Here is a 72,089-nt window from a genome sequence, read left to right on the forward strand (position 1 = left end):
GTCTCATCGTGTTGGCCGAGCACACATCCCATTGAATTGTCAAATACTGTTAAATACAGTATCAATGGCCTACCAAGACTAGGTGGCATTAGCACCGGGGGATTGGATAAATATTGTTTAACCTTGTCAATGGTTTTCTGGCATTCTTCATCCCACACACCTGGGTTATGTTTCTTGAGAAGGCGAAATATGGGGTCACACTTCTCAGTTAGTTGTGAAGTAAACCAGGCGATGTAATTTAGTCTTCCCAGGAAACATAGAACTTCTTTCTGAGTGCGCGACAGAGGCAATCTTTGTATAGCCTTGAGTTTGTCGAGTCGACCTCAATTCCCCTTTCGCTGACTATGAAACCTAGCAATTTCCCTGACCTAGCTTCGAAAGTACATTTTGTTGGATAGAGCTTTAGCTGAAACCTCCTCAGCCTCAAGAACAATTTCCTCAAAACCTGTATATGCTCATTTTCTGTTCGGGATATTGCGATCATATCATCGACGTAAACCTCAATTTCCATGTGCATCATGTCATGAAACAAGGTTACCATGGCTCTTTGATATATTGCTCACGCATTCTTCAACCCAAATGGCATCACCTTATAACAAAAAGTTCCCCATAAAGTTATGAATGTGGTCCTTTCCATGTCCTCAGGATGCATCTTTATCTGATTGTATCTAGAGAAACCATCTATGAAGGAGAACAATGAATAACCTGCCGTCTTATCCACTAAAGTGTCAATATGAGACAGTGAAAAGTTGTCTTTTAGGCTAACCTTGTTTAAGTCTCTGTAATCTACACACATCCGTACTTTCCCATATTTCTTTGGTACGGGGACAACGTTGGCTACTCATTCTGAGTAATTAATAACTTGCAAGAACCCAGCATCAAATTGCTTCTTGACCTCCTCTCTTATTTTTACTGCAACATCGGGTCTCATCCTTCAAAGCTTCTGTTGAACAGGCTTGCACTCTTCTTTTATGGGGACGTGATGCACTACAATATCAGTACTTAACCCAAGCATGTCCTGATACGACCACACGAAGATATCTTTGAACTCTTGCAGTAATTCAATGATGCCCCGTCTTGTTTCCTCGATTATGCAAGTTCCAATGTTCACATCTTTCCCCTCTTCCAAGGTCAAATTCTCGACTGTCTCCTTCTGGGGTAGAATCTATTTCTCTTCTTGCTCTACCATCCTTAACAAATCCGGAGGTAAGTTACAGTCTTCATCATCTTCAAAATCCTGAGATTCCTCCAGACACATGTCTCGCTCAAAAGGGAACTCTAGGTCCCCAACAGCATCATTCACGTCATTGATATCTAGAGACCTATTATAGGCACGAAAGGATATCCAAAAAAATAAAAGAATCTAAGAATAACTTATTTGTATGGCATGATTATAAATGAGATGCAAGAAAAGAATATTTGCTCAAGAGAATATTTACTTAGAATAAGACATAGAGGTGTATTTACATTGAAATAAATGTTTTGGACATGAGCCTATTTCACAAAAGATTCTTATTGCTTTTAGGCTTTAAAACAACAAGTGTGTCTTGAACATTACTCTGTATTATCTCTAAAAACTACAGGAATTTATTCTACAGTCCAGTTGTTCAGAACACTTCTAAGCTCATAAGGGCAAATGATTGCTAAGTTTCTTTCCATCACTTTCTCTTCAGATAGTTGATGTTCAAACCTCCCATCAAATCTTCAGTCGTTCCTTCTCCTGTCATCTTTGGCTCAGGATAAATAATTCCTCCTGACACAAATGTATTTGATATATGGGGAAAAGTCATTGATTCCCACTTGACCTCTGCCCCATTCAATCGTGCTATTCGTCTCTCCTACCTCATTTTCATCTCCTTTCTCCTTTGCTTCGCATCTGGCCTATATCTTAAGCCAAAGCGATCATGTTTATCAGCCAAAACCGGCACTTCAACTCATCTATGAAGATATTTTCCAAATCCCTTTCCAAGCAATGCCCCTTTTCCAACTGTTATTTGCAAGCTCATCTTTGTTGCCTCGGATATTCTTAGTATTGGGATCATACCTCCTTCGATAATGAAAGTTGCATTTAAAAATTCCAATGACCGAAAGGAACACTCTATTGCCTTACCATCATTCTCTATGTACGGCGCATCACTGGTAACGAATACGATAATATCCTCCTCCGCGTTTATCGTTATCAGCCTACCCTCTGTCACCAACTTTAACTTTTGGTGCAATGATGACGGTACTACCCTTGCCGAGTGAATCCAGGGCCTTCCCAATAGGTAATTATAAGAAGGCTTAATGTCCATCACTAGGAAGTCTACCTCGTATGTGTTTAGCTCGATCAGAAGAGGTACCTCAATCCTTCCCATCACTTTCCTTTCGGTACCATCAAATGCCCTCACTATGTTCTGGCAAGTCTTCATATGAGAGCTGTCTATTGGCAACCTATTCAATGTGGACAAGCGAAAAACGTTCAATGTTAATCCATTATAAATTAATACCCCCGGTAATGTATACCTTTTGCAGCAAGTGGTGATGTCCAAAACCTTGGTGGATCCCATGCCCCCTGGTGGTATTTCATTATCACTAAAAGAGATGAAATTGTCGGCGCTTATGTTGCTGACAAGGCGGTCTAGCTTGTTTACTGAAATGTCATCAGTGACATAGGTTTCGATCAACACCTTTATCAATGCGTTATGGTGTACCTCCGAGTTTAGGAGCAGAGCTAGCATTGATATGCGCACCGGTTGCTAGTGTAATTGTTCCACAACGCTGTACTCGCTGTGCTTTAGGAACTTCAAGAATTTCTTAGCTTCTTTCTCCGTTATAGGCTCATTAACCAGTGGTCCTGACCTTTCTTCCCCCTGTTCAATCACCAATGACTTCTCTTTTTCAAGCTCGGCCTTTGTATTCGGCGTGCTGACCGGACTCCCCTCTCCTGATGATGTCACATTACAGTTATAATTCCAAGGTACCCTTTTGCTATCCTTATAAGGAAAAGTCACGAGTTTCTGAATTACAACTCTTGGTGTAATCTTTGTTTCAGCTTCATTAATTCTTGGTCATGAAATTATCACCACCGGATGGTTCAGCTCAGAAACCTTCTCCATCGACCCCTCCTCCGAGGTGGATACATCTTCCTTCTCAGTGAATTCAAAGAACTGTAGCTCCCTATTGTCCATTAAACCTTGTACTAAGGCTCTGAATTCATTGCATGTTTTAATCTCATGGTCCTCCCTATTGTAGAACTCACAGTAGTTCCACGCCTCTCGGGATTTGCTCCCCAAGTCTTACATGATTAACCCTCTTTCCACTATCTTCTTCCAAACTCCCTCAATGGGTTTTTCACTTCTGCAATGTTCAACTTAACTCTTCTCTCCATATTCTCAACTATCGCATTTACCCCATTATCAGTATGATTGGGTAACGGATTTCCTACGCTAGATGTATCATCGAATTTCACAATACCCATGTTGATAAATCTTTCGACTAACCTTTTGAAAGAGGTGCAGTTCTCTATCAAATGTCCCGTAATTCCCGCATGGTATTCATATTGAGCATTTGCATCATACCACTTAGGGTATGAGGGTTGCAACAGTTTTAAGTAAAACGGGGATACAACGTGTGCATTAAACAGACTTTTGTACAACTCCCAATACGTTATTGGAATGGGAGTAAACTGGAGCTTTTCCGCGTTCTGTTTTGTATTGGGCTCTTGCCATGGCAAAGCTTACTGGCCAGTAGCTACCGCTTTCGGTTGGTTTATCGTGATTAGTTTCGCATAACCTATGCTCACATTACTGACTTCATTTTCTCTCTTCTTCGGGCCGACCTCCTGGTGCTTTTCCAGCCTATATCTTTTCGTACCTTATTGCATTCTCTATCATTTCACCGAACATCACTCTATTCACAAAACTCTTAGTTGCGCTTCCCAGCATGTGATTAATAAAAGGTGCCTTCAAGGGATTAATGAAAAGTATAGTTATTTCTTTTTCTAACAGTGGCGGTTGAACTTGTGTAAACTTTCATTTGACTTTTTCTCCATGTTCTGTAACGTGATCCTGTCAGGCGCTATATCCGTCACATAGCCATATTGCTTCATGAAAGCATGTGCTAAGTCTTTCCATTATTTAACTTGGGTACGACTCAGCTGATTGTACCATTTGGCCATGGCCCCAGTCAAACTGTCCTGGAAACAGTGAATCAATAACTGATCATTATTAACATGACCAGTTATCCTTCGAAAAAACATCGTGATGTGAGCCTCAGGGCAGCTGGTGCCGTTTTATTTTTTAAACTCTGGCATTTTGAACTTCGGAGGAAGTACCAAATCTAGGACCAGTCTCAACTCCTTTGCATCCATCCCGCAATGATAATCAGCGCTTTCAAACACCTTGAATTTCTCCTCCAACCATTTGTATCAGTCTTCCAGTTACTTTCGGAGGTGCGCTCTTGCCTTTCGTATTTTCGCTACATCATTGAAGTCAGGGACTATAGGATTTGGCCGATTGTTTCCAGGGTTGGAACATGAGCCCATAGGAAAGTTTTTCAGTGCCAAAGTACAAGTCTGATATTGGGGTTTGATATCAACTTCTCAACTTCAAGTTTTTGAACGTCGACATCTAACCTCAAATGCATCTTTTCCTCCTCCAATTGCTCTATCTTCTTTCCCAATTCCAAATTTCTCTTTTCGAAGTCTTGTTTGATGATTTCTAGCTCGGAGGGGATTACTTGCAAGTATTCTTCCATCAATCGAACGCCCTCTAAACTTGGCCCAGGGATATTATCATTGATCCTCTTACTCAACCACCCTTTTTATTTAGGAGTCGTCATTGAACCTACAGCCAATCTCTCCATTCGATGTGTCTGTTTCCAAGCATAAAAAATCTCTCGAACCTTCTTCTTATAATTGTCTTCCCCATACAAGAACTCACACTAAGGTAGCCCAAGTGTCATCGGTATAAACTGCCTTAACCTGTATTGTCTTAAAAGGAGCAAAGGGGCATATCCAACAGCTCCCTAAATTTTAGGCAAAGGTACACAATCAAAACTCCCACACCGATAGAGGATCTCATTAGGAACCAACCAAGGAGCTCTCCACTCAATGTCCTCTTCCTGGAGATTTCGAAGAAGTGCGATCCAATTCTCTTCTGATATGTTATCTCTTCTAGGCGTGGCTGCTATCTCCTTTAACAGGAGTAATTCTCGGAGAAAACCCGATAGGAAACCTTATCCACCTTCTAGAAATGGCTGTGGAACCAAGGCATAAGTAACTGCGCAAACCCTATAAATCTACCTTCACTTGCCCTCCGACATATACTCAAAGATCTGAACGTTTCGACTAGAATTGTCGGCACCCGTGTGACCCGTTTGTCGAGTCGATCAAATAAGTTAGTAACTGCTTCATCTATATGCCTTAAAGCTTTGGGGAAAATTACCAAACCATAAATACTCAAGGCGAAGATATCAACATCTTCATATCTGGATGTGCGACGATCAGATCCCTCAAACTTGCCCAAGGAATGCATTTAACATCACCTTTCTGCTGAATCTGGGCTGTAATCCACTGTTCACTCATCCCGGTGATACTCATTAATTTCTTTACAAAAGCTGGGGCATTAGTAGCCTTAGAATAAGCTTTGTCGACTTGAACCTTTGGACAATGAAGCAAAGCTGTATACTCCTCCACAGTAGGCACCAAGTCCACCTTCCCGAAGGTGAAACAACTATATGCCGGGTTCCAAAATTGAGCCATAGCCCGAAACAATTACTTGTCCACCTTGATGCAGAGCAGGTAGGGTAAGTCGCCATAATTTTGATAGAACAGCTGTTTAGTCTCATCATTCCAACGGGCCCATATATCCCTCAATTCCTAGAACTCATTTTGGGTCATATTGATGCGAGTGAAGTCCCACAACTCCGATGTATACCCCTCAACTAGACTATCCCCTTTCTCAATTTGCATCTTCTCTAACCACATACGGACAACCGCATTATCCTCCACTTTATCAAGGAATTCGCTTTCCATGACAAGCTTTCTAATTTAGTAACCGAACAGGAATCAACACCTCTTTAATATAAAATGACATGCAACCATAACCACAACAAAACACAACAAGTTAGTATCGAAAAATAAAAACTAAAGAAAATAGAAAATAATCAAACACCTATCTAGGTAATCGCTAGGGTTCAACATAATTCTATCTAGGGCGGGCTCTTAGAGTTCACTATATGTGGCTCGGTTCTAAGAAAAGGGTACCTGAACCAGCAGATTCCTCAACCCTCACCCATTATAGGCTCATGCGGATCGAGTTCAGTTCAGGGGAATACATTTCCCTATGGCCATGCGGAGGTGAAAACCGCACGAAGACATAGGTACGGATGTATCCCAGAAGCAGTCCACTAGCCCATGCGGAGGTGAAAGCCTCACGAAGACATAGCTTATTACTTCCACATAAAAGGTGTGACCACAACGGTCATGCAATGAAATGCGAGGGGAAATAAAAACTCAATACACAAAAATATGAATAAAATGATAAAAACCATAACACCAATGAAATGCAATGAGGATCGTATGTTTAAAAACCAAACTTTGTTTTTTCGACAAAAGGACAGAAAATAATCAATTTTACGGCTTGACTCTCTTATTGTCCCCAGTGAAGTCGTCAAGCTGTTGAAACCATTTTTTAACGGAAAAACGTGGTGGTCGACTTAAAAAACGAAATATGAAGTCGCCACCGATACTTTTTCGAGGTGTGATCAGATCACCTTGAAGTTGATCATTTTAATAAAACATTTGGATTTATTAAAACAATGGTTTTGGGTCTACGAAAAATCGAGGGAAAAAAAGGGTTCGGGAGTCGGTTACGCACGAGGAAGGGCTAGCACCCTCGTAAAGCCCAAAATTGGTACCAATTGACTAATTAATGTCCTAATGTTGAAAGTTTGAAAAAAATGTTAACATACGATCCCCTTTAAAATGTGTGAACAACTCGAGTTGGACTTTAAGATTCACTCGTTCAAAGGAATAAAATACCACATCCAGCACGTTAGGATACGATATTTTAAGCCTCCAAAAATTGAGATCACCTCATGATTTCCAAATGCCCAACGAAATCTCAGAAGGGTATTCGGTTATTTGGTCAAACAATGAATCGAAACCCAGCACGTTATGGCACGATTCCTCGAATTTCCAAACACGAAACATTGCCTTGTTTTGAGGAGTTTCTAAAGAAGCAACTAAAAAATGGCTCAAAATATATTCATTTGGCTTACTTAAGTGTAAAAAGCAATCGATATTGGGCGAAAATTTGGAATTTAAAAATTCAATAAAAACAATCATATAAACATAGTATTGAGCATGAAATAAAAAACATGGCAATAATATTATACAAATGAATAAAAATAGTATGAAAATACAAAGGAACAAATTAGGGCACCTACAATAGCAACAGTCCCACACCATACATTATGCAAATACTAATATTAATAATCAAAGACTAATGAAATTTAAAAATATAATAAATATAAAAAAAAAACAATGTTAAAACAAATAATGAGAAAGAAAAGAAATTTGAAATCAACAATATATAAAACAATTTAAAGAAGTAAATTATATAAAAAAAGATTTTAAAATAAATAACATATGTGAAAATTTGAAATAAATCGTACGAAAAGAAATAAATAAATAAATATATAAATAATATATAAAATAATAATATATAAATGAGCTTTAAAACAAGTATTACGTGAAAAGAAATCTAAAATTAGTAATATACAAAACAATTTAAATAAAGTATATTAACCTAAAAAAAATCATATACATAGAATAAAAATAATTTAATACAAATTATATACATATATAAAATAATAATGTATAAAAGTGTTTAAAATAGCCATCACATAATCATTTAAAATAAAGAATATACATAAAAGAGAATTTTAAGAGTAAATGAATAAAACAATTCAAAAAAAATAGAAGAAAATATGAAGAACAATGAATTCAACACAATGATATATAAAAAATAAGTCAGTAAGCTATTTATGAAAAAAAATTCAAAAAAAAAGGAAAAAATTATGATTAATATAAAATAATTTAATATATATAAAAAAATGAACAATGAATTTTTTTGTAAAATAATTTAAAATAAATAATATAAAAACAATTCTACAAAAAAAACTAAAATTAGAAGAGAAAGGACTCAATTGAAGTAAAAAAAAAGATAGTTTATAAACAAATAAAACTGTTAAACAACATTGAGGACTAAAATACGATGTGCGCAAACCAATAGGGATTAAAAACAAAATTATCCCACGCCCCAGAACGCAACATTTCGACGTGGACCAAACTGTAACAGCGCATAAATCCCAGGGAAAATTTAAAAAACGAAAGACATACTAAAAGAGCCCAATCACATGATAACGCAAAACCGAGGAACCTGATGCGCAATTTACCCATTTATGGTCAAAATGCGCGCATGGATCAGGTCATTGGGCAGAGCCCAAACGGAGCCATTTGATTTGTTTTTTTTAAACCAAAAAAAAAAAGTTAAAACCTTATTTCGTTTCTGCTTAAAAACAAGGATTTTCCCCTTTTAAACTCCCCCCTTTCCTCTTGCTCTTCTTCTACAGGTCAAAGAGAAGCAGTTCGACCGCCACTTTTGAGCCAAATTTCGACCACTCTCCAGCGCTGCGATTGTGGGTTTAGGTAAAGTCTTTCTCTTTTCCCTTTTTTTATTTTCGTTTGTATGGAAAAAAAAAGAATAAAAAGAAACAACAAAAAAAAAAGAATGAAATGAAGCAATAGAAAATCAAAATGAAAAAATCACCTTCAAAAATTTTAGATCTGATGTTTTTCTTTTCCTCTGTATTTTTGCTCTTGTATACGTAATATCCCCTAAAAAAACAAATGAATATTCGTAGCTTTTATAGCCCGAAAGTACAATAGTTACTTGCTATTTCTTTGCTCACGTCGCAGGTCACGAAAACGTGGAGGAGGAACGGGCGTGGGGCGTGCTCCAAGCGAGCTGGGGTGGACGTCCGAGGTGGAGTGCGTTGTGACTGCCGGTGGCTGTGTTCGTGCGGCGCATGGAGTAGCCTAGGGTTCTTTTCTGATTTGGGCTATTGTAGAGTTTTGGGCTTTAGAATTTGGGACAAAGTTATTTGGGTTGTTTTATGCAATTGGGCTGGCTTTATATTTTTGGGTTTATTATTTGTTTTTTATTTTGTTTTGTATGTGTATGGGCTGTAATTGGGTATTTGGGCTGGAATTAGGTTGCCCGGGCTAAAATTAGGTCCTACATAAATAATGAAACGAATAAAATAGAATTAAGGATTGAAATGAAATGCGCAAAAGGGATGGGGGTTAATTGGGAAAATATCCCAAATCCAATTAGACGCATCGTTTTCTTGACAAACCAAGGGACTAAATTATACATAAAATAAAATAAGTGGGGTAAATTAAAATTAAAATCAAGCAATAAGGCGAAATTGAATAGTGATGAAAATGCAGAGAGATCAAAACAGTAATTAGCCCATTTATTTTAAAAAACACGTGGATCCTGCTGGCAGGTCGAGTCAACGCGCGGATCTTGGGGTGAAACGACGTCGTTTTAGGGCCATTGTGGCCAACCCTAAATGACGCTGTTTAAAGGGGCCTATATAAGTCAATTTTTTTTAAATTTCATTCTATTTCGGCTTTTTTAAAAAAAACTTTCTTAAACTCTCTGCCCCTCTCCAAAGGTCTAGCCATTGACCACCGTGTCAGCAGTTGGTCACTGGCGACGGCACCAGCATCCACGATGGCCGGAAAAATAACCTAAATCCCTTTTTTTTAATCACTTTTTCACACTTTTATTTTAGATTTCGAATTTAAAGGCGAAAGCCTAAAAAGAAGAAAAAATTTAGCCACCGCCTTCTTTTCTGCTTTCTGACCCCTCATACTCCTTTTAACAAATCCAGAATTGACACCACTAAGGGCTCCGATGGCTTTCGCGAACAGAGAGAAGTCCCGATGGTGGTGAGATGCGAATAAACGGGTAAGTTTCAACCCCTTTTTTTATGCTTTATTTAAAAAAAAAACTAAAATATATAAAAATAAATCACCTTTTTTAACTGAGTTCTTTTCTTATTAATATTGTCTCTGTGTTACAATCTGTTTTTTTTGTGGCTTTATAGCCGAATACAAGATTTTCGCTACTGTTTACTTTTTGTTTCTGCTACTGTTCCTGCTCTATTGCTTGTTTGCAGGCATTGACGACGGGAGCTTTGGGCGGCGTACGTGTTGGAGCAGGAGTACGGTGCACATGGGGGTAGCGGCGCTAGAAACCTTAGCGTTTCTGGCTTTCTGAATTTTTTTTTTTAAGTTTTGGGCCTATCACGCTTTGTAAAAATGGACTGTTTAATTTTTATTTTATTTTGATTTGTTTTTTGTTTAGTGAGCCTGGGAAAATTAGGCCTACTATAATGGTTTTGAGAACTCATTTTTATAAATTGAGCCTATCAATATTAAATAGATAAATTGAGCTTATAAAATCCAATTGCTATATATTTTTAATTGATAAAAGACTTAGGGATTGAAATAGCAATTAACCAAAGGTTTAAAATGTCAAATAAACCATTTTACAATAGCAATTAATGCATGATGATGAAAGATTCTATTTAAGCTAATTAAAGATGGATTAAGCTAAATAAAATATTATTAAATTAATTAAATTAGGTGATTAAGGATTAATTAAGGTATATAAGACAAACTTTAGTGGAATTTATTGATCTTTTCACTTTTTCAATCGTCCAAAACCATATAAAAACAAAAGGAGAGGGTTTTAGGTTTCAAAAGCATTCGACCAACAAATTGGAAAGCAATTCAAACCTTTTTTCTTGTAATTTTTATAGATTTGAAGTTATGAGACTTTGATTTAACTAGCTCATATACTAATTTGCAAAACTATTAAAATTTTAGAAAATTTTCATTATTGATTTCTTGAAGAATTATGTGTGAAATTGATAGAAATTAAGCTTCGTTTATGAAAACGACTAAATTGTAAAGCTTAATTGTTAGTTTCATACATTAGAGACCGAATTGAATAACATACAAAATTTTTTATAAAATTTCAGTAGGAATAGAAAGGAGGAGGTCCTTAATGAATTAATGTGAAATTAGATTATAATTTGAAACTAGGAATTTAAAGTTATGCTTATCCCGAGTTTAGGGGTTAAATTGAATAAATTGTATAATATACATGCATTGATAATTGCTTTTGAATTGCCTAGAAATTTATATTGATATATGTTTTATGATTGTAAGTAGCTAACATCGACACGGGGCCATCAAGAGGGAGAGAGTTGTCGACGATGATACAGGACCCTGGTTTGTATTTCTATGATTTGAGATCAATTTAATTGTTTCATTTTTATGATGTTTTCCATGATATAACATTGAGGTGAGTTATCAATGGCTATTTGAACTGAATTGTTTTGATTGAGATTGAATTTTTGAGATAGGGAGTAAATTGAATAGAATGAAAAATAGTATGATTTAATTTATATGTGTTATTTGGTATGAATTTTTATTGAAATATATTGTATGATGTGATGAAATGACGAATTGGTAATGAGATTAAAGCACAATATGTTATTAAGATGTTTACTGGTTCAGTGTTATCTTGTTAACGAATTCGAGTTCCGTCAAAATAGTTGGCATGCCCTAGATAGAAAACCATCATTTCCAAGCTATTCAAGATGGTAGAATGTGTATATAGTGATATCCATCATTGCCTAACTATTCGGAATGGTAGAATATTTATATATTGAATGACATCGTTACCGAGCCATCCAAGATGGTAGGATAGATAAATTGTAAGAACTATCGTTGTCGGGCCATCTAGGATGGTAAAATGTAAGAATAGTGAAAGCCATCATTGTTGGGCCATTCGAGATGGTACTTCATTGAATAGCGCAAACCATCATTATCGGGCCACCCAAGATGTTATAATGAGTCTTGGTAGCAAAAGTAATCATTGTCGGGCAACCTGGGATGAAAAAAGTAATATATAAGTTATGGAATGTTATGGAATGTTAATGAATTGGTATAATATACTTATATGTGAGTTAAGATAGGTAAGGTATGTAAAGTACTATATGTATCATTTGAAAATGAGCTTTGGGGGCCAAACAAATATGAATGAGTCAATAGACTCTAGAACACAATTGAATGGTGGGTTAAACGATATATTGGTGTTAAATGAGAATGGAATTGAATGTATTGAAGTTGGAATTGGTTTAAAGATAGGTAGTGGATAAGTGACTTGAATTGATTTTACTATTGTTATAGTATGCTCAAATGTAAATACGTTAATAGAATTATTTGGCATTATAGAACATATTTTGAATAGTCATTTATATTATATACCTCATGACAATTCACTAATGCATATGTTATTTTATTTTAGGTCATGAAAGTACTGCTGAGCTTATAGCTCAGCGTACAGTTTGTTTATTTTGTGCATAGGTTCAGGTACCCTCGAGTCCCGAAAAAGTGAACTCAACACCCAAACCGCATCCACCATGTAACAGCTTGTTTTCAGTGAAATCAGAATAGTGGTTTTGGAATCACAAATATAAAGTGAAAATATTTATTTTATTATTATTTTAATGTCTACAACATTTTAGCAGAGTCATATAAAAATTTCGTTAAGAAATTTTATCATTTGTATGCTTAATTCGATAAAAAGGACTAAATCGCAAAAGGTGTGAAACTTTAGTTCTATAGGCTAAAGGTACTAAATAGCTATAGAATTAATGTGTATGAGTCCTTATATGGTAATTAAGCCATTTTAATTGTGAGTGGACATTTATGTGCATGATTAAGTGAATTTAATAATAAATAACAAAGGTTAAAAGTGTAATTTAATAAATAAAGTAAATTAAATTAAACTAAAACAAGGTATCATCTTCCTATTTTCATCCCCATCGAATTTTTAACCTAAAAACAACATGGGAAGAGCTTGAAACATTTGACCATCTTTCTCCCTTGCATGTAAGTGATTTTTTATTCCGTTTTTAATGATTTCTATGTTTTTGGAGTCGTCGTAGCCTAATCTAGCTAATCGAGGGACTAATTTTCAAAACTATTAAAAGATTAGGGTTTTTCCATGAATGAATACATGTTGTTTATGATGTTTGATGGAAGAAAATAAACCTTTCTTATTAGATAAACAAATTTTGTTAAGTAATTTTTTGATGAATTTGCCAATTAGGGGTTTAATTAAAAAATGTAAAAATTTCATGGTGAAATTGTGAAAAAAATGAAATGTATGAGCTGCTATGAGTCCATATGAAATTTGGCTATTAAATTGTTAAGAAATCAAAACATTAGGAGCAAAAGCGTAATTTTTCAAAAATGTGAATTTGGATTGAATTGAGTAGAATGGCTACTAATGTAACACCCCTTACCCATACTCCACGCCAGAATAGGGTATGACGCATTACAGGGCTTATACACAAGCAATCATGCAGAACCGAGACATAAATTTCCATCCAAATTAAAACTTTTCAAAAACATTCGTATCGTCCCTTAGACGAGCCTACGATGCCCAAAACATACATTGAGAGCGGTTCGGGACTAAACCGAACACTTAGAAAATTTTTCATAAAAACAAAGGTCACACGTCCGTGTGGTTTGGGACGCACCCGTGTCCCTAACCCGTGTAACTCTCTGTTTATGGTGTCATCAATAAATTAGGGTCACACACGGCCAAAGTACACCTTGTGTGCTAGGCCATGTAGGCGTACATGCACGTGTGCTAGTCCATGTAGGCGATTTAACTTTCATAATTTGTCATAAAATAGGTGCAGGCTTCACATGCCCTGGGCACACGCCCATGTCCTTGGGCCGTGTCCTTCACACGGCTGAGACACACAGCCGTGTCTCTACCCGTGTGGCCAATTCAAAGCTAAAATTCAAAAATATAAGGGACACACGACAAGATCACACACTCAAAGGGCAAGCCGTGTGTCATACACAGCCTAGACACATGCCAGTGTGTCTACCTGTATGGACAAAATTAAGGCTATTTACCAAGCCTTCTTGCCACCCTTACTTGCACCAACCTACACAACATCAAACAACACAAATCCAAGCATATACACACAACCAATTCAGCCACAACCAAGACATCCACATATCAATTACATGCTATTTTCTATCACATACAACATTTCATAATTATCATCACAAACCATGCAATAACTCCATCCATGAAAGGCATCACTATATGTATAAATATTTAACCAATATTAGCCAATTACCAAATGGCCATTTACAAAATGAATCAAATACCATTACAAGCCAACACATTTGGCCAAATCAATAATGACACATACCACAAAAGACCAAGTCCCTATACATGTCATAACTCAAAATAATGTAATAATAAGTACCCAAAACAATAATTTGATAGTGTGAGTGGATCTCTGACTGTCTTCGATCCCCGAGCTAGCTTGATGACACTATAAGAAATGAAAAAGAATGGGGTAAGCTTTAAACTTAGTAAGTTAGCATGTAAATAATAATCAACTTTAAACATACAATAACATACACATAACATAATGTAAATTAACACAACATCATCAAGTGATCATAGACATATCTTACTCATTTACATCCTTACCAATAGTACATCTTAAACCGAGATCATTTCTCATGAGTTTTGCGTACGTACCTGTACCACTTCATAACATAATCATAACCTTTCACATCTTTGACATAATCTTTAAATTACCCGTTGAACCACTTGGAATACACATAGAATCATACCAATGCCATATCCCAGATATGGTCTTACATGGGATCTCATATCGATACCAATAGCCCAACTATGGTATTACACGATTCTCATATTGATTCCATGTCCCAGACATGGTCCTACATGAAATCTCATAACGATGTCATATCCCAGATATGGTCTTACACGTAAACTCATAACCCTAAGGTCATGACATTGGTATCCTAACTATTCCTAAGGTTCAACCTGAAATTTCGCCGTATCGAATATTTGCCGAACGAATCCATAATGATAATTGTACAAGTCATGCAATAACAAAATATTAAATACATAATACAAGTTGCATTATTTACACACGAACTTACCTCGGTACAAAATATGGCTAACTAATTCGATTTAGTCCACAACATTATTCTTTCCCCGGTCTAGGTCCGGACTCCGTTTTTCTCGATCTATAATAGCAAATTTAGCTCATTTAATTATCACATTGTTCAAATCAGTCCAAAAACCATACTTTGGAAAAATTATAGTTTTTCCCCTCAACTTTCACATATTTATAATTTAGTCCTTAGGCTCGTAAAATGAAATGTACTCATTTTATTTATTACCCAAGCCTATCCGAACCTATATCATGCTTATACCAGCCCACATTTTTCATCAAATCACATTTCTACTGCCCATTTTTATAACTTTTACAAATAAGCCATTTTTAGGTGTTTTCATCAAAAATCACTTAGTAAAAGATGTTTATCACACATCAAACTTTCATAATCTACCATGAAACATCAAAATACATGCATGCCACACATAGGTCAAATGCTAGGCATCAACTCTAGCTCAAATAAATGGTAGAAATGGCTAGATCGGTTGATAACAACTTCAAAAATGTAAAGAATATTGAAAACGGGGCTAGGATGCACTTAACATCAAGTTTAAAAGTTGAACAAAACCCTAGCTATGGTTTCTTGACAATTTCAGCTATGGCATGGAGAAGATGAGAAAATTTTGACTTGTTTCCCTTTTTATTCTTTTAATTACTAAATGACCAAAATGCTCTTTTTACTAAACTTTTAATTTTTACTTATTCATGCACATTTTTGTCCATAAAAATAGAAATTGGTCAAATTCTTATTTAAGGACCTCAAATTAATAATCCATAGCTATTTCTTTCTTAAAGCTTCTAGAATCACATATTTTGTAACTTTTGTAATTTAGTCCTAAATATCAAATTGGACACTTTATCAGCAAAATTTATTAACGAAACTTTCATACAATCATGCAAACATGTCATAGACCTCAACACATTCATCAAATAATTATTTCTACTTTGAATTTGTGGTCTCGAAACCACTATTCCGACTAGGCCCAATATCAGGATGTTACAATTAAATTGATTGAATTTATTCATTTAGATCAAGATAGACCTCGTACAATTTTAGATCAAGGCAAAGAGAAAGTTTTAGATTAATCGACTCCGTTTCTACATTTTATCGTCGAGGTAAGTTCATACATTTAAATAGCGTTTTAAATTATGTTTTAAATGCTATCATTTTATAATATCAAATATGTCTTGGCGGAAAAATCCAATAGCGTAACGACAATCATCAACTATGGAAAGGGATAGCTTCGACTATCGATTATGAAAAGGGATGGTGACGACCATCAACTATGAAAAGGGATGGTGACAACCATCGAATATGAAAAAGGGACAGTTTTGGCTATTGATTATGAAAAGGGATAGCTTCGGCTATCGATTATGAAAAGGGATGGTGACGACCATCAACTATGAAAAGGTATGGTGACGACCGTCGAATATGAAAAGGGATAGCTTAAGCTATCAATTATGAAAAGGGATGGTAACGACTTTCAACTGTGAAAAGGGATGGTAACGACTTTCAACTACGAAAAGGGATGGTGACGACCATTGAATATGAAAAGGGATAGCTTTGGCTATCGATTATGAAAGGGGATAGTGGCGACCATCAACTATGAACAGGGATGGTAACGACCATCGAATATGAAAAGGGATAGCATCGGCTATCAATTATGAAAGTGGATGGTGACGACCATCAACAATGAAAAGGGATGGTGACGACCATCGTGATTCCACTTCATGTGAGCTTCGATAAGATTTTTTGATACAAGTTACTTGTTACTATAGAAGGTAGGAAGCATGTGTATTCATGATTTGAGAAAAGCTATTTTATCATGTGTTGATATTGAATTTATGTGATCAAGCACTAATTTGGGTTGTTGGTGATACTTAGGCTTATGCCAAGCTTGTGTTGGAATAATTCATTTTTTTAAGCTTATACATTGTATTGGTAAGCATCGTTTATGAATTACGAACTTACTAATCATTATATGCTTACCTTGTGTTCGTTTTTCTATGTTTTGTAATTAATCGGAAGCTCGTTCGGGTTGAAAGTTTGTCGGAGACCTATCACACTATCCATCAGCTATATTGGCAGATTTTGATGTCTTTAATTCATGGTTATAATGACATGTATAGGTGTATTGTGCTTAATGAAATGGTATTTTAGTTAATGAAATAGTTGTCATGTTGGCTTGTATATATGTGGATTTCTAATAGTTGATAATTTGGCATTTTGGTTCTTTTTTTGTGCTTGATGGTGGAATGGTCAAGTTGATGTATGTTTTAGTAACCATTTTGGTATATTTGAATGTGATTTTGGTATGGTAATTTTGGTAGAATTTGGTATGGAAATTGGTTGCAATTATTGAGTTGTTAAATGACTAAGTTATTCTTGTGTTTGAGTATATGTAATGTCATGAAAATTGAGGTGCCTTTTGGCATATTAGTTGTATGAGTTGGTACCATATTGTGCTAGCTTGATTATGCATATTTTAGGTACATTTTGGATGCTTGAATTGGATGCAAATGGGTTGTATAGGTGTGCACAATTTGGTTGAAGGAAATCGCTTGAAAATGACCCATTTCTTATCTATACAGCCTAGGACACGGGCGTGTGCCTTATTCGTGTGTGACACACAGCCATGCGACATGGTCATATGTCCCCTGTAGGTTTTAAAGGGTTGCAAGTCAGGCAGTTACACAACCTAGCACACGGCCTGGCACATGGGCGTGTGGCTTGGCCGTGTGACCCAAGTCAGTGAGTTACACAGGCATAGACACGACTATGTGTTCCTGCTTCGAATGTCCACATGGCCTGAGACACGGGCGTGTGTCTCAGCCGTGTGACCCCTATAGTATGAAAATTTTTAACTTTTTTTCAAAAATTCTATATGTTTTGGATTTAGTCCCGGATAGTTCCTAAAGTGTTTCTATGGTCTTGATGGCTCAAATAAGGGACAATAAGCTTATGTTTGAATGGAATACGATGTGATTCTTGAAATGTTTCGAGATGAATATTTAAGTGTTAAATTTTCGGTAATGCTCTGTAAGCTTATTCCAGCGATAGATACGGGTTAGTGGTGTTAAATCAACTTAACATAGTTTGCATAGTTCTCTTTTTTTTCGTTAAAAGTCATGTGTTTAGGCTTTAGTTGTTCAAAGTTTACATATGATCATTCCAAGCTATAATGTTGTAAATTTAATGAAATGGCTAATGTCCATGTATAAAAAAATTTGTTAATAGCTTAGAATCTTTATGTTGAATGTGTTTGTATGTGTAAATGGTTAAATTGAGGTCTTAACACCAACAATTTTGTATAGGATTTATGCTTAGGATGTTTGAATAGGTACCAATTGGACATTGATAAAATTCAGGGGTCAAGTCGCAACGACATAATCCCAACATCACGACGAGAAATAGTTTAAGGCTTACGTTGTGACAACGTAGCCTCTCATAATGAACCAAGTCAATGAGTTGTGTCGTGACGAGGAAACTCTAAAGCCGCAACGTCAACCCGGAACTTTGTAACCTATAAATTTTGATCCTATTTCAACTCTGGCTTAGCAAAAGAGCTTTCATAAGTTCGTACAAGACCTGGAATTGATTATGTATTGTTTAATTGACATGTTTTACTTGTATTTGATTATATAATTATGTTTGTAAACGCCCAAATTTGACCGGGCCTTAATACCAACAAGCCCAAATCAAACCAAACACTACCCTAGTCCAAAATTTTACAAGCCCATAACCCAAAAAAAGAAAAAAAAAAGAAGAAGAAGCAGAAACAAGAAAAAAACCTAGCAGCAGTATGCGTCGCTCCCCACGTGCCTGGTCAGCGCGTTCAACGCTTGAGGCTTAACCACTCCCTGGCTTCATCCCATCGCTTCCAAAGACCTGCAAACTGCGAGAAAAGAGGAGAGATAACAGCAAAGAAACATAAAAAGGGAAACAATAGCCTAGCAATAAAAAGTAGCATGAGCAGTAGCAAGAAAAATTGTAAAAATTGGCTATAAAGCCACCAAAAACAGATTGTAAAATGGGTTTTTTTTGGAGAAATCAAACAACAAAAAAACAATTTCAATAGCGATCAAAAAGTCAGATTCAAAGTAAAAAGGTGTATTTTCGTTCATTTCTTTGTTTATTCGAAATACAAAAAGGCAATAATAACATTAAAAATCCTACCTTGACGCGTCTTCGGTCGTCGGTGGGGGGTCTCTGGCAACCCAAACGTCGTGGAACCCATTTAGGTTCCGACGAGGTCGAAAAATGCCACGAAAACGAAGGCGTTTCCTCCATGATTCACACCTTTTCCCCTTAATCCCGTTTTAAACTCTCTAGATCTAGTTTTCCTTTTAGATTTTTTTAACAAAAAAAGGAGGGGAAAAGGTTTGAAAAGGGCATAAAACGGGGTCGGATCTGTGCGCCCTCAACCACCACTCACGGCGGTATCGCAATGGTGTCGGCAATGATGGGTTTCAAACCCTAGCTGAAAAGAAAAGTAGGAAAAATGAAGTTTCTTCTTTGACATGTTTTCTTTTTTTAAGAGAACAAATGGCAGAGAAAGAAATGAAACTCATTTAAATGGCAAAGCAAAACGGCATTCTTTTGCATCAAGGAGATCGGTGGGCTATTTGCCACTTTGATCCTTCTGTTTCTCGGCGACTATCGATTAGATCCCTTCTCCCCTCTATTTTGTTTCTTTTTAATTTTGCCCCAGGATTCTTATGTCTGATCCATTTTACTCCTACATAAAATGGTGCGCAGAGAAATTAAGGGATAATTTCCCGATCAGTCCTCAATTTATTGCGCGCATTTAATTCTAATCCCTATTTCTTTTTCTTTATTTAATTTATTATGAGTTATATTCTAATTTTGTTTAACCTTCAATCCAATCCCTTTTATGGTCTCATTTATTATTATTTAAGATTTTAAATTTCATTTTAATTTCAATTTACCTTTTTTAATTCTGTTTAAGTTTCAATTCTGTCCTTTGATTATTTATGTTCACTTTCTTTATATTTTTTTATTGTTTATTATCCTTTTAAATACCTAGGTTTAATATTATTTATATTCTTTTACTTTTAAAATACTTAACATTACTGTTATGTATATTTGTTTTTATTTTTGTACAAAATTTCATCATTTGTCATTATTCTTATTTTTTTCTCGTTGCTTATTTATTTCTTTACTTATTTTTTATACCTTCATATTTTATTTATTTTTCTTCATCACGCATGTTCCATTTTTATTTTAATCATTTATTATTACTATTACTTTTATTATTATTACTGTTTCTATTATTGTTTTTCTATTACTATTTATGTTATTGTTGGCACTATTCTTTATTTTATTATTATTATTTATTATTTTATCATTCCTTTCTATTATTGTTATTATTAGTATACTATTATTATTCTTATTAATGTATTATTATTATTATATTATTACTATTGCTATCATCATCTTATTAAACTAATTAATTTTATATTGATTTTGTCACATTATATATTTTCTTTTTGTATTTATTTACATTATTATTTCTATTACTTTTATTATTATTATTATTATTATTATTATTATTCTCTTAAAATATAATTGTTCATAATCTCTTATTCACGTAAAATTTTACTATTATCATCCTTACATTATTTTAATCCTTCCTTGTTACTAATTTGTTTTTTGGTACTTTCATGTTTATTTTTATGCATATTCCACTTTCTTTCATGTTTATTTTTTATGAATATCATGGTTTAATTAATATTAGATTTAATTGATAATTACCATCGCATACTCGTTGTTTTATTATTATAGATATGTCGTTATGTTATTTATTCGTGTTATCATTCTATTATTATTCCAATCACATCATGAGCCATGTTAAAGGTTCATTCTTTACACTAAAATCCAAATGATACGCATGATTTTAAATATTGCATACATATTTATTTAAATATACAAAAATAAAATAAGGCAATATTTCGTTCTTGGAAATTCGAGAAAATCATGCCCTAACTTACTGGGTTTCGATTTTTCTCGTTTAATCTAAATAACCGAATATCCTTTTAAAATTTAAATACGTTTTTTTTAAATCAAAAGGCAAGCTTATTTTCGGGGGTTTAAACTGTTGTGTCCTAACGTTCTAGATGTGACATTTAATTACTTCGAGATAAGAAGGTCTTTAGCATCCGCTTCGATTTATTCAAATATTTTTGTAAAACGAACATTCATAAAAAGGGATTTTAAAAATTAGAAACAAGGCAATATTTTGTGTTTGAAAATTTCGAGAAATCGTTCCCTACGTGATGGGTTTCGATTTATCGTTTGACCGAACAACCGAATATCCTTTTTAAAAGTTCAATGCATGAGTTTTGTAAATCATGAGATGATTTTGGTATCGAAGGTTTGAAATGTCGTGTCCTACGTGCTGGATGTGATATTTTATTTCTTCGAAACAAGAGAATCTTAATATCCACCTCGAGTTATCCAAACATTCATAAAAAAGGATCGTATTTTAAAATTTATTCTAAAATCTTTTTAACTTTCGACATCAAGACATTAGTTAATCAATTAGTTACCAATTTTGGGCGTTACGAGGGTGCTAATCCTTCCTCGTACGCAACCGAATCCTGAACCCGTTTTCTCAAATTTCGTAGACCAAAATCGTTGTTTTAGTAAACCAAAATGTTTTATTAAAATGACTAAACTTCTTGGTGATCCGATCACACCTAAACAAAAAAAGATTAGTGGCGACTCCCATGTTCGTTTTCATTTTCAAAACCAAAGTCGACCCTGTTTTTTTTCAAAAAGAATGGTTTCGACAGCTTGGCGACTCCACTGGGGACTTGAGAGTCGAGCCATAAATTGATTGATTTTTGTCTTTTGCCGAAAATTGAAAACTCGTTTTAAACTTATGATCCTTTCATTGCCGAAAATGTCGTGTCCTACGTGCTAGATGTGATATTTTATTTCTTCGAAACAAGATAATCTTAATATCCACCTCGAGTTATCCAAACATTCATAAAAAGCGATCGTATTTTAAAATTTATTCTAAAATCTTTTTAACTTTCGACATCAAGACATTAGTTAATCAATTAGGTACCAATTTTGGGCGTTACGAGGGTGCTAATCATTCCTCGTACGTAATCGACTCCCGAACCCATTTTCCCAAATTTCATAGACCAAAATCGTTGTTTTAGTAAACCAAAATGTTTTATTAAAATGACCAAACTTCTTGGTGATCCGATCACACCTAAACAAAAAAAGATTGGTGGCGACTCCCATGTTCGTTTTCATTTTCAAAACCAAAGTTGACCTCTTTTTTTCAAAAAAAATGGTTTCGACAATGTTGAATTGTGTATTTTTTATTGTAGCTACTCCGAAAACTAATGTTCCACCTTGTAGCTCGGACCCGACAATCAGGTCAAGTATCAAGGTGATACATAGTATTATGAGATGTTGACATTTTGATTTGGGCCTAAAAATAAGTTTTTACCATAGACAAGTGGACTTCAAAACATATTTTATTTCATCTCAAAACCATGTGAATCACATGTGGTGGCTGAACAAAGATTGGAGATCGACATGCCTTTATTGGATAAGGCTTATGCTTATCCTTTAGCCTGAGTGATTTATGTGCTAATATTTTTAGATTTATCAAGCTTTATCTTGGGATAAATTTTGACGGTTATTTATACATAATTATTATGTTGTTAAAGATGATTTTATCTCTGCTTGGACTGATCTGATAGGCTGTCTCATTTGGCCTATAAAGAGTCAAATATTCACATATGGAGATTCATCTTTTGGGGTTGCTTGTGTTGCATTTGGTTAATTTATTTGATGTCGACTTTTACTTATATTTTGCACTCTCTTCACAGGCTTTATTGAAGAGTATTAAACTTGTAAGTGAGGTTATTTTTGTGAGTAGTTGTAACAAATTGAGACTAGCTATTGGGGTTGCAATTGCTTATTGTGTAAAGATAGATTGGGTTTTAGCCAATAAATGATCGAATTAATTGTTGAATAAGCCATTCACTGAGTGAGATTTCGTAGAGTAGAATCAATTCCGAACTACGTTAACAAATTTTGTTTGCATACCTTTTTTTCTTTTTTGTTTTTTTCTTTGTTCAAACTCATGTCTAAACACTTATTTAGACAACACTTTGAACAAGTGGCAAATTGACTAGTTTTTTCAATTTTTTTCATCTACAAAAAAATGTAATCTCGCCATTGCTCTTTTATCTTGTTTGTTGAAGTAAAAAACTTAATAAAAAGAATAAAGTAACATTTAGTCCTTGAATTTGGTAATTTTTCTTAACTTGGTCATTGGATTTTTTTTTTTGTTCATAGTAGTCTAGAAATTTGACAACTTTTCCTAATTTGATTCTTGAATTTAAATTTTATTAAAACATGATGATATTAAGAAAAAATGTTAAATTTCAAGATTAATACAGACCAAAAATAAGAAAAATTGACAAATTCTTATACGAAATGTTACTTTGTCCCTTATATTTATTTCACTAACCATGTATAATTTTGTATACTTTCAACACATCTAATATTAATGCATAATTTAATAGTGTAAGTGCTAAAAATAAGATCTAGAAAAGATGGATTAAGAGGAGTCGAACAACTTGTTTACATAACATCCAACTTGTTCCAAAAAAAAAAAAACACAGAGCCAGATGGGGGTAATTACATTACAAGTTGGTCAATATATTATATAATTTATGTACAACTTGATGAACTTTTAATATTATTAGAAACTAAAAACATGGTGAAGTGATCCTAAAAACATGTTCCTCACCGGTCCATTTATCTATTTTAACAACCCACCGGCTTCTTTTTCTACTATTAAACCCATCACCGGCACCTTTCCTCGTCGGAGCTTTTCTGATCACCAGCAAACCATCTCCGATGGGCAAAAAATGGGTCTTCAATTCATCAACATTGTTCCAACCATGTCCTTTATGAAGGGCATTGTACCCTACAATAAGGGCACCCCTATTATGCTTTGTACCCTCTTGTGCTGCCTTCAATACTTCCTTGTGACCGTCGATGTTGCAGTCGATGAGCACGAAATCGGCGGTTTTGTAATCGTTTAGGACCATTTTGGCATCTCCGATGACAAAGGTTAATGACCCTCTGTAGTTGCCTAGTGCAGTTTTCAATGCGACGTAATCGTCAAGACTATTCAAGATGCATACTACTTTGCCACCAGTTTGACGTGCCGCAGCGATTAAAGCTAGCGCGGTAGATCCTGCTACGCCGGCACATGTCATTACCATGAGCTGCGCATTGTTGCCCGCCGCCATGGCGGATATGAACTCCGATACGTCTGGTTCTTTGCCTCTTTTCCCCTATAAAACAAAACACATCAAAAATAAGTACGTAAGTACATACATACATACATAGCATCAATGGACTTATGTGGGTTTTGGTTACCATTTTCAATGCTCGGAGATAAGCTTTGGTGGCGTTCTCAGCAGACCAAAAAGCCATATTGTGTTTTGCTTGAAACTTGAATAGTTGAAAGTATATGTTTGATAAACCGTACATTTGCCATTGGTTTTATATATACAGAGGGGTACAATTAATATTATTATATTTGCATGAGGCAGGTTCTTAAGAGATTCTACACGACAGCTCGATAATATTTTTATATAATTATAGATATATTCATCCATGTTACTATTTGAGCTTAACTTTATTGGAATTGAGATGATATTTAATTAAACCCTCATGAAAAAATAATTTTAAGAATTAAAAAAAAACAAACTTTACTATCACTTATTTTAACAATTTATTGATAAATATTAAATAATAATAATAACCAAATCTTATTTTAAAATACAAATATATCAAAATTTAAATAAAACGATCATAAATCAAAATTTATATAAATATGTAGTATAATAAATTGAAAATGAAAGGTGAATGTATGTTGAATTAATATGCAATATGCAATATCCAATATCCCCCACCCCCAAATGGGTATGGGGCAAAATGAAATGTTAGTAGCTCAAAACTTCATGACATCATTATATATGGTATGGAGCTAGCAGTTTGCAGCCATATTCATGTCTTGTTTTGAGGATAATGTCTTGCCCACTTGCTTGTATAGATTATCATTAGAGCCATAAATCAACAATACATCTTAGTTTTTGTTTGTTTATTAAGATAAATAAATATATGTAAATTATACTTAAAGTTATTAAATTATTAATAAGTTTATATTTTAGTAATTTAACTTCGAAAAGTTACAAAATAATTACTAAAATATTCAAAAAAATTTATTTAAGTCACTGAATTTTTAAAATTGTTGTTGTATAGCCTTCTTTGTTCATACTATCGGCTTCAATCAAAAGCTGTCATTCTATTTCTTTTTTACAATTCAATTTTTTTATAAAACTTTGAATGTTATGAATCTACGAACCAAAATCTAAACAATTTTTTCTCTAATATTTGACATTGATTGTCAAATCGACTTGGATCTGAGCTAAGTTTCTCTACTCGTCAATGTGTATTGATCTATCATACTAATCATTGAATTGTCACTTAAAACTCACTAACTGAACTTTAAAAAAAATTTTAACAATGACTTAAATAAAAACTTTCGAATAATTTAATGTCAATTTTGTAACTTTTTTAAATTGAGTGACCAAAATATAAACTTACTAATAGTTTAGTAACCTCGGATATAATTTTCCATTTTTGAAATTCATTTATTAAATAAACCAAACACGAACATAACATATTCAATTCATTTATGTATATAACCAAACTCATTTTTATTCATTTAAATCACTTTTTATAAGTTTTATAAAATTTCTTCATTTAGACCTATTGGTTCAAGCTAAATTCATTACAACCCTACAACATTGGGGAAGCTTGACAACCTAGAATATATCGAAAACCACTTACAGCCCACAGTGTTGAATCTATTTTATAACATAAATCTTGCCTGAAAATCAAGATCCATGTACAAAAAAATTAATGAATAAAGCAGATGAGCAGAGAAAGAACATGTTGTAGGCAATGGCTCCCACATGTTGCCAACAAGTCCCTGGAACAGTTGCCCGCACCAGTCGTGAACCAATGGTTCTTGTTTATAAATTTGTGACCTTCCTAGATATAGCTCAAATCCTAGAAATTTTGAATCATTGGAATTTGATTTCTACTTTACGCCATTCCCAAAGTATTCAGCTTTTAAGTGAAGAGTTAATTCCATTATAAATCCTTCAACTATCGCTTAGATTTCAAATCGGTCCTTAAGCTTTAAACGTTTTAATTGTGTACTTGACATATCAATATCGTATCAATCAAGTTATTTCGTTAACTTTTTGTTAATTTGGCATTAAATGTTGGTTCAAGCTAGCATGAGCATTTGATACAAGTATGTGTGTAATTTTAATGATATCATACAACAACGAAGTCAAAAAATTTATTTGAGGAGTTAAAATAAAATTCTAAAACTTTGAAGTGGCGAAGTTCTAAAACTTTGAAGTGGCGAAGCTAAAAATTTTATTCTAAAAGAGCTTAGATTATAGAATTAATTTTTATGAAGGGCCAACATTACAAATTTTCTATTGATTTGAATGGTTAAGATGTTAGATTATAGAAACCGTATGCTTGTTTAACATTAACATGTTAGATAAGCTAAGAGTAGGAGCCTTGTCTCCCCTTGGTTAAATTGTATAATTCTCTTTGTAATCCCTCTTAAATATTAAATGTTCAATTTTAATCCTTTTTTTCGATCAAATGAAAAAAAAATGTATTTTTTGGCCATTACAAAAATTATTTATTCAATTTAGATCATTTTAACTCACGGTTCTTTAGCTTTGCTCCTCTATCTACCCAAAAAAGAATCTTAATTCTCTCAATCCCCTTAATATAAAATTTCTAATTTCATCTTTAATACATGTTTACAATTTAATCCACATACTTTAAGAATGATCCACATCATACCTTAATTAACATTTAACGCTTAAACAGATAATTAAGTTGATCGATTCTTTCAAGGCTTTTTAAAGATCAATAAAAATTTAAAAATTTAAAAATGTTTAATACAATTAACCCATAAAAATACAACCATTCTTCATTCAACATTAATGTTTTACAATGGAAAACAAACCTCCAAGTTTGCAGTAGATATTATTACCATCATCATTGAGCTTAAAAATTCCCACATAAATAAATTAGCTTCACCGGTCAAGAGAATAAATAATATTATTAATAATGGAAAATTAATTTCAAAAATGGAAATTTTGATGTGCAAAACCAATCAAGTTGATATTTTTTTAAAATAATAATAATAATAATAAACATTGGAATAAGGTTATATTAATGATTTTTTTTCCCTAACAGCCAACACTAGAATCTAAGTAAGATTATATTGTTTGTTTTTCTCAGGCATATGCATTGACAATCACAGCCTACCCATGATGTTTGTATTGTTTTATGGCCTCATTTGCAAATTTTTTTCCTTTTTTTGGGGGGATTCTTGAAAGCTTATTTTACTTGTTTCTTTCTCTGTGTTTTATTCGTCTTGTCAGTTCTGTAAACAATTTTCTTTGATCTGCATGATTTGTTTGTTGGGGTTTAATGAGAATTTAAAAAAAATTAGGAATTTAATTGAAATTTTTTTAAATTATGAGACTGTAATGAGAATTTCTAGAAATTTTAAAAGAATTTAATTGAAATTTTCAAAAAGTTTCAAAAGAATAATGAAAAAGAAAAAAAAATGGAGGAGGGCGTCTCCAATATTTAGTTGTGCCGTTATAAGAAGGCAAGTATTCAAAATAATTAACTTACTCTTTCTTTTTTTTTTTCCAAGTTATTTGTTTCTTATCTTTTCTTTTTACTCAGCGGTGGTGTCAACCTTTGGGATGGCTATCACTTGTTTTTTTTCTCTCACCAACCCTTTCCTTTTTTTCTTTTTCTCATTCATTACACATATCTTCTCTTTTTTTAGTTTTTAGATCTATTTTGTGGGTATTTTTGTTATCTTCATAAGTTGTGATAGACAAATGACAATGCCTGTCGTTCGCTAAAACTCCATCGACCACCAATAGTTTTTCTTGGAAAGTGGGTGACTCTTCGTTAACTTCTTACTTTTGAGAGTATTTCAGAAAAATAAATGATTTCACCTGTTGATTTGGACCCATATTGTTTTAAGTTTTATATATTTTTTGTTTGTTTAATAAGTCTTTAGTTTTAAAAAATTTTATCTACTTCTATAGCACATTTTTTAGTCTTGTTTATGCATGTAATTTTAGTTTTACAAGTGATTTTATGAATATTTTTTTTGCCATCCTCTGTAGTTTGGTGAATGGTTGATTTTTGCTCGCCGTTTTGGACCATCCAGGGTTGATTTCCTTATCATATTAAGTGCTTGCAATCACCCCAGATGTGTCATTCTTGAGTTGTGACAAAACCAATTGTCAACATGTCATAATGTTCTATTGATGCTGAGGCTAAAGTCTTTGTTGTGTTGATGGAGCTTGTTATTCACCATCTACGAAGAGTGTTTGCTATTATTTTCTCTCTGAATTGTATGGTTCCATTTATTGAATGAATTAATTAATTTACCTTTCAAAAAAATGATTAAATTACTTTCTTAGTTTTTAGAAATTTATAGTTTTACATAGGGATGTAATCGAGTCAAAATTTGGAGTTTGATACTCAATTTGAATTCAATCAAACGTCTATTTTTAAGTTTGAGTTCGAGCTCGATTAAGTTCATTTACCAATTTTTGTACTTGAGGTTAAGCTTGACTCAATAATTAAGTTTAAGGTTAATAATATATATTAAAAGTAATAATTTAATTTAATAATATATAAATACAAAAAACTCGACAAGGCTTGCAAGCCATTTGAATCAACCCAAATTCAACTTGATCGATGGCTCTAGCTCAGCTTGATAATTACCAAATCGAGTTCAACTTATTTTTAAATTGAACTTAAATAACTTGTGAGCACCAATATATCATTTACACAATTAATTTTATCTAAACTTTTTAATACAAAATCCATGCCTTTGTCCTTATTTCGACCCTGACATAAAATTCTTAACTTGGCCCTAATAAGAGGCAAAACTCTCCTACCATTGTATTCTTCATCCACTAAACTCTTGCATAGAGATGCTTATTATACCTATTCATGGACTGGCTCGATTTAAAAAAATTCAAACCTAAACTTATTTTCAGTCTCCTTGAAAAGCTCATTACATTGTTCAAAAATTAATAAAATATTAACATCAAGCTGAGCTAAAAAAAGCTTTATCCAAACCCGTCCCAAAATTTCTCATTTCTCACAAGGATTAATTCACCATGGCTTAAATTTTTAATACATCTCCAAATTTGAAAACCTTCTGATTAAGATTTGAAATTATTAGAGTAATTGTCATATCTTGGGTGGGTCTAATATAAGGTATAATTAAAACAAGCCGCATATTTAATACCCAAATTAACGATTAAACTAATAAAAAAAAGCTTGATTAATGTAATATGATACTCAATAATATGTTAACGTAATGTTGATTGAATATTAGTTAGATTGGTATGAACGTTGTTATCAATACAAGCGAAGTAAATTTGAGTGCGTTAAAGCATATTATCTTTCGATTTATAAGTTGAGGAGAGACTGTGGGTAATTCTAGGACTTGTGTCAAAATAGCATATATGATCAGAATCTATAATGTAATTATTAAAAAAAAAAACAAACGATATTAATACAAATACAAACAATTCAAGCAAATTTGAAATACAAAACCATTTTCTTCTATATTTTCAGTCAGCATGTACAAATGTCACATGAAAACGAACAGTTAGAGCCGGAATACCTGTACAAAAACAAGGAAGCAATGTCGGAGTGCTTCCTGTATCTATAATTACAAGAAAATTTATCCAATTTCCCGATTGTGGACTTTTTAGAACTCCTCGGAATCAAAATCAGGGTTCGATGGGAATTCAAGACCCTGAAGTGCTGGCATTCGTCGTAAATCCTCGTCCGAGTAAGCTGGAATGAACCAGTATCGCTTGTCTGTTCCAAACACCTGTATATATACAAGCACCAAAACTTGAGCAAAACGAAGATCGATGACAGTTAATACAGCATACAGACCAGCTATAAAGAATGCAAACTCCGGTAAAGCTTCCAGAAGCCATAAGGACTTGTCAAACAAAGATAAAAAAGTTAACCTGTTCAAAATTTTTCTTTCGGCCTAGGTCATATCGCCATTTCGGAGTAGTTTTCTTCTCATATGCCTGTTCGAAAGACGACCAAAGAATTTTTTTTCAGTAAATCCTAAGTCTATTTATATTGCATTTTAATCCTATAAAGGGAGAATACACCATGTATCCAGCCGAAAGATGGACCTAAATTCTCGTTAGGATATTCACTTGATGTGCTTGGCGTTACAGCATTTGAGTTTTTTCCGAAAACAAATAGTTTCACATGTGCACGCACTATTATGACACGGTAATAGAATTCAAATGAATACGATACCTCAATAGTTGTGGTGTTAGCGGACACCAAAGATACGTGCATGATCAAAAACCCAAAGACACTCAATGCAAACGCCAGATTCAAAACTGTGACACGAGAAACTTGTAATACTTTAGCACGTCATCAGGAAAAAATTGTTGAACAGGTTAGAAGAAAACTGGCCGAGCAACCCGTACCGAAGGACAGAAAAGTTGTAGCAAGGCTGGCAGTAGTTCCGGGAATTTCTTCATCGCTAAAGAATGCTAAGAAATGAGAGAATAAGGCCAACGTCACAAGACTTGTCTCGAGGAATGTGTAGAACTGCATCGAGGTTTAAAATCGAAGTCAAACGAACAGCAAGCAAACAGAACCATTACTTCAACCAATGTTACAATCAAGCAACAAGCCAGCAAAGAAACACTCGGCAAGCTCGATATATGCATTTTGAAAATAGAAACGATAAAACTGATATAGATAAAGCAGGCATACCAAGAACAGAAGGAAATACTTGTAATTCAATGCACCAACACAATTGACAACCCATACACAATGATGGTCCATCTTTAGCACACACCGTCCACCTAAAACCGATCATCATGAACAACGATTTCATAAGCAGATATAAAAAGAAAAGGAACCGATAAATCTCGAACGTACAAACAGAACAATGATGGCAACGAGGTGGTTTAAACTGGTTGCACTTCCGACAATATCGAATCCTTTGACTTGACAGGGCCGGCTGCAAACCGTCAAACTCCGACTCATTCAATGGGTCAACCTCCCCTCTTTCCTCATCCCAAGCCGGTTTCCAGTTAGGCGGCACAGTACCGGAATCAGTTAAAACGACAGTTAAGTAACTCCATAACAGCATAACCAACTGCAGAATCACATCAAATTTCCAACATTTAGACCCAAATCATACATTCTTCGAAGGTTTAGGGTTTAAGTTTTTAGGGTTTCAGGTTTGATCCGATTACACTAATCACAATCCCCAAAACCCAATTTATTAATTTAGAATCTAAAATTGGAAACCCTAAATCTAAAAAAGGGGTCCAAAAGGAAGCTTGTGCTTCAAATTTAACCCAAGCTTATAATTTTAGCAATTAAAAATGAAATTTTTACAGACTCATAACATCTGAACACAAAAAGGGAATAAAATTTAAGACCAAACACAAAACCCCATCACAAAAAAGGGTTTAATTTTAGGGATTTACCAAGAAATGAAATAAGATCAATACAACAACAGCAATGAACGAGTGAAGGCCACCATCGAACAAAGCAGGTCCGTAATTGGTGAAAACTACGGCGTAATAAGCGACACCGACAACCCCTAAAACCAAGAGGATCATGATCGAGCCAAGGCCTCTGAGGACCGTACAAAACTTGAACACGTTCCAAGCCATAGTTGTTCCAGATGTATGCATAATACCCAGACAATAAAATTACAAAACAAGAGACAAAAAATTGATCTTTTTTCGGGTTTCTTTTTATGGTCCTGACAACTGCTTGAAAAACAAGTGAAAAATAAAGGTTGTCTTTGAATTACTTAGAGAACAAGGATGATACTGGAATTAGAACAAAAAAACAGGATTTTATTAAAATTTTGCTCTGAGATTTTTGGTATTAAAATAGGAAATCTAGTTTAATCTAGGGTTTATGGGATTTGTGATTCAGATAAGTATGGAATCCATGTTACTATACAGAAACGAGAGAGAGAGTGTGAGGCAGTGACTACTAAAGGCAATATTTAGTTCCTTTGCATTTTCTGGTAAAAATGTTCTTCCAGTCCTTCTTATTTTTACGATTGAGTAACTTGGTCCCAATGAGAAAAATTGGAGCAATTTAATCCTATCAATTTCAAAAGTGAGAAATTAAGTACAATTAATCAATGTGTTAATGTTTTCTGCCAACTATATATAAATTTTATTGGTATAATAACAAATTTAGCTTTCATAGTTTACACATTCTGTCAATTTAGTAAAGATTTTACAAATTTAGCTTGCAACATTTGTGTAAATGTGTAAATGTTTAGGATAAATTTTTTAATTATTTTAGAACCAAGACTAAATTAACAAAACATGTAAACTTAAAAGGGTTAATTTTTTGTTATATCAATCAAAATTATGTATAATTGATTGATTGTCCTTAATTGTTCTGAGTTTTTAAATGGACCAATTTGCTCAATTTCAAATTTTAGAGTGATTGGAGAAGTCTTTTTACCCATTTTCTAAATGGGTAAACTACATCCAATGTCTATAAAATATTAGTATGTTTTGGTCACTCAACTTCAAAAATTTTATAAAATTATCACTGAACTATTCAAAAGTTTTCATTTAAGTCACTGATCTATTTGGAAGTTTTTATTTAAGTCATTATACGGTTAAAATTTTTTTTAATTCAACTAGTGAGCTCCAAGCGATAGTTCGATGATCAATACATTAAATCAATATCCATCAACAAGTAGGAAATCATACCTTAGATCTAAGTCGATATAATAATTAGTGTCGAAGATCGAACAAGAAAATTGTTTGAATTTTGGTTGGTGGATCTGTGACGTTCTTTCATAAAAGAAACTAAATATTGTAAAAGAGAATGAGAAGTAGAGCTTTTGATTGGTTCAAGTATTGTGACCAAAGAAGACCATAAAATAATGATTTTAACAACCCAATAACTTAAATGAATGTTTTTTAATAGTTTAATAATCATTTTTGTAACTTCTTAAAATTAAGTGACCAAATAATAAATTTACTAATAATTTAAAGACTTTCAGTATAACTTATACTATTTTGAACTATACCAAAGGAATGGTTGAGCCAAAAGCCAAACAAAGCATAGTAGTCCAAGCCTAATGGTAATCTTGACATTCGATTTAACATTGTTACAACAACAACAATACCACGAGATAATACATATTACGAGTTTTCGATCACTTAAATAAAAAAACAACAACAAAACAGGATTTAGAAACCAAACAACATAATAACCACTAAAATCTCCAAACAATTTAATACAAATACAGGACAGGCAACAAGGTCTTATTGTTGGTTTCTTCTCACTCAAGTTAATGTACAGCATCAGGTTGTCTTTCAGGCGAGGCATCTAAGAATTCCGGTAACGCCTTCAATGACTCGAATATCCGACACAATCTAGGGTACTTGGACTGCAAAAAGAAAACCCAGCACATACGGTCGGTTTCTTGAGTGCTAATTAATCTGACATACAAGTTTCGAGAATTAATGGAGCATAAAAGTGATGTTTTAAGCGTTCAAAGACTCATTTACCATGTCGATTTTAAACCTTTGCATCGCCACAGCTATCTGAGGTGCCATAAATACATCAGCCTGAGACAGACAAATCAAAGAACATGTAAGAATTCATCAAGGGTTTAACATCAAATCGGAAAGACTCGAACAATGACGAATGTACCATGTATACTTCGTCTCCGCTTGCATATTTGCCGTTAATGTCTTTCAGCAACTTCTCGAGAGCTGCAATGCAAGTAAAGCAAGCAAAAAGTTGCGTTAAGTATTTCGCGAAACTTCGATTATCGGTTAGAGGCTCTTTTTACGTATACACGACGACACGAACAAGAATGAAAGTTAATTATGAAATGAAATCACTTACCATTGAAACCTTTTTCCACATTAGTTTGAGCAAACAAAAGTGATTCTTGTGGACCAACTTTTTGCACAAGATATTTCTAAGAAACATGAAAAGAGGGTATCAAATTGAATTAAAACAGGAACAAATGAATGAGCATAAATATATAAATACATGTGTGTGTAAATATATATAACAGAATATACCAAGTTTGACAGCATATGAAGAGGCTGTATGCTAGAGGTGACTATGCTGGCAACCTGTGGATGATAAACTAGTTAGTGAACTGTCAATTGAGCAGGTGGGGTCAATTTGAGTTTTAAAAATTTCTGATTATTTTGGGATTTGGTCAGTTTTAGTTTCGGGCCATTTGGGTTTATGCCATTCAGGTTTGAGGGTCAGGCTTTTCAATGCAAGTCTATTTCGTGATTTGTCACTGTTTTTTTTTTTTTGTATAATGACAGGTTTTCTTATCCGTTTTACGGTCTGAGTATAATCCTCTTCGAGTCGAGGGTAGTAGTCAAATTTGATAACTTTAATTTCAAGTCATTTTGAGTTACTTGTTCCTAGGTAACTTCAGATTTAGAATTTTGATGAGTTTTGATTGTTGACATTTCATAATCAAATCGGGATAGATTACTTTAAATTCGGGTTTTACAGGATCGGATCATAATCTATGATGTAAAGCCATATTCCAAGATACTTACCTGAAGATTCAGAGCTTTAAGCTGGGGATCAGCTGGTAAGAGAGCTATTTGAGGGTATTTTTCTTCCAAATACTAACAAAAATAAGTACCAAATTAAACAATTCAGCTGAAATGAACGCAAAAACACCACATCAAATGACAATATCAACAAATTCCATACACTAAATTATTAGTAAGTTTATGTTTTAATCGCTCGACTTCAAAACGTTAAAAATGACCACTAATTATTTGAAAATTTTAAGTCACTAGACTATTAAAACTGTTGTTGTATAGCATTCTTTGTTTGCACCGTTTGCACCAATCGAAATTCTTTCCCCTTTTCTTTTACAGTTCAGTTTGTTATCATGAAACAACTTCGAGCATCACGAATTTGCGAACTAAAATCCAAACAGCTTTCTTCTTCAATCTCCAACACTAACTGTAAGATCAACTTAGATCTAAGGCATTTCTTCTATTCATCGATAGGTACTAATCCACAGTACCGATCGTCAAATTGTCACTTAGAACTCGCTAGTCGAATTTTTTTTTAAAAATAAAAAATAAAAACTTTCGAATAATTCGATGACTTATATAAAAACTTTCAAATAATTCGGTGATTAAAATGAAAACTTTCAAAAAGTCCAGTAATTATTTTGTAATATTTTGAAGTTGAGTGATTAAAATGTAAACTTACTAATAGTATTGTGACATTGGGTGTGATTTATTTATTTATTTATTTTTAAATACAAGAGGAGGACAGCCCTCGAAATGGAAAATCGCTTTTTAGTCCTTTTATAAATGAAAAAATTAGAAGTTTATATAGGATAAATTGCACTTTACCTCCTTAAAAATAAAAATAAAAAAATTATTTAATCCTTTCCTAAATGATAAAATCATAAGTTATAATTAAATTCCAACCCCTAAAAGAATTCCTAATCGTTGCTGTATTGGAATTAAGAACACTAACCAACAAGATTGCATATGAATCAGACACGACAACATCACCATCATCAAGAACAGGAACAAAATGCAGAGGGTTCAATTTCTCAAACTCTGCAACAACAGCAGCAACAACAAAAGAAAAAAAATTGTCTTTTTAGTATGTTTCCATTCTACCATATGTATGTATGTATGTAGTATGTATGTCTGTATAGCTCACCTGGTGTAAACTGCTCTCCTTTTGAAAGATTCACAGCTTTGTACTCATACGAAATCCCTAACAAAAACCCAATTAAAAAATCAGTACCAAAATTATTGGAAACCTACTGAATTAATGAATTCGAAGAGAAACCCAAATTAGATATAAGAGGGAACAAGCTGATGATTAAAGTTAAAACCTTTGAGGTTTAAAGCGAAGCGAACTCGCCATGAACATGAGCTTTGCCAGTATGAATACAGAGCAAGCTTTGGAGACTCACCAATTATCTGTTAACAACAAAATAAAATAAAAATAATGAGTGGAATTTGGGATTAAATTGAACAAAAATAGAAACAGCATGGTGTTAAAATCATACCGCTGCCATTGTTGGAAAGGTTGAAAGCTCAAAGCTTCAGACAGAGTGGCAGGTAGTTGTTGGTATTTGGTAGTTTTTTGCAATAACGTGACTGACTTTTATAATAGAGAGAATCTCGTGTGACATTAGAATATATTGTTTTTATTTAAAATATAGATGAATTAATTAAAAAGTAAATTAATTTTTTTATAAAAATTTTATCAGATAAGTTTTTTTATATCAAAATAAGGTATACATTTAGTTATTATGTTAGTCATGCGAAATTTTAACAGTAAAAATAAAAGAAATTTTTAATAGAAAAAACTAATTTATTCTTTGATTTAACGTATTAGGACTAATTTATCTATTTTTTTAATAAAGATAGTAAAATATAATCTGACTTCTTATATAAGACCTCCATAGCATTTTTACCTCATATTGTTGATCTTGCAAACATATATAGACGAACTTTGTTAACAAATGAATTTTGATTTTTCGACACGTGAGATTAGAATTAAATTATGAATGATACATATACGGATGGGATAAGAATTATTTTTCAATTGCACTTTAATTTTTAAAAAAAAGATTTCATTTACAAAATCATAAAAAATTTAAAAATATTAACTATTTTAAATAGTAAATAATATTTTTTAAAGCAAAAAAAATGTTAAATCTATTTCAATTTTACATTATTCGATTTTTTTTAAAAGTACATTCACTCTGATTCATTGCGGGGCTCGAATTTCATTGTGATGTTATGGGTATTTTGAGTGTTGTTTGTGGCTCGATGATGGGTTTGGATCGTGGTGTTAGAAATCAAACCAAACTTTTCAAAGTCAAAAATTACAACCAAAGAGTCTGTATCCAAATTGGTTTCTACCTCATACAACTTGGTTTTCAAATTGGATACAACTTTGCAAATCCGATAAAGCTTATCATGTTGGAAACTTCATGAAAAATCAAGATGGTAGCAACATTGAAAAGTTCAACAAGGCAAGGCATATAATCGATAAGCATTATCATTTATGATATACTTAAGGGATAAGAAATCATTAAGGTAACTAGACTATGTCTATATATATGTATGTATAGTTCATGTGTTGTGAGTGCTAAAAAAATTAGCTAGAGTTTGAGAGCAAAAAAAGGTGTTGTGAGTATAGAAAGGAAAATCTAGCAGCAGCTAGTATAGAGAGAAAAAGTAAAAGAGAATTTGTATTTTATTTTATTTGTGTGTAATAAAAATTAGTATTTGAGTTATATTTATTATTACGCTTCCAACAAGTGGTATCCGACCTAGGTTCGTGTTGACATCACAATGGTGAACATGATTCAATCGCAGATCCTGAAATTAACAAAGACAAATTATGGAAACTAAAGCATCTAGATGAAGGTTTTGCTCGGTTCTCAAAATTGTTGGGATGTTGTTGAAGAAGGATATGTCGAGCCCGAAAATGAAGCTGCCAAAGCGGCTTTGACAAATGAAGAAAAAAGAGTATTGAAAGAAGCTCGTAAAAAGGATAAGAGGGTGTTGTTTTTTATTTTTCAAGGCATTGATGAATCAACCTTTGAAAAAATTTCAGATGTGAATACATCAAATGAAGCATGGGGAAGTTTGCAAAAATCCCTTCAAGGAGCGGAAAAGGCTAAAAAGGTACATTTACAAACCCTTAGAGCTGAATTTGAGACGTTGAAAATGAAACCATCGGAAAGTGTTGATGATTATGTTATTCGGGTGAAAACGGTGGTAAATGCAATGAAAAGAAATGGAGAAACACTTGATGATGTTAGAGTAATGGAAAAAATTTTGCGGTCATTGACACGCAAATTTGATTATATGGTGGTTACCATTGAAGAGTCAAAAGATTTATCACAAGTATCAATCAACAAACTTGTGGGTTCCCTCCAAGCCCATGAGCATAAAATGAAGCTAAATGATGATACTGGAAATTCGGACCAAGTCTTGCAAAGTAAGTTGTCCTTCAACGAAAGTGGAGCTAGGGATAATTTTGGACAAGGAACGAGCAATCGTGGAGGATACCGTGAAGGATATAGAGGCAGAAATAGAGGTGGACGAGGAACACATGGACGAGGCAATCAATCATATGGTAAAGTCCAAACAAGTGACGAATATCAAACATCGAGTCGTGGACAAGGAGCTCGAGGCCGAGGTCGAGGCAGAGGTAGATTTCAACAAGGAAATAAATCTCAGGTACAATGTTATAATTGCAATAAATATGGCCATTATAGTTACGAGTGTAGATCAAATCCCAATATGAAGAAGAGAAATCATGTAGCAGCAGCCAAAGAAGAAGAAAACGTGGAATCTAATGTATTCCTCACCTATAAAGAAAGTGAAAAATCAAGAAAAAAATATTTGGTATCTTGATAATTGCGCTAGCAATCACATGTGTGGCAGAAAAGACTTATTTTCAGAGTTGGATGAGAATATTCATGGACAAGTAACGTTTGGAGATGAATCGCATGCCACGGTCAAAGGCAAAGGCAAAGGCAAAGTCACTATTATACAAAAGAATGGAGAAAAAAAGTTCATTTCAGATGTTTATTACGTACCAGCTTTGAAAAGCAATATCATCAGCCTTGGACAGCTTCTAGAAAAAGGATATGAAGTACATATGAAAGATTCCATGCTCGCCCTAAAAAATAAGAATGGTGAATTAATTGCCCAAGTTGATATGACGCGTAACCGTCTATTTACTATTGACATTGAATTTGGAGAGGTGAAATGCATGAAGAATATAATTAAAGATGAATCACGGTTGTGGCATTTAAGGTTCGGGCATCTTGGTTTTTCCGGTCTGAAGCTATTGTCAAAAGAAAATATGGTGAATGGGTTGCCATAAATTAATCCTCCTGATCAACTATGTGAAGCTTGCATTAAAGGAAAACAACACAGACAGAGTTTTGAAGCGGGAAAAACTCGACGAGCTAGGAAACCATTGGAGATCGTGCACTCCGATATAGCAGGTCCTTTTGATATACCATTACTTGGTGGAAACAGGTACTATGTTACTTTTATTAATGATTTTAGTAGAAAAAGTTTATATATCTTCTTAAAACAAAATCAGAAGCATTTGACAAGTTTATCGAGTTCAAAGCCATGGTAAAAAAACAAAGTGGGCATTTCATTAAAATACTCAGAACTGATAGAGGTGGTGAGTATACTTCAAAGCTATTTGAAAGCTTCTACAATGAACACGGAATTATTCACCAATTGACAACTGCGTACACACCACAACAAAACGGAGTCACTGAAAGAAAGAACCGCACTATTCTTGATATGGCAAGAAGCATGGTTAAAGGTAAGCATTTACCAAGAACTTTCTAGGCCGAAGCTGTTCAATGTGTTGTTTATTTGTTGAACCGGTGTCCAACAAAAAGTGTGAAATACAAGATGCCAAATGAAGCTTGGAGTAATCAAAAGCCAGGAGTCGGACATCGCAAGATTTTTAGATGTATCGCATATGCTCATGTTCCTGACCAGATGAGAAAGAAGCTTGACGATAAAGGAGTAAAATGTATTTTCATTGGTTATGAAAAGAGAAGCAAGGAATATAGGTTATACAACCCTCTCAACAAGAAATTTGTTATTTCAAGAGATGTCGAATTCGATGAAGCTGATTATTGGAGATAAAGTGAAGAAGGAAAGAAAATTGAAGGATTATTTTTCAGTGATGACAAAGACAACGACTTCATTAACCAAGAACAAGGCAACGATCAAAGCCCTCCTCCAAGTCCTATTGCAACAACTCCTACAACATCATCATCACCAACCAGCAGCAATACTAGCAACTCAGAAGAAGCACCTGCAAGAATGCGTAGTTTATGTGATATTTATGAAGTTACAAAACCCATAGAAACAATACTCGATTATTCACTATTCTGTTTAATGACAGAATATGATCCAATAATATATGTAAATGCAATTAAAGATGTCAGATGGAAGAAGGCAATGGATGAAGAAATTGCAGCAATAAGAAGAAATGACACATGGGAGTTAACAAGTCTACCAGAAGGACATAGTCTAATTGGAGTCAAATGGGTGTACAAGAAGAAGACCAACAAAGAAGGAAAAATGGAGAAATACAAAGCAAGACTAGTTGCAAAAGGCTACAAGCAAAGATATGGTGTAGACTATGATGAAGTATTTGCTCCAGTAGCCAAAATTGATACTATAAGCTTCTCATGGCAATTACAGCACAAAATAAATGGAAAATTTATCATATAGACGTGAAGTCAGCATTCCTTAATGGCTACTTGGAAGAAGAAGTCTATATTGAACAACCACCTGGATATTACAAACAAGGACAATAAGACAAAGTTTATCGCTTGAAGAAAGCTTTATACGGATTGAAGCAAGTTCTGAGAGCATAGAACACAAGAATAGATGAATACTTTCAGAAGAACAGGTTCATAAAAAGCCCATACGAACATGCTCTATATACGAAGAAAAATAAAGTTGGTGACATCATGATTGTGTGCTTATATGTGGATGATATGATTTTTACAGGAAACAATCCAAGTATGTTCAATGACTTTAAGAAAGCTATGACTAAAGAATTTGAAATGACTGATATAGGTGAAATGTCATACTTTCTTGGAGTCGAGGTGAAACAAATGAAAGATGGAACATTCGTGTCTCAAAAGAAGTATGCAGAACAAATTTTAAGAAAATTCAATATGAAAGATTGCAAGCCAGTAGCTACGCCAGCAGAACCAGGCACGAAATTAAGTGTTGATTCATCCAGAGAGCCAATAAATCCAACGTTGTTTAAAAGTATCATTGGAAGTTTAAGGTACTTGACTATTACACGGCCAGACATCATGTACGCAGTGGGAATAGTTAGCAGATACATGGAGAAGCCAAAACAAGATCACCTGATTGCAGCAAAGAGAATTTTGAGATACATCAAAGGTACGATGGATCAGGGTTTATTTTATACATACTCACATAGTTCAAAATTGGTTGGTTATTCAGATAGTGATTATGGTGGAGACTTGGATGATCGTAAAAGCACATATGGATATTTATTCCATTTGGCTCCGCAGCATTTTCATGGTCATCGAAAAAGCAACAAACAGTAGCTCTTTCAATATGTGAAGCAGAATACATGGCTGTTGCAATATGCACGTGTCAAGCAATTTGGTTGAAGAATATTTTGGGTGAATTATCTATTATACAAGAAGGTCCAATTACAATTTATGTTGACAACAAGTCCACAATATCTCTTTCAAAGAATCCAGTGTCTCATAGTCGAAGTAAGCATATCGATACAAAGTATCATTTTATTCGAGAGCAAGTGAAAAATAAAAATGTGGAGTTAGTCTACTGCAGAACAGAAGATCAACTAGCGGACATTTTTATGAAGCCATTGAAAGCAGACATATTCCATAAACTCAAAGAAAAGCTTAGAATGAAATGTTCGGTTTGAGGGGGAGTGTTAGAAATCAAACCAAACTTTTCAAAGTCAAAAATTACAACCAAAGAGTTTGTATCCAAATTGGCTTCTACCTCATACAACTTGGTTTTCAAATTGGATACAACTTTGCAAATTGGATAAAGCTTATCATGTTGGAAACTTCATGAAAAATCAAGATGGTAGCAACATTGAAAAGTTCAACAAGGTAAGGCATATAATGGATAAGCATTATCATTTATGATATACTTAAAGGATAAGTAATCATTAAGGTAACTAGACTATGGGTTCCTTTGGTTTACCAGTGAAGGTCAGTGTGGTGCAGTAGAGGATAGTAAACTCACTGGTATGCTGTTTGGTTCAACAACACAATCCAGTGAAAACTTTAATCAGCCACACTGATATGCTAAAAATAGCCTGGAGGATTCAGCTGCATTTAACGCCAGTACGATTGTATGTATTTTTATGAGACAAACCTACTCATGCTTTTATTTATTATTTTACCATTTTAGCCTTGAAACTTAAATTAATTTCCCAACCACAGTTGTTTTCATATTTGGGAACGAAACAGCCATTTTCTTTTTCATATTTGAGAAGTAAAACACTGATTTCTCATCTCTTTTTTGCTTTGTTCTTGGTTGTGGCTGCTTTTTGAAGGTATTTTCATTAATTTCTTGTTATCTCTAGTTCTGGCTTCTTCTACTCTTCTTTGTCACAGTTGTTATTATTATTACTATTATTTTGGGGAACAAAACAGCCATTTTCTTTTGCTTTGTTCTTGGTTTAGCAATGTTTTAACACTGATTTCTCCCCTCTTTTTTGCTTTGTTCTTAGTTGTAGCTGAGGTATTTTCATTAATTTCTTGTTATCTCTAGTTCTGGCTTCTTCTACTTTTCTTTGTCACAGTTGTTAGTCCTTTTGACTATTGATGTTAAAGTAGTAGATTAATGATCTAATGTTTTAGAAGTACATTTGGTTAATTCTTTGTCTGTTTGCTGAGAAATGTGAGGTTAAAAAAAGAACTTTTACCATTTCTGTTTTGTTATTATTGCATTCAAATTTAAAACCCTGAACAACAAAAAATGAGCTTAGTTGAATTTGGATAATTGAAAGAAAATATGGAAATTGAAAAAAAAAGAGACTTTGGCCTTGATGGGGTTGAGTTTTTGGAAGTACATACGAATAATTCTTTGTTTGTTTGCTAATAAATATGAGGAAAAGAAAAATGAACTTTTCCCATTTCTGTTTTGTTCATATGAGCCTATTTTGATTTTCTTTGGCACTTAAATTTGAAGTCTTGAACACCAAAACTGAACTTAGTTGAATTTGGTTAATTGAAAAAATATATGGGAACTAAAAAAAAAAACAAGTCCTTGTTGTGTTGATGGGATTAAGTTTTTAGAAGTGCAGTGGGATAAATTCTTTGTTTGTTTGCTATGAAAAGTGAGAAGAAAATGAACGTTACCATTATATAAGTTCTTTGTTTTTTTGTTAAGAAATGTGAGAAAAAAAATGAGCTTAGTTCGACATTCAACATTTCGTTCTTATGATTTGTGTCTTCCAGATTGGAGGCTCTGAGGTACCTACTTCATCTGTTAGTGTAGAAGCAGACAAGGTATGTATTTGAAATAGTGAAACTTGTTTAAAATCGTGTTGCAGCTCAAATAAGTTCTATTTCTGAAGTTAACCTCACTGTAAAAGATATTAGATAAAATATGATATATCCCCATCAATGATAATATAAGTGCTCTCCTTAATACTCCTTTGAAAATATAGGGTATGTCGTTAAAACCATTGATAGAAGGAAATTCATTGGCTATATTCTAATATGACTCTATAGATGCTACTAGAAGGTTAGGTGACAAATTTTAAGGTTCTTTTTCTCCTTGTTGCAGTTTTGTAACCTCTGTAAAAAGTTTTGTAGATTCACAAAGGAAACTTCTGAATTCTTTACCCTCTTCCTTAGAAATATATGATGAGTAGAGGCAGCATTAACATAAGCAGAAACTGATAGGTAATCGAGTCCTACAGTTAATACAGATAGATGGGTTGGTAGAACCAATGAAGGCATAGAAATGGTTATATTTTCTATACAAGAAGATTATATTGAAATTGATTGCCTGCAAATAAATCAGATCAGTCATCTGTGTCACTTTCAGAAGTTAGAGGCCTTGTTCCATTAGTTACTAAGATATTTTCTTAAAGTGACTCATAAACTGGAGTAATGATGGGACTGACATTTGTGTAGCCATCAAGCCAGAATTGAAGCACTGAATCTATGGCACAAAAAGGTTCCTCTAGTTAATGAGGAAAAATGTAAAATCTTACCTACAAGTTTGATGTCTATGTTATCAACCAACCATTGTGCCCCATTTTCTTAAATCCTGTAAAGTCTGAAGCAAACTATGTTTTATGCATCAGCCTCCTGAAAATGAAAACATATCAACAATTTTAAGCCATTTCTGTAGAACAAAACAAAAGTCAATCCTATCAAGTAGCATCACCATTATTAAAGACATCTGATATTGTCATGCTTCAAAAATACTCTTGATAGGAGCCCACTCAACTATATTCGCTTTATGCATATGTAAATGCAAACAAATGAATAGGTGGTAAGTTCATATTGAGTTACCTGTCAGTATTAAGTGTTTTAAAAAGCACACGATGTACTCCTCTGGTAATTTCTTAGAACTATTGAGTTCCGACCTCTAAGGGCATTGCAGGTTCTATCACTATATGATATCTGAAGATGAAATGAAAAGTTATGATTTTAATTGCTGAAGAGTTTGTTTTGGGGCATGGATAGGAAAAGTAACAGAACGTGTAGTTGTTTTTTAATTTCCTATACTAGACTAGAAGTGAATGTTATCTGTTGAAATTAATATAATTTATATTTTAATACAAGAAAAAAAACAGTAGTTTGACAATAGAAAAGGGATTGTGAATGTAAGATTGAAATCTTATGCTAAATGTCTATGACTTGGGCAAAATATTTTGATTTTGTTAATGCGTGTATTCATATTATATTTTTGTTATGTTTAGTTTCATATATGATAATCATATTTAATACATTATTTATTTAAATAATTTTTTAAACATAAAACTTTTTATTAAAGGACAAAAATAATAACCAAAACAAAAATTAAAGACAACGACGAACAATTAAGACCCCAATTAATAGATTTACCCATTACACCCATTCTTATATCCTTTAGAATCATTGATATGAGTAGTAGAAATATTATCATTCAAAACAAAAATAAGACCAGAAGGAATGATAATCCTTTATTGACATCTGAACGGTTCAAAAGGACATATAAATGAAATTAAACTTTAACAGTAAACAATCTTGAATTAATAAGCCAAACTCTAAATGTTTGCATTAGGCTTCATAAAAGCATTAATAACCTCCAAACATCGAAATGAAAAATACCTCTATCAAAATGCAATGGTTTTAGCTAAGACAAGCTTTTAGAATTGAAAATTTTTGAGCGGTGAGATAGTTGAAAAAAATTTAAAAATAATACGTAGTTTTGATCAGACTTGAAATTGATTTGAATTAATTATTTACAATATGATTTAAGTTTATACTCAAATTTTTAACCAGCTCTACCGAACATATTAACACGTCTCTCAGCCAATGTGTGTGTAATTGACATAAGCATGGGTTATTGTACACATTATGGATAATAGAGCTAGAAATGATTTTAAAGTAAAACATCATTTTTTCCACTCCAAGTAAGGTAAGTAAGGTATTTATTATCTTCTTTATTTTGTTGGATTACTATTGAAATTTAGGTGTAATATATTATTTGGTATTTGAATTTCACAATTTTTTAATGTGGTGTTTGTGTTATTTTTTTTAATGCGGTACATATATTTGACAAAAGTAGTATATTTTGATACCAAAAGGGATCAGTTTTAACAATTTAATGTTTAATTCGAGTTTTAAGATTGATTTGATGAAAATTCATAATTAATAATAATATTAGCAATTAACTTTTATCAAATCCAAATTGTATTTAACAAGTACACACAATTAAATAAATTCACAATTAATATTAAATTTATTTTATTAAAAAATATGAAATTTTAAATCTAATAATATTTGCAATTAATTTTTATCAATTTAACCCTAAAACTTGAATTACATACTAAAAAGCTGGTACGCTACATTAAAAAAGACTCAAACTTAGGTACCAAATGATATATTAAGTCTAAAATTTATTTCCAAAACCAGTTATGTAGTTCAATTAGTCTTTGTTTAATTTTATGAAGCATAGGATAATCAATTATCCTTTCTATATCCTCATTATTGTTTACCATGAATCTTTGAGAATTTTTTCTTTACTGTTCATCTTATGGCTTTCACCTTTTTTGTGATGTGTTATTCTTAATTTTTTTATGAAACTATATTATTATATCTAATTAAATATTTATCGTTTTATGTCGGTTGACATTTAAAATCAAAATAATAATAATAGATGGTAAAGACACGAAAATTTGTGGAGGGAGATAGTACCTTAGCAACAAAAGCTGTTTGGGATGATGAGCTAACGTTGATATTTTGTGAACTTTGCGTGAATGAAGTCAATGCTGGTAATAGACTGACAACTCATCTAAACTCAAAAGGATGGGAAAATGTCGTTGCTCTTTTTCAAGCAAAAACACAAAAAAATTATGGAAAACCTCAATTGAAAAATAAGTGGGATACATTAAAAAGGAATGGAGGTTATGGAGGGAGTTGCTTAAGGAATCTACAGGTATTGGACGGTGTCCATCTAAAAAGATGGTCGATGCTACCGAAGAATGGTGGGCTGAAAAAATACAGGTTAGTGTTAACTTTATCATTATATTAATGCATAAAGTTTTTTGAAATTAATAATTTACAAATATAAAAATATGAGTATAACATTTAACATTTTACATGTTATGTAGGAAAATCCTAATTTTAAAGGATTTAAGAAGAAAGGAATTGAACCACGATTGAATGATTTACTGTGGCAAATGTTTGGTGGCATTGTAGCCACCGGAGAGAATGCATGGGCACCTTCGTCTGGCGTTCTTCCAAGTGGGGTTCCTATGGGAGATGATCCACCTAATGAGGGATTTGGTGATTCAGATGAAAATAGAAATGAGAATGAAGGTATCCCTCCTAATGAGGTACCATCAAACCCTTCTCATGAAACTCCTAATCGAAGAAAGGAAACATTTAGGGTTGTACACGGTAAAGGAAAAAAATCAAGTTCAAGTAGAAAATCATCAAGAAATTCATTAGCTACTCATATTGAGAAATTGTGTGAGAGTATGGCTAGTCCAAGGAAGTCAGTGAATGGAATTATTTTTCTTCACTCTCAATATACTATTTCAAATGCAATGGATGCTTTGCGTGATTTGGGAGATGAAATTCCAAAAAAAGATGAACTGTACTATTTTGCCATCAAAATGTTCCAAGTACTGGTGAAGCGAGAAGTGTTTTTGAACTTAGATCTAGACGTTAGGGTTTGGTGGCTTCGACGTGAGTATGCTGAACAAAATCCAATTGCATCATTTTCATCCTTGGTAGCAACATCCTCATTTCCCTTCCAACCATACCATCCACCACCTCCACCATAAGCTCCTTAGAATTATTATTGTAATATAACTATGCTACTTTTTATATGTAAAACTAATGTATGATCTACTTTTTCATATGCAAAACTAATGTATGATCTACTTTTTTATATGTGAACCTAATGTATGATCTACTTTTTTAGATGCAAAACTAATGTATGATCTACTTTTTTATATGTAAACCTAATGTATGATATTTTTTATGTTTGGTATTTTTAGCTATGCTTTTATTCAATTTTTTATGTTGTATAGAATGTCACAAGTTATTAATTTATTTTCATTTGATTACTTTTTCAGGTTATGGATGAATTTAACAATATGAATAATAGTTTTTATATGAATTATGATAACCCTGAATTAAGTGAAGAAGCTCAACGAAGAATAGCCACAATTGTTACACAAGTTGAGCACAACAATTATCATGAAGAGGAAGAACAAGTGTTAAGCAGTGTATTGCTACACCATGAAACTTATTTCACTAAGCAACCGTGTATGGATTCAAATTATACAGGTCAAATGTGGGTGGACGAAGTATTAAATGGGCATGATGATCGTTGCATGAATAGTTTTAGGATGCCAAAAAATATATTTCACAGCTTGTTGCATGATTTGCAAACAAATTATGGCTTAAAGCATGGGAAGGTATCTGCGATGGAGAAGTTAGCATTATCATTGTATATTCTTGGAAATAGAGAATCAAATTCAAATGCAGCAGAGCGATTTCAATAATCAGGGGAAATTGTTAGTCGAATTTTTACTAGTATGTTACATATATTTGATCGAATGGGAATAGACACGATTAAACCCATTAAAGGTCAATTTGAGGAAGTATTGAACCAAATTCGACATAATACAAGATATTAGCCTCACTTTAAGGTAAAATTTACATAATCTTTATATTTTTAAAATATAAATTATTTCTAACTTTTATCTCATTACTTTATTTAATTTAAAGGATTGTATTGGGGCCATAGATGAAGCACACATAAAAGCATGCATTTCGCCTTGTTGTTAAATACCTTATATCGGACGGAAAGGTGAACCAACTCAAAATATTATGGCAGTTTGTGACTTCAACATGTGCTTTATTTTTGCATTTCCTGGTTGGGAAGGAACAGCACATGACAGTAGAATTTTTTTGCAAGCACTTAGAAAACAAGAGTTAAAGTTTCCACACCCTCCACCAGGTTGAACTTTAATTTTTTTAATTAATATTTACATAAAAAACAATATTACAATTTTTAATTTATTTTTAAACTTGATATTATGTTTTACTTTTTTATAGGAAAATATTATCTTGTGGATTCAGGATATCCTCAAATGGCAGGTTTTCTAGGTCCATATAGGGGGGAACGATATCATTTACCTGACTTTCATCGAGGTAATCGTCGAGCATCTGGAAAAAAAAGAAATTTTTAATCATGTCCATTCTTCGTTACGCTCTGTGATTGAACGAACATTTGAAGTGTGGAAAAAAATGGCCAATATTAAGAGATATTCCAAGCTATTCATTCGACAAGCAAGTTTTAATAGTTATTGCAACAATGGTTTTGCATAATTACTTTCGAAGACATGCTTGGTCAAATGATGAGGATTTTCGACAATTTGAGAATATACCCGACATGCCAATCTCTTCAGGCCATTTTGATAGAGGTGAATCGAGTTCTTCTAACAGTGAAAGTGACCTTGAAATTGCAATGTTAAGGGAAACCATTGCAAATAGTTTAATGAATCAATATTTGTAAAATCAATTTTGTATCATAACCTAATTTCTAGTAATAATGAAACTTGTTATGTCTTATGTTACTATATTTTTTTTTATTAAAAATCATTCGTTTAGATACTTGAAAATTTGATCCAAGTGTAATGTTACTATTTGCGAAAATAATATTTATCATTGTTATAAAAGAATATTTAACTATAAAAAATTAAAAATTATTATCATTTTATCTAATTAATAATTTAAATTGATTATATAATTCATTAAAATATTTATAATAAAATATTGGAAGATACATTTTAATATTTTATTAAATGAATTTATAAATTCACATATTTTAATAATTTTATATAAGTAAATAATTTAAAAACTTCTATTATATATCAATTCTAATCTGATGTCCTTAATAGTCATTTTTTATTTTCACCTCACCGCTACAGCTGCGTTTGAATCCAAACACACACTCCACCGCTGTTTCTAATCTCACTGCTACAGTATCCAATCTCACCGCCACCGCTGTTTTTAACCTCACCGAAGGTAAACACACCGCCCATCCAAACTAAGCCTATGTCTATATATATGTATGTATAGTTCATGTGTTGTGAGTGCTAAAAAAATTAACTAGAGTTTGAGAGCAAAAAAAGGTGTTGTGAGTATAGAAAGGAAAATCTAGCAGCAGCTAGTATAGAGAGAAAAAATAAAAGAGAGTTTAGCCTCCTTTGGTTTACCAGTGAAGGCCAGTGTGGTGCAGTGAGGGATAGTAAACTTATTGGTATGCTGTTTGGTTCAACAGCACAGTGTAGTGAAAACTTATTTTAGCCACACTGATATGCTGAAAACAGGCTGGAGGATTCAGCTGCAGTGAAGGCCAGTACAATTATAGGTATTTTTTTGAGACAAACATACCCATACTTTTATTTATTATTTTACCATTTTAGCCTTGAAACTTAAATTAATTTCTTCCCCAACCACAATTGTTTTCAGATTTGGGAACGAAACAGCCATTTTCTTTTTCATATTTGAGAAGTAAAACACTAATTTCTCCCCTCTTTTTTGCTTTGTTCTTGGTTGTGGCTGCTTTTTGAAGGTATTTTCATTAATTTCTTGTTATCTCTAGTTCTGGCTTCTTCTACACTTCTTTGTCACAGTTGTTGTTATTATTACTATTATTTTTTAGAACGAAACAACCATTTTCTTTTGCTTTGTTCTTGGTTTAGCAATGTTTTAACACTGATTTCTCCCCTCTTTTTTGCTTTGTTCTTGGTTGTGGCTGAGGTATTTTCATTAATTTCTTATTATCTCTAGTTCTGGCTTCTTCTACTCTTCTTTGTCGCAGTTGTTAGTCCTTTTGACTATTGATGTTAAAGCAGTAGATTAATGATCTAATGTTTTAGAAGTGCATTTGGTTAATTCTTTGTCTGTTTACTGAGAAATGTGAGGTTAAAAAAAGAACTTTTACCATTTCTGTTTTGTTATTGTCGAAACCATTTTTTAAAGGGATGTTTGAAAAACGGGGATCGACTTTTTGAAAAATGAAAATGGGAGTCGCCACCAACCTTTTTAGGTGTGATTGGATCACCTTTATAAAACATTTTGGTCTACGAAATTCAAGAAAATAGGTTCGGGAGTCGGTTACGCACAAGGAAGGATTAACACCCTCGTAACGCCCAAAATTGGTACCGAATTGATTATTTATTGTCCTAATGTCGAAAATTTGAAAAGATTTTAAGACTTGAACAATTTAAAGTTGAAACTTGAGATTCCTTTGTTCCGAAAGTATACAAACATCACATCCAGCATGTTAGGAGACGATGTTTTAAATCCTCGTAACTAAAATTATCTCATGATTTTGAAAATTTATTAAAAAGGATATTTGGTTATTTAGTCAAACGAAAAAAATCGCAACCCAGCATGTTAGGGCACTATTTTCCGAATTTCTAAACACCAAACATTGCCTTATTTAAGAAAAAACTTTTTCAATTAAATGAAATATATTTTTTAAAACAATGAATAATATAGAATTTAATAAAAAAATAATTTGATATAACACTAAAAGTATTAAAAAATAAAATATAAAAGAGAATTAAAAAATCAAGGAGATAGGGATTAAATAAAAAAAAGGTTGAAAACGAAAATGAACAAAGAATAAATAAGAACAAACCGTAGAAAATAAGAACGCAAGAGGGAGAGAAATTTGAGTGAATGCTCTAAAGAATTCTTATTGCTCCCCAAAACTCAAGTGTGTTTACAATGAAGGAAGAGGCCTCTATTTATAGTTGAGCCTCCCCAAATCCAACGGTACAGATCAATTACATCAACGGTTAAGATTAAAGGATATCTACAAATTAAATCTCTAAGATTACAAAATCATATCTTCAAGATTGCATATCATATCATATCTAAGATTGTATATCACATCTAAGATTGCATATCACATCTAAGATTGCATATCATATCTAAGATTGCATATCCTTAAAGATTATATTTCCATATGAGTCAAGCTCATAGATTGACCTTAAATCTTTTCATGTAATGGGCCATTACGATTAGGCCAAATTATATGTTTGTTGTACAAGCCCAATTTTGGGCCCAAAACCCCTGAACCCACTAAGCCTAAAACCCAAATAACCTACCCAAAACCCAATTTCAAAGGAAACCCTAGCCCAATACATTAAAGAAAAATAAAGGAAAACCTAAAACCCTAGCCGTTCATCCACTTGCCCCTGTCCCATCCACCACCGCCTCTACTCCTACCGACAGATCGAATCCACGCTACAAACACCTGCAAAAATTAATAAAGGAAAGACAGATATTAAAAAGAAAAGGAAAATGTAATGGCTATTTAAAAGCCAAATCCAAAAACCATTGTAAGCATCGGCACTTGTGAAATAAAAACAATATTAGATTTCAAACATACAAGCAAAGAATATAAACTCTAGCAATATCAAAAGCAGGAAAAGAACCCAATATCACAGATTGGAGAACGAGAGTAGCGAATCTAAGGTGATTTAACTTCATTTTCGTTTTGTTTTTAAACCCATTCCCTCATTTATACATATAAATAAAAAACAGAAAAAAATAAAAAAAAGAGGAGAAAAATTACCCCAAAGGCGATTTTCGGCCACCGTGTACGGTGGCCAGCGCGGCGGAGCCACAGTGCCGTGACGGTCGGCCGTCGGTGGCCTCCTTGGCCGGTTTCTAGGTTTAGCCCAGAAGGAGAGAAGAGATTTTTTTTTTTAAAAGAGGCTGGAAGAATGATTTTTTTGCTAAGATTTTGGTATTTATAAAGGGACCATACGACGTCGTTTTGGGCCTTGATTTGAGCACCCGACCTGCCTATGCCCAGGGTCCACGTGTTTTTGGACTGAGGGATTATTTGCGCCCTCAGTCCTTCCGCTTTTGAGGCTTAATTCAATAGGGTCTCGCGCTATTTCCTTTTTCTTTAATTTTACCCCTATAACTTTACTTCTATTTCATTTTAGTCCTGTATAAAACGTTGTGTTTTGGGGGAGGGGATATTTTCCCCTTTGGTCCCTCCTGTTTGCTCGTGTGTCCAAATTAATCCCCTTTTCCTTCATTTATTTTAAATTCGCCTCAAGATTCCATTTTTTAATTCGATTTCGTCCTTTCTTTTATTTTCCCTCATTATGCTAATTTAATTGTAATATTATTTATTGTATTTTATTATGGTTGTATCTCTATTAATGGCTCACTATTATCGTTTTTATTTAATACTTATAAATATATGTTATAAAAGTATTATTAATAGTTTTAATACTATAATTCTTATTAATATATTTGTATGTCACCTAGGTATTCTTTTAATATATATGTGTTATGCTCCATGTTATGTATATATGTGTTAATATTATACTATGTCTATATTTTTATACATCTGTACATATATATTATGTATATTTCTCCTTTTAATGCTATATATATATTCTTTTATATATTACGTATAATATCCAAATATATATTCTGCACATACTGTTAATATCACCATATATTTATTTTTAACATACGTATGTATTTTTAGGTAATACCTTTAATAATTGTTTTCTAACATTATTATCATTTAATATGTATATATTACATATATGCCTTTAATATTATTAGGTATTTATTTATATATTTATTTGTATAATGTTATTAATAATTGTTTTTTACATTATTACCATTTCTAATATATATGTATCGTATATGCCTTTATATATGGTATGCATATATCGCTCGTATTATTAGTTATGTGTATATCTATTTTCAATATATGTTTATGTAATGTTTTTAGTATTATCATTATCTTTGTATTGTTACTATCGTTATTATATCTTTCATTGTCGTCACTATTGCATTATTACTTTCATCATTATTATTACTAACATGTATATATACTATATATTTTTATTATATTACGTATACATTTTTTATATATACGCTATGCATATGCATTTTTAAATATTGTATTATTATTATGTATATATATGCTTTTCTCATATATTTCTTATTACTTCTATTATTATGTATGTACCTTAATACATATATGTATATACTACTATCGTTATCATTGTTATTTTATTTTGCCATTTTTTCACATTTATCTATTTATTTGCTTGCGTATTCAATTACTTCATTTTCCTCACATGTTTATTTACATTTGTTTAGCCTCGTCATTATATCATCTTTTACAACTGTTCATATTATTGCTTTTGACACTATCGCACCCGTCATTATGTTATTATTCATTTGCTTTTATGTTTACTATAAATCACAATTTTACTCAAAACATTAATAATTTTCTCATAAAAGTAAATATTTCGTATTTAGTAATTCGAGACAATCGTGCCCTAACTTACTGGGTCTCGATTTGTCTCATTCAACCTAAATAAACGGTATATTCTTTTAAATCACTATACGAGTCTAAAAATGCTTATTTTCGGAGCTTCGAGGTGTGGTGCCCTAACTTACCGGGTATGACACTTTGATACCTCGAAATAAGATCTTTTGCAAATAAAGGCAATGTTCGGTGTTCGGAAGTTCGAGGAAACGTGCCCTAACTTACTGGGTTTCGATTTTCCTCGTTCGCCCTAACTAACCGAATACCCTTTTAAAAGAAGGTAAAATACATCGATTTTAAATACAAGGCAAGCTCATTCTCAAAAGTTCGAGATGTCGTATCCTAACTCACTGGATATGACGTATCGTTGCCTCGAGACGAGAATGTCTGTAACATTTTAATGTTTATTTTACAAAAGAGGGATTGTATTTCAAGGTCTTTCAAGTTCTCAATTTTCGACAATTAAGACACTAATTAATTAACTAGGTACCAATTTTGGGCGTATCGAGGGTGCTAATCCTTCCTCGTGCGTAACCGACTCCCGAACTCATTTTTTGATTTCCGTAGACCAAAAATTATCATTTTAGTAAATCTTCATTTTTACTAAAATAATTAATTTAAGGTGATCCGATCACACCTCATCAAAAAGATTGGTGGCGACTCCTCTATTCGTTTCTCATTTTCAAAAATCTAAGTCAATTCCCGTTTTACAAAAAAAATGGTTACGACATTTGTAATTTTGTACTGGACTTGGACTTTGTTTTATTTTTATTTTATGGGAGTTTATTATTTCAAATACTGAAATGGGCCGAGCAAAAATGGGCTATTACAGCTGCCCCTCTTTGCTCATTGTCGTGTAACGAGAATAGAGTAAAAACTATAAAAGGACCCATTTTGCCCGGTCTCATCAGCTTCAGACTTCATGGTCTTTAATCTGCTCCTTGTAAACTCAGGACTGTCATGTTGATATCTTCGATCTGCTCTCCGTCGAACACAGAGACGCCAAATCTGCTTCTTCAATTTGTTTTCTGACAATACAGATATGCCAAATCATCTTAGATCTACTTCAGCATAAACACGTGAAAGCCAAATCTGCTATGTCTTCGGTTTGCTCCTTGTGAACACAAAGATGCCAAATCATCTTGGATCTGCTTCAGTAAAATCATCTGAAGATTAGATCTGCTATGTATCTGCTCTCCGTCGAAATGGAGATTCCAGATCTGTTATCTTGGATCTGCTTTTGTGTGAGAACATCCGAAAGTCAAATCTGTTATGTCTTTGATTTGCTCCTTGTGAACATAAGGATGCCAAATCATCTTGGATCTGTTTCAGTAAAATCATCTGAAGGTTAGATCTGCTATGTATCTGCTCTCTGTCAAAATGGAGATGCCAGATCTGTTATCTTGGATCTACTTTGGTGTAAGGAAATCTGAAAATCAAATCGGCTATGTCTTCGATTTGCTCCTTGTGAACACAATGATGCCAAATCATCTTGGATCTGCTTCAGTAAAATCATCTGAAGGTTAGATCTGATATGTATCTGCTCTCCGCTGAAATGGAGATGCCAGATCTGTTATCTTGGATCTGCTTTGATGTGAGAACATTCGAAAGTCAGATCTGCTATGTCTTCGATTTGCTCTCCGTCAAAAATAGAGAAGCCAAATCTTGTTATCTTGGATCTGCTTCAGTGTAAACACGTGAAGGCCAGATCTACTATGCTTTGGTCTATTACCCTACTGCTTAAGGGTTAAGGTGCATCGTCTTCGATCTACTCCGCTACTGCTTAGGGATAAGATCTGCAAATTTAACCTGTTATCCTACTGCTTAGAGGATTAAGGCGGGTCTTCGATCTGCTCCACTACTGCTTAGGGAGATAAGATCTGCAAATTTAACCTGTTACCCTACTACTTAGGGGATTAAAGCAAGTCGTCATCGATCTGCTCCGCTACTGCTTAGGGAGATAAGATCTGCGAACCTGTTACCCTACTGCTTAGGGGATTAAGGCGAGTCTTCGATCTGCTCCACTACTGCTTAGGGAGATAAGATCTGCAAATTTAACCTGTTACCCTACTGCTTAGGGGATTAAGGCGCTGAATTTTGTAATTTTCAATCAATCTTGCTACATTGTCCACTGGGGAATTCACCTGTAGAATTGATTTCCTGGAATTTATGCTTATGCCAAATAATTAAGATGCCATGATAGACATGAGTCAAATGCCCCTAATTAGACATATTATGATGCAAAATGTTTATGAAAATAACTCCTATTTCGGACGTCATCACTCATTCATCTATCGACCTTTCCACCTCATTCTTCTCGACATATCAATCATACTCTGCTCGTATGCCTCGAATCTTCTCCATCAATTTAGTCTACCGTACCATTCCCCAAATGTTACGACCCACTAAAGATGTTTATGAAATGATCCTTTCTTAAGATCAATATTGCTTAAAACGTCCAACCACCTTTTGGACTGAAGAAGAAAATCTCTCGAGTATCTCCAACCCATACATATGAGAATTCCTTAAACAATTGTCTTATTTAAGTTTCTTGTATTATCTAGAAATTTCGAGAGTAATATGCAAAACTTCGTTTGTGAAGATATTTTAGTTCATCTATCATTATTTCAATGTAACATGCTTTATGAATAATGGGAGACAAATAAATTAATCCTGAGGATAATTAGATTTGGAAAAATTATTCGAAGGAATGCAAAAAGATTAACCTGAGAACATATCTTTGCGAAGAAAAAGAATCCAAAGATAGTAAATAGGACAGAAATCAGATGCCCCAGATATCGCCGCTTGAGCGTCTATACACTAGCTCCATGAAGACTTTCTTGAGTTCAACATGTGTTTAAAAGATCCAAAGTAATTCGTTGATGCCTCGATATGTAACATACTCACTTCTCGTCGAATCCGGTATAGCAAGGTCACTGCATGACTTTCCAAATTTGAGCTGCCTTTTCGGATTTTCAACTCAAAACCCCTTTGGTCTCAAGACACCCTTTGCGGGTTTTCACATTGGCCTCTCCATTTTTCTTTTTTCTTTTTTTCTCTTTTTTTTTTTACTTTTGAAATAGAAGTCCCAAAGTGCCCTTTGTGGGTTTTCACCTTTTCCCTTCTCCTTCAGACAAAGTACTCCTTGACCGAGTCTAAATTCACTAGATCAGATAAATTCTTCCTATCCATTTCTTGTCAAAATCAGTGCACCTCTAGAGAAAGCCCCCTTCGCAACATATGGCCTTTCCCAATTCGGCATCCTTTTGCATGGGAAGGATCTTCTTCAGCATAAGGTTTCTTTTATGAAATTCTTTTGGATGAACCTTCTTTGTCATAAGTCTGTGTCATTCATTCTTGGTACATTTGCTTAGGATGAATACTTTCAAGTTAAGTTTATTAGAGGTATTCAATTCTTGACTTCATCAAAGCTTGGAGGAAAAAATCTTGATTCATAAACCCATGAGAAAGGGATTGCCCCAGCAGCAGTCTTGGCTGTTGTTTGTCAAACCCTACAAAAAGATTGTTCAATGATTCTCAGCAACAAGAATGAAGTTGCTGACTTTATCCTTCAACCTGGAAAGCTGAGGTACAGAGATTACTCCCGGAGCATACATTCCACTATAACTCGATGATGTTTCTGAAGCATCCCTAATCTTCATAAATTGCCCCCAACTGTGAAGCTGCCAAATGAGCGTAGCAAATAGGAGCCACAAAAAATATGGCTGTGGTGCTCCTTTGATACATATAGGATAGAGAATGAACAAACTTTTGCAGATCATCATCTGAAAACCCATTCTGGTCTAAGAGAACATGATAGTGGGTCTGCCTCTTGATTCCAATAATTCCAGCATGGGTACCAAGGTAAAAATCATTGTTCTTTAGATGGCATACTTTGTTGTCAATGACAGTACAATGTAGCACATTGTCAGGAGATCAATGCTGAAAAGACTTGGTATGATGGTTTTTCGTACAATAATAACCACAATCTTTAGGGTTCCACTTCTCGTCAAGGAACTTGCAAGCCTCAATAACTTGATCAAAACTTGATTGAATTGAGACTCGCTAACCCTATCCCTGAAAATAATGATTTGATCAGGTTTCCTCTTCCTTGAACTTGTATAGAAGTCTAAGAGAGCTTCCTTCATGATACCGTCATCCACTTTGTCAGAAACTGGTTTTGAAGAAAGAATCTATCCTTTTAAGCTTCAGAGACTGTGTACGGCCTGATGCCACATAGCTAGAAATCAATGGCCACCACCTGGAGCTAACCATCACAACTATTGACAGCACATCAGACTGCTCAGGAAAGCCAAACAATGCACCCATTCCAAGGATGATGGTTGGAACCTTTGAAACAACTGGAATTGAAGGTGTTTGCCCCAGCGTAAGCATAGAGAGTAGGCGGTAGTTTCTTATGCCAATTTTTACCAGTCTCGGTCATCTTCTGTAATTTGTTTTTTTTTCTTTTCTTTTCTTTTGGCAACCTTTGTTGTACTGTGGTATGACGCATTATCTTTGAAAAGACTGCAAACTTTTGGCATTGTGCAGTTATATATAATCTTTTTTTTTGAAATGGATGACTTTTGACTTTGTAATATTGGCATATGAAGCTATCTCCCCCTCTTAATGGAGTAGTTGACGTCCACAAAGATGAGTTATTGTTAGCTTGAAACTTTTGACGAGTTCAGGCCCATAACATACATGCCCCATAAGTCTTGACTCCTTTAAATTTGGCATTCATTGTACAACTGATGCGATCCCTTTCTATGGTGGACCAACAGTGCCCCAAAACCTCATGTTTATCCTGGCAATTGCAAATCCTCCTGCATGCATCTTTGGACCACATTTTTAAATTCCCATAATAGTCTCAACAAGGTCTTGTTTTGTCTCCTCAGCTTATTCCAATTTCACAATCCTTCCTTCCTCTAAGGCTATATTTCTTACGACCACTTCATGGGGTAAAAACCATTTTCAACAAATTCAAAAACAAGTCACAATTTCTGTCACCTTCAAAGTACTGAGATTCCTCTAAACACATATTACACTCAAAAGGAACTCTGAATCTGTAGTATCGTTGCCCGTGTCATTGATATCTAGGGATCTATGATAGGCACACAAAAGAATATACAAGGAATAAATGAATTCAAGAATGACTATTTACATGAAATGAATGAAAATTTATAAAGAATATTAAAGGTCAAAAGAATCAAAATGAAAGAATATTTACTCGGATGAATAATAAAAGTATGTTTTATTAAAATAAAAATGTCTGAACATGAGCCCATTTCACAAAAGAAATCTTATTTCTCCTAGGCTTTAGAGCAACAAGAATGTTTTGAATATTACAAGAAGTTCCTCTGCCTTCCAATAGTTTAAAGAGCTTTCCAATTTGTAGGGATGAATACCCTCAAGATTTCCTAGTTCAGCCTCATCTTCCTCAATCACATTTACCCCCTGATCGCTATGGTTTGGCAATGGGTTCTCTGTACCAGGCTTATCATCAAACTTTATAACACCTATTTTGGTGAATTTTTCAACCAATTTCTTGAAGGTAGTACAATTTTCTATGGAATGTCCTGTTATCCCTGCATGGTACTCACATTGAACATTTGCATCATACCATTTGGGATATAGAGGTTGCATTGGTTCTAAGTAGAAGGGAGCTACCAGTATGCATCAAATAAATTCTGATAAAGTTCATTGTACGTCACTGGAATGGGTGTGAACTGGATCTTTTCAGAATTCTGTCTCGTACCAAATTTATTCATTTGCAAACCCCGCTGTCCTACAGTTACTGCTCTTGGTTGACTAACCGTAGCTGATTTTGAGTTATAATTACTTGCATTGTTCACCTCATTTCTCCTTGGGGTTGATCTCTTAGCAGTTTCCCCTTCTATCTTACCGCCCCTTATGGTGTTTTCAATCATTTCCCCTGCCATAACTATGTCAACGAAACTTTTCGTAGTATTTCCAATCATATGGGTAATGAATGAAGCCTTTAAGGTGTTGATAAAGAGCATAGTGGTTTCCTTCTCCAAGAATGGTGGTTGAACCTGCATAGCAATCTCTCTCCATATCTGTGTATACTACCTAAAGCTCTCATTAGGCTTCTTCTCCATGTTTTGTAACGTGATCCTATCCGGAGTCATGTCAGTCACATGATTGTACTGCTGTATGAAAGCTTGCGCAAGATCCCTCCATGAATTTTTTCTAGCCTGGCTCAACTGATTGTACCACCTGGCTGCTGCTCCAATTAGGCTGTCTTGGAAATAATGGATCAACAGTTGATCATTATTCACGTAACTCGTCATCCTTCTACAAAACATCGTAATGTGGGCCCTCTAGGCAAGTAGTTCCGTTGTACTTCTCAAACTCCGGCATCTTGAATTTTTGATCTGGGACCAAGCTTAGATCTTTGGCATCAACTCCCTGATGCCCTTCAGCACTCTCTAAAGCCTTGAACTTTTCCTCCAACCATTTGCAGCGATCTTCCAACTGTCTTGCAGCCTCAGTTCTTAGATCCTCTTTTTTAGCCGTGTCTAAGTCAGGAATGACAGGATTTGCAGGATTGTCACCCAAATTGAATCCTGAACCAGTTAAGAAATTCATGGGGATCCCAGTATCAACTGACCCTTGTTGGGGCCTTATAGTGACAGATGGCCTCCTAAGAAGTGCATCGGTTTGTGTAGGCACGTGGGGTGGGGTGAAACCTGGAGGATAATCTTCACCCTCCTCGCCAGTAATTGTCATGGGAGCCTTTCCCTTATCAGTGGCCCTCAGAAGTTGGGCCATCTCAGCCATCATGTTCCTTTGTGCCTCCAACATTTCCTCCCTCATGTCGTCTTGCATCTTTGCCAATTGCTCTTGCAATTGGTCTTGCATGTCCTTTTGTAACTGTTCAAATCTTTGGTCCATATTTTTCGACTTAGCGCGTGTACCGTAGGGATGTGTTGCTTCCAGATTTTCCCTAACTTCGTAGTAATTTTAACTAATTAGGGTCTTTCTATAACTTTGAATGCATATGATGCGATGAGATGCTATGAGATGCAAATGCATGAATGCAAAAAGATATCGATTCTGATTCAGTTTCATTTTAGAAAACGTTATTTAAGGTACAAAAATCTTTTCATAAAACGAATTACAAATACGCTTTCGCCCGTAGGCCCAAAGTCTTAACCCTATCTAATAACAAAGCTAACTTTCGACCACAATTTGACTGTAGCTCATATTGGTGCTCAACATGCTTGCCCTTTCTACCAGTATCTGTAAATGATCAGCTCTCTTTTGAATTTGAATTACGACTTCACCTATGAAATAAGCTCTACAGCCAAAGACACATCCTCCAATGTCTGTGAAGTTGCTCTGATTACCTTGAAAGAAAGATTGGCGAACAAGTAGGCATTCCAGCTCTGCAGCATACTGCCTTAAAATGATATCAAACATCCTCAGTGCTTCTTGAGAGTCTTCAAATTTCTGCCCCCACAGAACATTTTGAATTGCTCGCATGGGTTTCTTCGCAGCATAACTAATCTCCACTTTAAAAGTTTTTAAACAATACGATCTTCTTTAATCTCATGCTCATTTGGGCTGTCCCGGCCATTAGGTCTTGTATTTCCATTATTTCTGATAGGTACAATCATCCTAAAGTACCACAGTAAATTCCAGCTTGTTGTTTGGTAGCGGTCCTATAGTAAGTGAGCCTTTCTACCATCATAAGCAAAATTCTTTCCATCCAATTCAATTTTGTATGTCTTATACCCTTACCATCCATGAGGTGACTATCTTCATCTGTAATGGTAGAAGTGTCCCTCAATACTCCCCACGCTCACCTTGAATTGTCCATCTATCTTCATGTCAAACAAATACTGCAATTCCCTATAACTGTTGTAGAACAACTGCTTGGCTTCGTTACTCCATTAATCCAATATTTCCTTTAACTCTTGGAGGTTATTTTGCATCACACTAATGAGAGTGTAATCCCATAATTCTGATGTGTATCCTTCGGTGACACTATTTCCTTTTTCTATCTGGGTTTTTTCTGACCAAGCACAAACGAAAGAGTTGTCCTCCACTTTATTAAGATATTCGTTCCCCATTACAAAAATTTCTAACTCAGAAATCGAACCTTGAATCGACACCTTTTAATGATAAATAACATGCAATGATAGAAAAATAAGAAAAACAAGTCAGTGTCACATATATAAAAAAATATAATAAATAAGAACTTATAAAGGTAGGTACTAAAGGTCATCATCATACTACCTGGGGCAAGCACTTAAGGTTCACTATATGTAGTTCGGTTCTAAAGCAAGGGTACCTGAACCAACAGATTCATCGATCCTCACCAATTATAGGCTCATATGGACCAAATCGATTCAGGGGGACACATTTCCCTATGGCCATGCGGAGATGAAAATCTCACGAAGACATAGGTACGGATGTATCCCGGAAGCAATCCACTAGCCCATGCGGAGGTGAAAACCTCACGAAAGCATAGCTTCTCACTCCCACTTAAGGGTGTGACCACAACGGTCATGCAAATGCAATTTGTGCGTAAACAATAACAAACATATACAACAAACACATGTAAAAAATGACGTATTTTAAAAATTTTCCAAATTTTCGACATTAAGACAGAAAATAATCAAATTTTGGCTTGACTCTCTTATAGGTCCCCAGTGGAGTCGCCAAGCTGTCGAAACTATTTTTTAAAGGGATGTTTGAAAAACGGGGATCGACTTTTTGAAAAATGAAAATGGGAGTCGCCACCAACCTTTTTAGGTGTGATTGGATCACCTTTATAAAACAATTTGGTCTACGAAATTCAAGAAAACAGGTTCGGGAGTCGGTTACGCACAAGAAAGGATTAGCACCCTCGTAACACCCAAAATTGGTACCGAATTGATTATTTATTGTCCTAATGTCAAAAATTTGAAAAGATTTTAAGACTTGAACAATTTAAAGTTGAAACTTGAGATTCTTTTGTTCCGAAAGTATACAAACATCACATCCAGCATGTTAGGATACGATGTTTTAAGTCCTCATAACTAAAATTTTCTCATGATTTTGAAAATTTATTAAAAAGGATATTTGGTTATTTAGTCAAACGAAAAAATCGCAACCCAGCATGTTAGGGCACTATTTTCTGAATTTCTAAACACCAAACATTGCCTTATTTAAGAAAAAAACTTTTTCAATTAAATGAAATATATTTTTTAAAACAATGAATAATATAGAATTTAATAAAAAAATAATTTGATATAATACTAAAATTATTAAAAAATAAAATATAAAATAGAATTAAAAAATCAAGGAGACAGGGATTAAATAAAAAAAAGGTTGAAAACGAAAATGAACAAAGAATAAATAAGAACAAACCATAGAAAATAAGAACGCAAGAGGGAGAGAAATTTGAGTGAATGCTCTAAAGAATTCTTATTGCTTCCCAAAACTCAAGTGTGTTTACAATGAAGGGAGAGGCCTCTATTTATAGTTGAGCCTCCCCAAATCCAATGGTACAGATCAATTACATCAACGGTTAAGATTAAAGGATATCTACAAATTAAATCTCCAAGATTACAAAATCATATCTTCAAGATTGCATATCATATCATATCATATCTAAGATTGTATCATATCTAAGATTGCATATCACATCTAAGATTGCATATCATATCTAAGATTGCATATCCTTAAAGATTATATTTCCATATGAGTAAAGCTCATAGATGGACCTTAAATCTTTTCATGTAATGGGCCATTCCAATTGGGCCAAATTATATGTTTGTAATTTTGTATTGGACTTGGACTTTGTTTTATTTTTATTTTTTGGGAGTTTATTATTTTAGATACTGAAATGGGCCGGGCAAAAATGGGCTATTACAGTTATTATTACACTCAAATTTAAAACCCTAAACAGCAAAAAATGAACTTAGTTGAATTTGGAGAATTGAAAAGAAAATAGACTTTGGCCTTGATGGGGTTGAGTTCTTGGAAGTACATACAAATAATTCTTTGTTTGTTTGTTAATAAATATGAGGAAAAGCAAGATGAACTTTTCCCATTTTTGTTTTCTTCATATGAGCCTATTTTGATTTTCTTTGGCACTCAAATTTGAAGTCCTAAACACCAAAACTAAACTTAGTTGAATTTGGTTAAGTGAAAAAATATATGGGAATTGAAAAAAAAAAGTCCTTGTTGTGTTGATGGGATTGAGTTTTTAGAAGTGCATTGGGATAAATTCTTTGTTTGTTTGCTATGAAAAGTGAGATGAAAATGAACCTTACAATTATATAAATTCTTTGTTTGTTTGTTATGAAATGTGAGAAAAAAAAGTGAGCTTAGTTCAACATTCAATATTCTGTTCTTATGATTTGTGTCTTGCAGGTTGGAGGCTTTGAGGTGCCTACTTCATTTGTTAGTGTAGAAGCAGGCAAGGTATGTATTTGAAATAGTGAAACTTGTTTAAAATCGTGTAACTGCGAGGAAAAATGTAAAATCTTACCTACAAGTTTGATGTCTGTGTTATCAACCAACCATTGTGCCCCATCTTTCTTAAATCCTGTGAAGTCTAAAGTAAACTTTGTTTTATGCATCAGCCTCCTGAAAATGTAAACATATCAACAATTTTAAGCCATTTCTGTAGAACAAAACAAAAGTCAATCTATCAAGTAGTATCACCATTATTAAAGACATCTGATATTGTCATGCTTCAAAAATACTCTTGAGGAGCCCACTCAACTATATTCGCTTCATGCATATGTAAATGCAGGCAAAAGAAAGTCATTACTCCGAAACAAAAGTCATTTCACATGCATAGTTCATGCTTTTCTAAGCTGATCATGCTAACTTTCATAAGCTGAAACACTAGTAAAAGTCATTACTCCAGCACTTTCAATTCACATTCACAATCAGTAATCCAAATATACCACATCTAGAACAATTTATCAATTTAAATTATATTCAACAGGTACTATTAAAATTTTAAATCTGAAACTAAAAAGGAAAAAAGATTTTTATTACAGAGAGATAAAAAAAACCAAAAGAAAAAAGAGAAGAGAGTGGAATGTCAAACTTTATCAATGGCATGGATTCTTAAAAAATTATTTGATAACAAAGTAGCTTCTTTTTATTGGGAAATCTGGATATTCTTTCTCAAGTTTGCTGAGAGAGAAAGAAATGGCAGTAAGTTTTTTTTTTCTTTTAACTTTATTGTGTTTTGGTTTAGTTTACAGTACTTTTATGTTTGTTTCCCGAGAAAATTTCAAATAAGCTGAGAATTATGGAATTCATTTTATCAAAAACTCTTGTTCTTATTATTTATATCTAAATTTCTATCATAAAAACTCAAATTCCATAGCTTTCTAAACCATAGCCGATTATCAATTAGTCACTATAACAAAAATTATCAAGTGGGTTTTGAAGAGAATTAAGCAAGGAGTTCAAAATTACTAAAATGTAACAAAATTAACTAGAAATTCACCTTGAATTTTGATCTCAAATTGCCGAAATTTCAAAGCTTTTCTTCTCCAACATTCGGCTCCCCAAAAGATGAACATGCAAGCACTAACATTTTTGTGTTCTGTTTTATCAATATTTGAGTTATTACTAATTTACTATATTAGCCTTTCTAATTGACTTTAAACCGGCACATATAGCATGGACATAAACGGCACTCATCAAATTAAAAGGGTTATTTACCAATTAAGTACTTAAAATCAATCTTCACTAATAATTTCATCTTAACAATCTCCAAATTACCGTCAATGCTTTTGTCTAAGGTTAATTTACAACATAAGCACTCAAACTTATAAAACCAATCCAATTCGGCACTAAAATGAATGCATGCATGGCTTTCTAATTTTTATGTTTTATAATACTTACAATAATAATTATCTTACCAAAATAACCTTAAATAACATATAAAAAAATCATGCATAATGCCATTTAAATTATTATTCTACCGTCCATTACAACTAAATGGTTTAATAACCATGCAAACACTTTAATTAATAAAACCACATGCAATTCGATCCTATTAAAATTGCCTTCAATATTTTCGTAATTTGCAATCATATCCTTTTTAATTAATTAAGCACACAAACCTTAAAATTTAAACACGAGTTACCTGTCAGTGTTAAGTGTTTTAAAAAGCACACGATGTACTCCTCTAGTAATTTCTTAGAATTATTGAGTTCTGACCTCTAAGGGCATTGCAGGTTCTGTCACTATATGATATCTGAAGATGAAATGAAATGTTATGATTTTATTAAAAAATATGAAAATTTAAATCTAATAATATTTGCAATTAATTTTTATCAAATTAACCCTAAAACTTGAATTACATACTAAAAAATTGGTACTGCTACATTAAAAAAAAGTCAAACTTAGGTACAAATGATATATTAAGTCTAAAATTTATTTCCAAAACAAGTTATGTAGTACAATTAGTCTTTGTTTAATTTTATGAAGCATATGATAATCAATTATCCTTTCTATATCCTCATAATTGTTTACCATGGATCTTTGAGAATTTTTCTTTACTGTTCATCTTATGGCTTTCATCTTTTGTGATGTGTTATTCTTAATTTTTTATGAAACTATATTATTATATCTAATTATATATTTATGGTTTTATGTCGGTTGACATTTAAAATCAAAATAATAATATGTGGTAAAGACACGAAAATTTTTGGAGGGAGATAGTATACCTTAGCAACAAAAGCTGTTTGGGATGATGAGCTGACGTTGATATTTTGTGAGCTTTGCGTGAATGAAGTCAATGCTGGTAATAGACCAACAACTCATCTAAACTCAAAAGGATGGGAAAATGTCGTTCCTCTTTTTCAAGCAAAAACACAAAAAAAATTATGGAAAACCTCAATTGAAAAACAAATGGGATATATTAAAAAAGGAATGGAGGTTATGGAGGGAGTTGCTTAAGGAATCTACAGGTATTGGATGGTGTCCATCTAAAAAGACGATCGATGCTACCGAAGAATGGTGGGCTGAAAAAATACAGGTTAGTGTTAACTTTATCGTTATTTTAATGCATAAAGTTTAGTGAAATTAATAATTTACAAATATAAATATTTGAGTATAACATTTAAACTTTTATGTAGGAAAATCATGATTTTAAAGGATTTAAGAAGAAACGAATTGAACCACGATTGAATTATTTAATGTGGCAAATGTTTGGTGGCATTGTAGCCACTGGAGAAAATGCATGGGCACCTTCGTCTAGCGTTCTTCCAAGTGGGGTTCCTATGGGAGATGATACACCTAATCAGGGATTTGGTGATTCAGATGAAAATAGTAATGAGAATGAAAGTATCCTTCCTAATGAGGTACCATCAAACCCTCCTCGTGAAACTCCTAATCGAAGAAAGGAAACACTTGGGGTTGTACACGATAAAGGAAAAAAATCAAGTTCAAGTAGAAAATCATCAAGAGATTCATTGGCTACTCATATTGAGAAATTGTGTGAGAGTATGGCTAGTACAAGGAAGTCAGTGAATGAAATTGTTTTTCCTCACTCTGAATATACTATTTCAAATGCAACGGATGCTTTGCGTGATTTGGGAGATGAAATTCCAAAAAAAGATGAACTGTACTATTTTAACATCAAAATGTTCCAAATACCGGTGAAACGAGAAGTGTTTTTGAACTTAGATCCAGATGTTAGGGTTTGGTGGCTTCGACGTGAGTATGCTGAACAAAATCCAATTGCATCATTTTCATCCTTGGTAGCAACATCCTCCTTTCCCTTCCAACCATACCATCCATCACCTCCATCATAAGCTCCTTAGAATTATTATTGTAATATAACTATGCTACTTTTTTATATGTAAAACTAATGTATGATCTACTTTTTCATATGCAAAACTAATGTATGATCTACTTTTTTATATGTGAACCTAATGTATAATCTACTTTTTTATATGCAAAACTAATGTATGATCTACTTTTTTATAGGTAAACCTAATGTATGATATTTTTTATGTTTGGTATTTTTAGCTATGCTTTTATTCAATTTTTTATGTTGTATAGAATGTCACAAGTTATTAATTTATTTTCATTTGATTACTTTTTCAGGCTATGGATGAATTTAACAATATGTATAATAGTTTTTATATGAATTATGATACCCCTGAATTAAGTGAAGAAGCTCAACGAAGAATAGCCACAATTGTTACACAAGTTGAGCACAACAATTATCATGAAGAGGAAGAATAAGTGTTAAGCAGTGTATTGCTACACCATGAAACTTATTTCACTAAGCAACCGTGTATGGATTCAAATTATACAGGTCAAATGTGGGTGGACGAAATATTAAATGGGCATGATGATCGTTGCATGAATAGTTTTAGGATGCCAAAAAATATATTTCACAGCTTGTTGCATAATTTGCAAACCAATTATGGCTTAAAGCATGGGAATGTATCTGCGATGGAGAAGTTAGCATTATCATTGTATATTCTTGAAAATAAAGAATCAAATTCAAATGCAGCAGAGCGATTTCAACGATCTGAGGAAACTGTTAGTCGAATTTTTACTGATATGTTACATATATTTGCTCAAATGGGAATAGACACGATTAAACCCACTGAAGGTCAATTCGAGGAAGTACCGAACCATATTCGACATGATACAAGATATTGGCCTCACTTTAAGGGAAAATTTACACAATCTTTATATTTTTAAAATATAAATTATTTCTAACTTTTATTTCATTACTTGTATTTATTTTAAAGGATTGTATAGGGGCCATGGATGGAACACACATAAAAGCATGCATTTCACCTTCTTCTCAAATATCTTATATCGGACAGAAAGATGAACCAACTCAAAATATTATGGCAGTTTGTGACTTCAACATGTGCTTTATTTTTGCATTTCCTGGTTGGGAAGGAACAGCACATGACAGTAGAATTTTTTTGCAAGCACTTAGAAAACAAGAGTTAAAGTTTCCACACCCTCCACCAGGTTGAACTTTAATTTTTTTAATTAATCTTTACATAAAAAACAATATTAAAATTTTTAAATTTTTTTAAACTTGATATTATGTTTTACTTTTTTGTAGGAAAACATTATCTTGTGGATTCCGGATATCCACAAATGGCAGGTTTTCTAGGTCCATATAGGGGGGAACGATATCATTTACCTGACTTTCATCGAGGTGATCATCGAGCATCTGGAAAAAAAGAAATTTTTAATCATTCCCATTCGTCGTTACGCTCTGTGATTGAACGAACATTTGGAGTGTGGAAAAAAAATGGCCAATATTAAGAGATATTCCAAGCTATTCATTCGACAAGCAAGTTTTAATAGTTATTGCAACAACGGTTTTGCATAATTATATTCGAAAACATGCTTGGTCAAATGATGAGGATTTTCGACAATTTGAGAATATACCCGACATGCCAATCTCTTCAGGCCATTTTGATAGAGGTGAATCGAGTTCTTCTAACAGTGAAAGTGACCTTGAAATTGCAATGTTAAGGGAAACCATTGCAAATAGTTTAATGAATCAATATTTGTAAAAATAATTTTGTATCATAACCTAATTTCTAGTAATAATGAAACTTGTTATGTCTTATGTTACTATATATATATATATATTAAAAATCATTCGTTTAGATACTTGAAAATTTGATCCAAGTAAAATGTTACTATTTGCGAAAATAATATTTATCATTGTTATAAAAGAATATTTAACTATAAAAAATTAAAAATTATTATCATTTTATCTAATAAATAATTTAAATTGATTCCATCATTATAAGTTCATTCCATACCGGACCAGACCGGAATAGGGCTATATACATTCTCATTATGAGAAGGGGTCATTCGATCTTATCTAAATAGATACTATGTTTACATATGGATCCCTCATTAAAATATTTATAATAAAATATTAGAAGATAAATTTTAATATTTTATTAAATGAATTTATAAATTTACATATTTTAATAATTTTATATAAATAAAATAATTTAAAAACTTCTATTATATATCAATTCTAATCTGATGTCCTTAATAGTCATTTTTTATTTTCACCTCACCGCTACAGCTGCGTTTGAATCCAAACACACACTCCACCGCTGTTTCTAATCTCACCGCTACAGTATCCAATCTCACCGCCACCGCTGTTTTTAACCTCACCGGAGGTAAACACACCGCCCATCCAAACTAAGCCTTTGTATTGTATTTTATTTGTGTGTAATAAAAATTAGTATTTGTGTTATTTTTATTATTACGCTTCCAACACGTGGGATGTTAATGCTTGGTACCACTGCTGATTTATATTCGCTGTTATCGATTGAATTTGAGAATTAGAGGCTTAATGTTTATTGGTGGTTTAAGAGTATGAGGAATTGGCTTTGTGTTTTGTTATTGATTGCATGGGGGAGGAGTGGGGTGGGGTGTTCATTGTCTTTTGCTTCCGGCCTTTCCTTTGAGATTTTCTTTATTGTTGGTTGGTGGGTGACAAGCTTCCTTTTTCGATTGTTGGTTCTGATGGTGGTTCGATTGAATTGGGTTGTTTTAAGTTTTGTGGTGTTCTTCTCGGATCAGTATCCTGAAGCAATTAAGAGTTGCAAGAGGTGTTGTTGCTTCTACTTCATTATGGCCTTTTGATCTTGTTCAGGATTCAGCTTTTGCTTGTGAGTGGGGTGCTCCATCCATCCCCTGCCAGCAACCGTGCATGACACATGGAGAGCTGTCTTTTCTGTGATGGAAGTGATGGGATTAATTGGTTTGTGGCTTGGTTGTTTGGGACTTCAGCCTTTGCTTCGATTTTCAGCTTGTTTTTTGCTTTTGATTATGAGGAGATTAAAAAAGGTTATAATCTTTTTGGTGTCAAGTCCTGTACTTGGGAGTTTTTTCCTGCATTTGAACTTTGCAAAGTTGAGTTGTTTTTAGGTGTCTAAAACCAAACATGTGAACAGTTTCATCACATTCCAGAAATCAATAGTGGTTAACCGTGACAAACCACATCAAAACTTAAACAACAATCGGAAAATTCAATTAGCCAGAAGTGGAAGGCCGGAATCGTAAACCGGGGTGACATTGGGAGACGAATTCCCGGGCTAAAGCTTGAAGGTCTTCGTCTTCCGTTACCCGATTGAAAGGATTTGGAGAACCCGCGAGTTCGATTGAAGTCTGTTGCGGTTGTGGCAGATCAAAGACGTTCATGGATGTATCAGAAGAACATGCCAAGTCAGATCCTAATTCCGACGCGGAATGAAACGTGGTCGTCGATCGGCATTCAGCCTGCGACTGCGGCAGCACTAGAGAGAGACATTGCAACGTCGAAAGTCGGGCCTGAATGTAGGCTAACTCTGCCTGTAAATTCACTACCTACACATCATAAGATAAGTTTATATCAAATATTAAGTTTACCTTTGAATTATGTGAAAAATATCCATACAAATATATACATACATATATATAATTATTGTTTATATAGACTGATTAGATATGGGTGCCTATTTAATTTGAAAAAAAAAAAGAATTCAATTTAATTCGGTAATTATCGAGTCAAATATGAGCAGTTCAAACTGTCAATTGATCCGAATTTAAACATTATCTTAATACGTTTTATATTCCAAATTATAGTTTTTATGCTCATTAGATAAAAAGAGTTTAAGTACAAACGAGTTCAATTTTAAAGATGACCAAACTTAACTAAACTTAAGTATGAAAATTAATATCGGACTTAAAAATTTTAAATCTAATGTAAGCTCAAACTTATTCCTGTTCAAGCTTAACTCCATATTATATTCTCTTAGCAAATAAAAAATTACTAAGAGAAAAGGACTAAGTAAGTCAACCAAAACACCTCAGAATATTTCTCGAGTTGCTAAACTTTGCTTGCTGGCTCCGGCAAGCAATCCCTCTCTCTCTCCCTTGGGGAAGGGCAAAATTTTGTGCAATTTCAATTATTTTAAAAAAAGTCCCTAATAAAACTAGCTAATTTCCAATTAAATTTCGGTGTTCAACAAATAAATATATAGGGGTTACAAATGTGAAAGCTTTGACTATGTAAAAGGATTTGCATGAAA

The 72,089-nt window shown here is 33.4% G+C and overlaps 5 protein-coding genes, 2 long non-coding RNA genes and 1 pseudogene across 9 annotated transcripts in view; 2 read left to right on the plus strand and 6 right to left on the minus strand.

Annotated features, from left to right (window-relative positions):
• Window positions 1-8,440: 8,440 nt before the first annotated feature.
• On the plus strand, window positions 8,441-9,328 carry LOC107923908 (uncharacterized). The gene is made up of 2 exons (XR_001691681.2): window positions 8,441-8,695; window positions 8,966-9,328. It is a non-coding gene; the product is annotated as an uncharacterized lncRNA (long non-coding RNA).
• A 4,920-nt stretch (window positions 9,329-14,248) lies between these two features.
• LOC107923913 (uncharacterized) lies at window positions 14,249-19,716 on the minus strand. 2 transcript variants are annotated; one of them, XR_001691682.2, is made up of 3 exons: window positions 19,331-19,713; window positions 18,946-19,049; window positions 14,249-14,496 (listed from the first exon to the last, which is right to left on the minus strand). It is a non-coding gene; the product is annotated as an uncharacterized lncRNA (long non-coding RNA). The 2 variants fall into 2 exon arrangements; XR_005906157.1 differs by having other exon boundaries at window positions 14,392-15,223; window positions 19,331-19,716.
• A 4,020-nt stretch (window positions 19,717-23,736) lies between these two features.
• Window positions 23,737-24,696, minus strand: LOC107938612 (uncharacterized). The gene is made up of 2 exons (XM_016871843.2): window positions 24,593-24,696; window positions 23,737-24,507 (listed from the first exon to the last, which is right to left on the minus strand). The coding sequence occupies exons 1-2, from the start codon at window positions 24,647-24,649 to the stop codon at window positions 23,914-23,916; spliced, it is 651 nt and encodes a 216-aa protein (XP_016727332.1). The 5' UTR covers window positions 24,650-24,696; the 3' UTR covers window positions 23,737-23,913.
• A 5,209-nt stretch (window positions 24,697-29,905) lies between these two features.
• LOC107923917 (probable protein S-acyltransferase 14) lies at window positions 29,906-32,350 on the minus strand. 2 transcript variants are annotated; one of them, XM_016854114.2, is made up of 7 exons: window positions 31,849-32,350; window positions 31,292-31,511; window positions 31,124-31,215; window positions 30,832-30,955; window positions 30,656-30,741; window positions 30,349-30,414; window positions 29,906-30,203 (listed from the first exon to the last, which is right to left on the minus strand). In XM_016854114.2, exons 1-7 carry the CDS (start codon window positions 32,056-32,058, stop codon window positions 30,078-30,080), a joined length of 924 nt encoding a protein of 307 aa, XP_016709603.1. In that variant the 5' UTR covers window positions 32,059-32,350; the 3' UTR covers window positions 29,906-30,077. The 2 variants fall into 2 exon arrangements, with proteins under 2 accessions (XP_016709603.1, XP_016709611.1); XM_016854122.2 differs by lacking the exon at window positions 30,349-30,414.
• A 1,119-nt stretch (window positions 32,351-33,469) lies between these two features.
• LOC107919589 (glutathione S-transferase zeta class) lies at window positions 33,470-36,551 on the minus strand. The gene is made up of 10 exons (XM_041082761.1): window positions 36,435-36,551; window positions 36,258-36,345; window positions 36,080-36,136; window positions 35,888-35,973; window positions 34,942-35,013; window positions 34,441-34,494; window positions 34,259-34,334; window positions 34,061-34,122; window positions 33,916-33,975; window positions 33,470-33,794 (listed from the first exon to the last, which is right to left on the minus strand). Exons 1-10 carry the CDS (start codon window positions 36,441-36,443, stop codon window positions 33,696-33,698), a joined length of 663 nt encoding a protein of 220 aa, XP_040938695.1. The 5' UTR covers window positions 36,444-36,551; the 3' UTR covers window positions 33,470-33,695.
• A 20,975-nt stretch (window positions 36,552-57,526) lies between these two features.
• Window positions 57,527-58,416, minus strand: LOC107919610 (protein argonaute 4-like; annotated as a pseudogene).
• An 8,380-nt stretch (window positions 58,417-66,796) lies between these two features.
• On the plus strand, window positions 66,797-70,759 carry LOC121211409 (uncharacterized). The gene is made up of 4 exons (XM_041084173.1): window positions 66,797-66,811; window positions 66,938-67,045; window positions 67,146-67,633; window positions 70,600-70,759. The coding sequence occupies exons 1-4, from the start codon at window positions 66,797-66,799 to the stop codon at window positions 70,757-70,759; spliced, it is 771 nt and encodes a 256-aa protein (XP_040940107.1).
• Window positions 70,760-70,948: 189 nt separating this feature from the next.
• The window catches only part of LOC107945619 (LOB domain-containing protein 19), a 2,217-nt gene continuing 1,076 nt past the window's right edge, over window positions 70,949-72,089 (minus strand). The window contains exon 2 of the mRNA XM_016879688.2: window positions 70,949-71,385. Coding sequence (XP_016735177.2) covers window positions 71,053-71,385 — 333 coding nt within the window. The 3' untranslated portion in view covers window positions 70,949-71,052. The remainder of the gene's footprint in view (window positions 71,386-72,089) is intronic.

The sequence above is a fragment of the Gossypium hirsutum genome, chromosome A12 (assembly GCF_007990345.1).
Source record: "Gossypium hirsutum isolate 1008001.06 chromosome A12, Gossypium_hirsutum_v2.1, whole genome shotgun sequence".
Lineage (NCBI taxonomy): Eukaryota > Viridiplantae > Streptophyta > Magnoliopsida > Malvales > Malvaceae > Gossypium > Gossypium hirsutum.

What these genes read in the sequence shown, in the direction of transcription:
- LOC107923917 (XM_016854114.2), bottom strand. Translation starts at nt 32,058, where the DNA reads ATGCATACATCTGGAACAACTATGGCTTGGAACGTGTTCAAGTTTTGT. An exon ending in TTGCCATCATTGTTCTGTTT is followed by an intron (nt 31,216 to 31,291) that starts GTACGTTCGAGA and finishes GATCGGTTTTAG; the next exon opens with GTGGACGGTGTGTGCTAAAG. An exon ending in AGTATTTCCTTCTGTTCTTG is followed by an intron (nt 30,956 to 31,123) that starts GTATGCCTGCTT and finishes ACCTCGATGCAG; the next exon opens with TTCTACACATTCCTCGAGAC.
- LOC107938612 (XM_016871843.2), bottom strand. Translation starts at nt 24,649, where the DNA reads ATGGCTTTTTGGTCTGCTGAGAACGCCACCAAAGCTTATCTCCGAGCA. An exon ending in ATCTCCGAGCATTGAAAATG is followed by an intron (nt 24,508 to 24,592) that starts GTAACCAAAACC and finishes TTTGTTTTATAG; the next exon opens with GGGAAAAGAGGCAAAGAACC.
- LOC121211409 (XM_041084173.1), top strand. An exon ending in GGTGGGCTGAAAAAATACAG is followed by an intron (nt 67,046 to 67,145) that starts GTTAGTGTTAAC and finishes ACTTTTATGTAG; the next exon opens with GAAAATCATGATTTTAAAGG. An exon ending in ATTCCAAAAAAAGATGAACT is followed by an intron (nt 67,634 to 70,599) that starts GTACTATTTTAA and finishes TTCTCGGATCAG; the next exon opens with TATCCTGAAGCAATTAAGAG.
- LOC107919589 (XM_041082761.1), bottom strand. An exon ending in TGTGGAAAAAGGTTTCAATG is followed by an intron (nt 34,123 to 34,258) that starts GTAAGTGATTTC and finishes CTTGCATTGCAG; the next exon opens with CTCTCGAGAAGTTGCTGAAA. An exon ending in AAAGGTTTAAAATCGACATG is followed by an intron (nt 33,795 to 33,915) that starts GTAAATGAGTCT and finishes TTCTTTTTGCAG; the next exon opens with TCCAAGTACCCTAGATTGTG.